Source organism: Callorhinchus milii, unplaced genomic scaffold, assembly GCF_018977255.1.
Source record: "Callorhinchus milii isolate IMCB2004 unplaced genomic scaffold, IMCB_Cmil_1.0 Scaffold22, whole genome shotgun sequence".
Classification (NCBI taxonomy): Eukaryota; Metazoa; Chordata; class Chondrichthyes; order Chimaeriformes; family Callorhinchidae; genus Callorhinchus; species Callorhinchus milii.
Genome location: NW_024704763.1, coordinates 8626478 through 8698147, shown reverse-complemented (window position 1 = coordinate 8698147; position 71670 = coordinate 8626478). Strand labels below are relative to the sequence as shown.

Below are 71670 nucleotides of genomic sequence, written 5' to 3'. Positions count from 1 at the left end.
CACCAGCTCCACATCCCACTCCTGCTCCATCATTGTTGGTCAGGCTTTCAGCATATCAGCTCCTGCTCTTTGCAACTCCATCCCTGACGAAGCCCCTTCGACTCGTACCTCCCCATGTCTCTTTCAAGGCCCTCTTTGACCACAATTTTGGTCATCTTCCTTCCCCCTAACCCTCTTGTCCCTCACCCCCAGCTCAGGTCCAAAACCTGGACTGCCTCGGTACGTCTGAAAGTATTGATTTAGTTCTGAGATACTGTGGGACTCTATCCTGTGTGAGGGGTGTTATATAAATGTAAGTTATTGTTGTTAGTTAATTACATAACTGATTAAGGACACTTGTGTACATTTGAACATTGTTAGCCCGACCCACTCAGTCTCTCAGTCCCCAACTGTTTGTGGGATATTGCTGTAGGCAATTGGCTGCCGCGTTTCTCCCACAAAGTACACAGTCAATCCACTGGACAGTATATTCGGTGAAGCCCTTTAAGATGTTTCAATGACGTTAGAAGGCGCTATATCAAATGCAAGTATTATTATTATATTATTACAAATGGGTTCAACGTCCGGGTCATTAAATGACCTATGACCTGCCTCTGCCTTTTAGCGGTGATATTTCACACAAGCTAAGGATTATGATGATGGTTCCCTTTGTGAACCATCTTGTGATGTCTCCCAGCTGCCAGAGGCTCTCTCTCTCTTTCTCTCTGGAAGCTCTTTCAAAGTTCCACTGCGTTTCCAGGGATCATTCACCCAGATAGAATAAACAGAATATTTCAGTGACAGAGCAATCGAGGTATGCTTTCCATGGTGCCAAAGACGCTTACAATTCACTTGTGCTCTGCGTCAGTCATTAATTATGGATTTTTTTTAGGCTTAATAACCAGCTTCTCACTGTTACCAGCTAGGCTCCCGATGTTTCACCCTGCTTTTGCTATGATTGTTAAGATTAATATCATCCCATTTTACTCTTTGAGAAGACCAGCTGTCCTCAACGTTTAATATTGCCCCAAGGTTTACTCCCGACTTTCAGGAAAGTTGGCGGGAAATGTGGAAGTGCCATCATTATTTACAATAGATAATAATACTTGAATTTTGATATAGCGCCCGCCTTGTTATGTCTCTAGACGTCGCAAAGAGCTTCACAGAATATATTGTAAAGTGAATTGACTATTTGTTTTGTGGGCGAAACTCGGCAGCCAATTGTGCACAGCGGTGTCGTCATGAGCCAATAATTATTATTATTGGTGTTTTATAGGATTATTATCCCAGGAAAAAACAATCCGCCAAAAACAAGCGGTTCCTACTTACTAAGCAGAGGCGTGTGAAGTAAGGAAACTTGCCTAACGTTTCACCCTGTCCGAATCAAACCCAGGTCCTCTCGCTTGCGAGGCGAGTGCTCTAACCGCTGAGCTACAGGACTCCAGCCATGAAAATAGGACACATATGGTGGGGACCTAATTCACAGTTAATATTATTGCAAGTTAATACTGTGCATCTGCTTCAAATGGCCTCAAACATGTCTTAACTAAACCGTTTGTGTAAATACTTAAAAGGGCCAGGCTGGGGTCTGGTACCTCTCAAAGCCATTCTGGTGGAATTTTGAAAGGTCAAAGTTGAAATGCTGACATGTTGTAAATATAAAGAATGATGTTTCACTAAAAGACAGAGCCTCGGTGTGTGTTTAGTTTAGCAGGTGATTAATGAGGTGAGAGTAAGGTTATCTGGTGAAAAAATTTCTCCTTTCCCCCATCCCTGGCTTGCCCACCTGCCCCATTTGCTGCAACACTGCCTTAGGGCATAAATAATAACTTATATTTGATGTAGCGCCTCATCACGTCGTCAAAACGTCTCGGAACACTTTGCAGGCTTTCACTGTGAAGTGTAGTAACTGTGTATCTGTTGGCAAAGGCCACATCCAATTTGCGCACAATAACGTCCAACAAACAGTCATCTGATATCCAGAACACCCAGCCTACCATCCCCCCACCACAGGATCAAGTATTTTTGAAAAACAAGTCCCAGTGTCCTGGCCTCAACCTCCCCCCCACCTCCCTTCCTGGCAACCCTGTTTCAGTCGTTGATTACCGAGACTTCTCAATTTGGTTTGGACACTCTGTACGTACGGTGGTGCGTTTCCGCCTGTGTCAGATACCCGGCTGACCAAAGAAAATAATAACAATGATAACAATAATTCAACAACAACAGCAAGATTGCATTTATAGAGCGCCTTTCATGTTGGGAGGATGTCCCAAGGCACTGAACAGTTGGGTCGGGACCCGAGCAGGGGGTCAGGGTGCGGGGAGGGAAGGGAGGGAGCGAGGAGGGGGTAGAGAGTCGAGAGGGGAGCTGAAGGCCCGGTTGAAGAGAAAGGTCTTGAGACTGGTCTTGAAGAAGGAAAGGGAGGAGGCGGCGAAGGCACTGGGGGATGGAGTTCCAGAGCCTTGGGGCTGAGAGGCTGAAGGCCCGGCCACCGATGGTAGGGCGGTTGGGGCGGGGGATGTGGAGCAGACCGGAGCCAGAGGAACAGAGGGTACGGGCAGGTAGGTAGGGGGATAGTAGGTCAGAGAGGTAGGAGGGAGCGAGACCGTGAATGGCCGTGTAGGTGAGGATGAGGATCTTCAATACACAGAGAAATTAGGATAATCATGTGGAAAATCAGGATTCAGAACACTCCAGGCTATTTCAAGATTCATTCACATTTTAGCTTCTCTGTCTGGATGTTAGGTGGTGTGTGGGAGGATGTGATTACAGATCTAGGCCAGTTTTCTGACTTTAATGCTCCATTCAAATCAGCTATCGATGCTACTGTTGGGATTAGTTGTACTGTAACTTAACAACCACTGGCACTCATGTAATAATCATAACAATAATACTTGCACTATTTATAGCGCCTTATCACGTCTTCGAGATGTCTCAAAGTGCTTCACAGGATATATTGTAAAACGTAGTGCCTATATATTTTGTGGGTGAAAAATTATTATGATATACATATTATAATATAGCAGCCTTCCTTAGTTCCTTAATATTTCAGAGCATCTAGTACTTGGCAAAATCTTAGTTTAAGAGTTTGTCTGTCCAGCGCCTTTGAATGTCCTCCCGACATGAAAGGTGCTTCACAAATGTAATTTTGTTGATGTTGTTATTGTGTGACACCCCCCCCAAATAAAATGAACAACACTTTCCCCTTCAAACTCTCTTTGTAAAAAGTTGTATCAATCAATCTACAACAAAGTCCTGTTACCCCCCCACCCACTGTATTTTTTTCTTACAATGAATACTTATTTTCTGTTGCAGATGAGTCGAGTGTAACAATGTCTGACACCAGTAACTTCCCTCTCACTGACTCCATCCACGTTACAGTAATGTTTCACCGAACATGGTGATGGATCCTTATCTACCATGAAAATGATGTCACTCACACACATACATACCCATCCTCTGGACGTCTAAATACAGTTAAACACTTGAACTAATTACAATGAAGTACTTCTAAATACAATTATCATCATTCTTCCAATTGTTTCAGTTGTTGGTCAGTGCTCTGTATTTAAAAAAAATCACACACATGGGGGTAACAGGACTTTGTGAACACCCTCAAAGCTCCCTCTGGCTTTAAAGCTTTCAGGTGTTTTTTATTGAACATCTTGATCACATGATTTATCTCTAACAACAATCACCTGTTTTACATCTTAACTTATTAACAGATAAACCGAGTTTTACAGTTTGAATTTGTACAACGGACAACAGGTGTGTACAACATTGAGGACTTCTGATAACGTGAACAGGTAGACATTCCACTGGGTGGTGAGGCAATCACTGGAGTGCTTCACAGGAATATACTGTAAACTGTAGTGACTGTATTTCATGGGTACATGTGGCAGCCAGTCTGCACACAGCAATGTCCCACAAACAGTCATGATGTGAGTAATGGATGTTTTATTTGGGTGATTGTTGGCCAGGACACCGGGAGAGAGAAACTCCCTTGTCTTTTCAATTAGTGCCATGGGATCTTTAACGTTCACCTGAACAGGCAGACGGGACCTCAGTTTAATGTCTCATGTGAAGGATGGCACTTTGGACAATTCAACACCACACCAGCGCTGCACTGGAGTGTCAGCTTAGACTATGTGATTCCAAGACTTGATGTGGAGCTCGAACCCACAACTGACTTGGAGGTGAGTGCACTACCATTGCTCCAGGCTGACACGCAAAATAAATATCTAAAAAGGAGAAAAAGAAGAAATTTCCGGGCATATTAATTCCTTCAAAAAAAATTATAATTCGGTCACTCAATCCATGATTGTTTGTGGGACACTGCTGTGCACAATTGGCTGCTGCATTTCGCTCACAGAATATACAGTTAATTCACTTTACAGTATATTCTGTGAAGAGCTTTGCGACGTCTCAATAACGTGATAAACCACTATATCAAATGCAAAGTTGTCGTTCTCGAAGCTGAGCATCATGAGAGTGAACAGGCTTAGCTCTCAATGAGTGAGACAGTTCCGTCAAGAAGCAATTTGCTAATGAATCCTCGGAAGCATCTGGCAGTCATTAGACGAGAATTCTCACATGTATGTTATAATCTTTATTGAGCTCTGGTCTGTGCTTTATCAAAGCACGAGGCAGCATAAATATCAATTACTGCTGTAAAATCAAACTAGATCAAATACAAGTGTGGTTCTCATTGTATCAGCAAGCTCAGAGGGAGGTGTCATTTACAGCTCTATCTGCACAGTAAAATATTCAGGGAGAGAATAGAAGTTAGACTCCTAGCCTAATGGGACAGGCTGGAGGATTGCACACTTTTCATTGTTACAGTATCACAGTAATTTTGACATCAGTCTGGCTCAGTCGGTTGCACTCTCTCCTCTGACTCAGAAAGTTGTGGGTTCAAGCCCTACTTTGAGGTCGCAGTCTAGGCTGACACTTCAATGCAGTGCTGGGGGGAGACTGCCTTGTTGGAGGTGCTTTCCTTTGGATGAAATGTCAAACCGAGGTCCCGTCTGCCTGTTCAGGTGGACTTTAAAGATCCCGTGGCGCTATTCAGAAGAAGGGAGTTTCTATCTCGCAATGTCCTGGCCAACTAAATAATTTGGTCACTCAATCCATGACTGTTTGTGGGACTCTGCTGTGCAAAATTGGCTGCCGCATTTCGTCCACAAAATCTATAGTCAATCCACTTTACAGTATATTCTGTGAAGCACTTTGAGACATCTCAATGGCACAATAAGGCGCTAAATAACATAAAACAATTATTATTAAAATAAGTAAAATATTCCGCAGTGATCATAATGTAAGGATTGATTTTTATTGCTCAACATCTATTTCCATCAACAATAAAAAATTACACTTGTATATCGCCCTTCACGATGGAAAGACGTCCCTCAGCGCTGGACAATCAGGGGTTTTGGACCTGAGCTGGGAGTTGGGGGCAGGAGAGATGGAGGCCAGGGGGAGTAGAGGTGAGAGGGTGGCCAAAGGCACGGTCAAAGAGGAAGGTCATCTGCATTTTTTACAAATAAACCATGTGTCCTCAGGGACCTTTAACTGAAGTATGAGATGATTAAGTGATGTCATGGAACTGCAGACAATCTCATTATATGCCTATGTGCTGGACCTGGGAACCATTTCGCTGAAGCTCAATGTGAGTACAAACCGATCGTGCAATCTGAGGCTATTTATAGGGAGGAAGCACATCTGAAAAATCAACCACACAGTTAAACAAAAAGTCTTGAACCTCACAGGGTTGTCTCATATTTAAAGTATTTTTTAATCACGTGGCTTTTTTTATTTGTAGCAATTCAGTCTCGAATTTCATCTCATTCTGCTTTGTAGTTTCCATTGACTACCCCAATTTATTATCTCCTCTCTTCTCCCTCTACATTCCTATCCATCTCCTTCTCTCACCCCCTCTCTCATTCTCCTCTCTTTTCATCCCTCTCCCCCATCTTCTCTCTCTCTCTACTTTCTTCTCCCTCTCCCAGTGTCCCTGGCCAACAATCCCCCAGATTAAAAAAAAATTGGTTGATCACTTCATGGTCATTGCTGCGTACAAATTTGTGGGGATGTTGCTGGCTGCCACATTCGCTAAAAAACACAGTCACTAAACCTTAGAGTAAAGCCTGTGAAGCACTTTGAGACATCGCAACAAAGCACTATATCATCGGCAAGGATTGTAAGGCTTTTGGCTGCTGACCACAAAAGCAGAAGATCAGGAGAAGCGGCGACAAAATAATAAGAAAAACAAACTATAAAAAGGATAGTTGTTGGGAACAGCCTGAGAGGCTGGCAAGGTCTGGAGATCTGTGAAGAGAAAGGGAGGTTATGTTGAACAGTATTGCAGTTAATAACTGAGCTTCTCAATGCCAGGAACAGTGTGGTTTAAGCTACAATCCCTCTGGTGATTGGCAGAGGGGATTTGCGGTTCGGTTATTTCCCACCACGGTTTTCTCTGTGAAATAACCGGTTTGATGCTTGTAAACCATCGCAGAGAATAACCTCAGCCCTGACGTCTGCACTCAGAAAACTGGCTCCACTACCAGCGATGGATGACATTCCTCACTCCTGGAATTTCCTGTGTGTGTTGTGGGGGGTGGGGGTGTGGGAGAATAGGGGAGGAGTTTGGGCGCAGCTGAAACTATGGGAACCAAATGATTCTGAGTAAATCTTAAACACTTTCCAGTTAAGAATCAGGAACACTGCAAACAACAAGGAAAACTTTGTTATTCTGTGTTAGTTTGCTGCCTCTGCTTGGCCATCTCTGGCCTCCTATATGTCCTTCATTCCCTCCGCTCCACCATCGGTGGCCATACTTTCAGCCAATACCCCCGGGAGCTTTGGAACTCTCTCCCCCCAATCCCTCCGCCTTGCCCCTTCCTTCCTTCCCCAAGACCTTCCTCTTCTACCTTGCTTAAGGTCACCACTTCCTTCCCACCGGCTCAGCAGCAGGCTCCGCCACTGTTAAGCGTTCTGAGACCCTCCACATGAAGGGTGCTGTGTAAATGCAAATTGCTGTTGTTGTCAATGAGGTTCCCACAGTTGCCTGTAACTTGACAAATGTGCAGTCGTTCTGAATACTCATTAGAATTGCCGGAGGGTATTGATTTGACTGTAAAGGCATATTTCATACGCTAATTTCTCTTGTAAAAACTACATGACACATCATTAGTGCATGACTGAGGCCCCGGCCAGCTTTGTGTCCCACACCCCCAGCTTTCCCACGTTGCTCAACCTGGTGTCCAACACAACCTGTGATGCTGTGTGATGGACTCTCTCTGCTCCCGTGTCCGTGATCTCAGCATCCTGCAAGGTATTGTTGCCATAACCCTTTCTGGAAATGTCATGGAAAGTTACGATTCCCACCAAAATAACATTTAATTCTACACAAAGACAGAAGTCGCTGGGAATATAGAATCATTATAGAAATTATACAGCACAGAATGAGGCCATTCGGCCCATCATGTCTGTGCCAGCTCTTTGAAAAGAGCTTCCAAATCAACCCCAGTCCGCCGCTCTCTCCCCGTAGCCCTGCAAACTTGTCCTCCCCAAATAATTATCTACTTCTCTCTTAAAAGTTGTTATTGTTTTCACCTCCCCCACCCTTTCAGGCAATGCATTCCAGATCCCAACAACTCGCTGTGTGAAAACATTTCTCCTCAGCTCCCCTCTGGTTCTTTTAACAACTATTTTAAATCGGTGTCCTCGGGTTACCAACCCACCCACCAGGAAATAGCTTCTCCTTGTTCACCCTATGAAATCCTCTGATAATTTTGAAAACTTCTATTAAGTCTCCTCTTAACATTCTCTGCTCCAAGGAGAATAATCCTAATCTCTCTCGCCTCTCCTAGTAACTGAAGTCATCAGGTCAGGCAGCATCTATGGAGAAAGGAAAGTGAGTCAAAGTTTCGAGTCCACGACCTTCATCAAAACCCGAAAAGGTGACCCACTTTCTTTCTCCATTGATGCTGCCTGACCTGCTGAGTGTTCCCAGAGACTATAAGAAATCACTTGATGCTGGGATGGGGTGGGGATGGTAGGGAGTGTTTTCTGGAGGGATGAGATCAAATACGATGAAGGGCCTTCTTCATCCCGAACTGATCTGATGAATGAGATTGCCATTTTCATGAAGAATCATTTGCATATTTATGAGAAAAATGGAGCATTGATCACTTTAGTATAGAAAATGCGTCAGTCTGGCTCCGTTGGCAGCACCTTTGCCTCTGAGTCAGAAGGATGGGGGGCGGGGGTTCAAGTTCCACGTTGAGACTTTGAGCTGACAGCCTTTGGCTGATGCTCCACTGCAGTCCGGGGGTAAGCACTACATTGTCGAAGATACCGTCCTTTGGCTGTTGAGTTAAACCAAGTTCCGTCTGCCTGTTCAGGTGGACACTGAACACCCGATGTCACTATTGGAAAAGAGAAGGAAGTTTCTCTCTCTCTCCCGGTGTACTGACCAACAATCCGCCAAATAAAATTGGTCCCTCACTCCATGGTTGTTTATAGGACACTGCTGTGTGCAACTGGCGACTGCATTTTCCTCCACAAAATACACAGCCACTACAATTTACTGTATATCCTGTGAAGCACTTTGAGACATCTTGACGATGTGATAAGTTGCTCTACCAAATGTAAGGATTATTATTATACAATGAAACTGCCACATTTCAGTTGTTGGTCAGTGCACTGTAGCAAAAAACACATGGGAGTAACAGGACTTTGTGAACACCTTGAACATTTGAAGTTCTGGAGGTCATAGTAAGCCATCAAAAAACAGCTCAATTTGAGTTGATTTTTTTGAAATCCTTTTACCTCTCCCTAGTAAGTCCTAAGCAATCCAACTTTAATTAATCTCTGATTTTCTGTCCCAATCTTTGGTTCACTGTCTCCTGTGTTAAAGAATAAGACAACAACAACAAAATTACATTTATGGAGCACCTTTACGTCGGGAGGACGTCCCAAAGTGCTGAAAGACCTTGTGCTGGACTGCCTTAGGAAAGCCACACATGGTTTAGCTGGGTTTGTCGTTGAGAGTTAAAGAGCTCGGTTTACCACCTGTTCGAAGGAGAGAGTCAAATAAGGGGCAGCTGAACTGGAATCCCCATCAGCCAGATCCTTTCAAATTAATAATAATGTGGTCACTCAATCAACGACTGTTTGTGGGACACTACTGTACCCAGTTGGCTGCTGCGTTTTGTCTACAAAATACATAGTCACTACACTTTACAGTATATTCTGTGAAGTCCTTTGAGACATCGCAACAAGGTGATAAGGTACTATATCAAACGCAAGGATTATTATTTATATTATTAGATTATTATCTCTTCCATCTCTGCTGGAACCTAGATCATGTTTCTCATCCAACTCCTGGTCCCTTCGGGCCTCGGAATAAATGTCAAAGTCTTACGTAACTTTTGTATTTCTCTCTCTCTGTGTGGGGTATTGTGAAAGAAACTTGGCAAAAACAATCATCATAATAATAACGATGAATTGAAGGCAGAGAAGTGTAAAGTGCTGCATTTTTAGAGGAGGAATGGGGAGAGACAATATAAGATAAATGGTACAATTTTAGAGGGGTGCAGGGGGACTTGAGTTATGTGGAGAGACTAGAGAAGCTGGGATTTTTCTCTTTGGAGCAGAGGAGGTTAAGGAGAGATTTATTAGAGGTGTTCAAAATTCTGAGGGGTTTTGATAGAGTAAATAAGGAGAAACTGTTTCCTCTGGCAGGTGGGTCGGTACCCAGAGGACACAGATTTAGGATAATTTGCAAAAGAACCAGAGGGGAGATGAGATTTTTTTTACCCCAGAGATTTGTTACAGTCTGGATTGCACTGCCTGAAAGGGTGGTGGAAGCATATTCAATAGGAGCTTGTAAAAATTAATTGGATAGGTACTTAAAAAGGAAAAATGTACAGGGTTATGGTGTAAGAGGTGGGGGAGTGGGACTAGTTGACCAGCTCTTTCAAAGAGCCGGCACAGGCACCATGGGCTGGATGCCTCCTTCTGTGTTGTAAGATTCGATGATTCTATGATAATCCTTGCGTTTGATATACCAGTTGTCTCAAAGCTCTTCACAACATATATTGTAAAGTGGATTGACTGTATATTTTGTGGGCGAAATGTGACTATGCTACAGAACTCCTTATATTTGATACAGCACCTTTCACATTAGGCAGACAACTCAAAGCACTTCGCAGGATTTACTGGACAGTTAAGTGACTGTGTATTTTGAAGGAGAACGTGGCAGCTAATTCACACACAGCAGCCTCCCGCAGACAGACCATGGGCACCAGCTGACACGGTTTCAATCAGACTCAAAGCAACAGATCTGTGCTGTGTTCAGGCAGCACATTTCACAGCAAATCTTCCCAGTGGCGTTCAGTCTAAATCACAGCTGAGCTGACTTGAAGTACAGAGGAACCTTCAGTCTCTGAGACGGGGGTGAGGTGAGGGGAGGAGGGAGACTTCCATGCGCCCTCCCCATCTCCACGCCCCAGTATAAACTAAAGTCCAAAGCGAGCCTGCTCGCTCCCCATTGCTCCCCTACAAGTGGTGGAGCGAAGGAACTTTAGAGTGAATATCATTAATAACGAGGCCTGATTTCAGAATTCCGCACGTCACTGAGTTCTCTGAAGCCCCGCTGAGATATAACGTAGAGTGGGACATTCCTGCCCCTTATCTCCACACTGCTGCCAGCAACATGCTGATTACTCCAGCACAAGCCTCGGCATTGAGGAGCTGACTTGTGAATGTTACGTGTGGATCGAGACAAGAAGGCATTGTCTTACACGTCCACATGGTTTTATGTTTCCATTCCTCATCGTGAATCCCTTAATCCCAGATCGAGCTTTTAGCAGCTAATGTTATAAGAGCCTGTAACAGAAGGTCACAAAGAGAATTGTTGTCCTGTTCCTCTTTGCAGGTTCACTTAATAATAATAATAATAATACTAATAATAATCCTTGCATATGATATAGCACCTTATCACGTCTTCGAGATGTCTCAAAGCGCTGACCAAAAAATATTAAGAATTTCACAGAGACAGACATCAGCCAGGAAAATCAACAGATGTCACTCATCACCAAAACGGTTCATTGTCTCTGGTCACTCGCAGGACATCGCGGTATTTGTTTTACTCGGTTTAACCTTTGTGATCACGAGGAATCTTACTCTGGGGGTTCAGTAAGGAGGAGGACTGGGTTGACTGGCAGGAATCGATGGTGAAAATCGCTCAATACAAAAATCAATGCAGAGACGCTGGAACCACCACAGACTGCTCCTGGGTTGATTCATTCATTCATTTATTTTATTCCAAATAAATCCTTAACCAGGTCTAACAGCAGGGCACCTCAGTCAGTGATTTCCTACTAAAATAGACATTACACGTTGAGCGCTCTTGGGTGTGGGATTAATTCAATAGGGTGCATCAGACTTCATAATGTGCTTACATTACTTCTAGATTAACTGCCGACCTCGGACTGTTCAATAGGCCCAGTCAACAGCGCTCAGCGTGTTTTGTGTTTATCCCAAACAGGTCACACACAGCACGGCTTTTTATAATCCTTCCGTTTGATTTTTGTGCCTCATCACATTACACCTCAAAGCGCTTCATAGGGTCTGTACTGTATAGTGTAGTGACTGTGTGTTTTGTAAAGGGACATGATCTGCCTATGTCCCGCAAGCAAGCATTGAGATGAACGACTGATTTTATTTCGGGGAGAATTATCAGATGTTCAGGTTTGTTGCCCAGTGATAGTAGTCTGCGCTGCAGGTGAATTGGATGGAACATTGCCATAGTTCAGAGAATGAAGGGTCTACAGCATAAAGGGCAGCTGCTCCCCACAAATTTATTATAACAATGATAATCCTTGCATTTGATATAGCGCCTTATCATGTTGTTGAGACGCCTAAAAGCGCTTCACAGAATACATCGTAAAGTGTAGTCACTGAGTATTTTGTGGTCTAAAGATCGCAGTCAATTGCATACAACAGTGACCCACAAACAGTCATGGATTGAGTGACCAATTTTTATTTTTTTCAGAGGGCTTATCAACCTCGGAAAGCGATCTGCCTATGGTCTAACAACCGGGTTCCCATTTACTGCTGGGTAAACAGAGGCACGTGGAATAAGGAAACTTGCCTAAGGTTTTGCCCCCACCTGGGAATTGAACCCGAGTCCTCTCGCTTGTGAAGCGAGCGCTCTAACCACTACACTACAGGACTCCTTGCTTCAGCAGTTGACCAGTCGTCTGCTCACAAGCAGTGCTCGAAACGTCCACTTTCTATCTAAGGAAAGACGGCACATAAGCTGAGTGCTTTTGAGCTCTTGAAGACTTATTGGATCTGACGACTGCAACAGAGCGTACAAATGGAAAAGCGCGGTGTGGTATAGCCTCTGGGACTGGGTAGAGAGGGTTTGAGGGGGAGGGGGGGGCTGGCAGATAGGAGATGGGAACTGAGAGAGAACCAAAGCTTTTAAGTGTCAGAGTCTGTCTGTGTAATGGTTATCAGGTGTTAGATACACTCTAAACAGACACATACACTCAGCCACATCTAACTGAGTAACAGACTAAAAGATGAGCCAGAAAAAGCCTTTCTCTCTCAAAATGTTGAGCAACATGACAGCTCATTCGCTCTTAATTTCTTCCTTTAATATATTTTAACCCACTGGAGGCAAGAGGAATAATAGAGTGACCAAAAAGTCGTGATACAGTTACAATGTCTAATAATCTCAAAAGAAATGAAGATGTTTTGTTTTTTTAATTAATAGGGTAGCTTCACGACTTGTTGGTCACCCTATAGAAATTAAAATTAAATTAAAATGAAATAGGTATTGGGTATTCTGTAGTCCAGTTTTGCTAATTAATTTTCAATCCAGCTGGAACCTGACTGTCACTGCTGACTTTAAACTGTGCCCTTGAGGAGCGCTGAATAATGGGAATAAAAATGAAGGGCTTGGCCAGATCGCCAAACCATTTCCCATGGTTTGCACCTACAGGACTATTTAGCTAACTCTTCCACTGGTGGATCAGTTATAAATATAAGGGTGGAGTCCCCTGGTGCAATGGTTAGTGCGTTCACTTTGCAAGCGAGAGGACCTGAGTTTTATTCCCAGGCGGGTCGAAACCTTAGGCAAGTTTCCTTACTCCACATTGCCTCTGCAAGTAAGTAGGAACCTGGTTGTTAGTCGATTTGTGGATCACTTTCCGAGGGTAACAATTCCTCCAAAAAAAATTTGCCCATTCAGTCCACGACTGTTTGTGGGACGCTGCTGTGCGCAATTGGCTGCCACATTTTACCTACAAAATATACTGTCAATTCACTTCACAGTATATTCTGCGAAGCGCTTTGAGACGTTTCAATGTGATGATTAGGCTCTATATCAAATGCAAGTATTATTATTAGTATTATTATTAAGGTTGCCTTTTTGAAAGTGATGTCTGGGAATAACAGGTGCCAGAGCAGGAGGTAAAAGGCTGGAATTTAGTTGATGAGTTTCTGAAGAGCACCGAACTCAGGAACTTGAAGGTGTATTTATTGTCAAGTGAAACGAATCCTGAGGTTGGACTGAAAAACATCTCACTCCTGTCCCAGCCATGCGTTACTTTACAGTCGTTCCTCCAGGCGGATTTTGCTTTCAATTAAAACTTAAGGAATTGTCTGCATCTCCCACTGAAGCTCGCTCGCTCGCAAAGTGTTAGAATTGATTGACAGCATCTGTTTATCAGTTCATCAGATTTGAGTCATGTTTCTCTGTCCTGCCTAGTCTGCTCTATAAGGCTTGTTCACTGCTGTAATACATATTCTCTCTTCTTCCCTTTTTGCAATGAAAGCTAACGCTGCACAAAACCAAGATAATTCTACCCTATACCTAACAACAGCTTGCATTTATATAGCACCCTTCAAATGGAGTAGCGTACCGGAGCACTTGGATGTAACGGGATGTAATGTGGAGTTACTCTTAAGATTGATAGCTTGCAATACCTGACCCCTCACCCCACCCACCCAGACCAGACCAGCACCTCCCTATTTACATTTTTAGACACAAATTCAAAGTAAGTGTTGCAGCCAAAACAAAAATAAGATTAAAACAATAATCAAAAGCTTTCATTTTGTTAGGAGAATTGGAAATGACTTGAAATGAACTCCCCTTGTCTTTGGATGCAGACCTGTGCTGCGTGTCCTGCAGTCTCCTAAAACCGAAGGTAAAATAGGCAGTTTGCAAGGACTGCGAGCAGCGTCAGGCAGTGGAATGGATGTGTGCGTGTGGAATCTGTGTCGGTCCTGCTCTGTTCCATTAGCAACATGAAAGCAAGCGTCTTTGTTTAACATCACGTCCTTCAGACAAGACATTAAACCGAGGTGCTGTACTCTGTCTGTTCAGGTGGATGTTAAAGTTCCCGCGGCGCTATTGGAAAAGAGAGGGGAGTCTCTCTCGCTCTCTCTCCCGGTGTCCTGGCCGCCAAATCCCCCAAATTAAATTGTTCACTCGCTCCATGGCTGTTTGTGGGACACTGCTGTGTGCATACTGGCTGCCACGGTTCACCCACAAAATGTCAGTCATTCCATTTTACAGTCTATCCTGTGAAGTGTTTTGAGACATCTCAATGATGTGGCAAGGCGCTGTATCAAATCAAGGATTATTATTATTATTAATAATCAGGATTGCACCAGAAATCATTGAGCGTATGTATGTACATAGTACAGAGTTGCCCTTTGGCAGAGGCGTAGGAGGGGAAGGGTGTGTGGGTGTGATCAGTGAGCAGTCATTGAGCGCAGGATCATGTGAGCTGTTGTCAATAAAGCCAATCTAACAGCTTTCCTGCATCTCCAGGGCCCTTCCACCATCAGTCAAAGGAAGTTAATCTCATGTTTTATAGATCACTGGTGAGGCCTCATTTGAAATATTGGGGTGACAAAGCAGCAATTATCACATCAAATCTGTTCTGCAAGGTTGTATTTTTCACCAGTTGCGTGCAGTGTTGGACAGAGGATACACACAAGGGCAATGAGTAGGATTCCGAGACTGAGTCAGAAGGAGAAAGCTTCCTGAAGGGTATAAATAAACAACAATATGTTTAACATGGTCAATAAATCTGGACAAAGGGCAGGACAGGACAGAGGAAGGTGAGAGACTATTTGGATAGGTAGACACAGCTGCTCAAAGGGCAAGGTTCTGGTACCTGCTTGTTTCCTACAGAGCACTGACTAACAACTGCAACATGTGGAAGAATGATGATAACTGTATTTAGAAATACTTTGTTGTATTCAGTACAAGTGTTTAACTGTATTTAAATATTCCACAGGATCGGTGTGACTGTGTGAGTGCGTGTGTGAGTGTGCGAGTCTGAGTGTGTGAGTGCCATCATTTTCACGACAGATAATGACCCGTTGCCATGTTTGGTGCCACACCTTGTGAGGAGGCCAAATGCATCACCGACAGCTAGTTTCAGCTCCCCTGTAGTCTCACATCGCTGCTTTGTATGTGACAGGGGGTAACAGGATTTTGTGGACACCCTGTGGGCAAATTTGAGAAGAAATCAGACGGGTCTTTGTTGATGAATCGATTGAGGTGGGTGAGAAGTAGGGGAGCTTGGAATTATTATATAAACTTTCCCACAAACATTTAGTAAACTTTTGGGCAGTGCTCATAGGTCCCTGTGCAGCGAGCGAGATGGGGGGGGTATGGGGGAACCAGGTTTGAATTAACCCTAATTGGTAGGTGTTCTTCATTGCAAGTTCAGTTTGCAGTGCAGCGGGGAAGGGGTTAAGTGCGCAAACTCCCTGCGGCTATTTCCACCACTGATTACCTGTAGCAAGTATCGAATCACATAACCCTTCACTTGAACTTGACTTAAACCTATTATAATTAACCCCGAAATGCGATCAGCCGATGGACCCTAGGAAGCGAAACTAAAACCACAATGGGTTAAACTTCCTTCTCTCTTCCCTATGTTATCACGCGAAGATTCCTGCATAGGGAATGAGCCCTTAAACAAACTGTCATTTCCAGTCACTCCAACACAGCACAAACAGTGCATTACAATGAATTATTTAAGCAATAATTCACGCTTGCAAATGAAGACTGTCACAATAACCCACAGGAGCTCTTCATAATTCACAAGGCAGAGTCATGTGAATTTTCAATTGAATGCACTAAACATCACAGAATTAGTGTACGGCCAGGATGCTTTTCCCACTCTGACCTTTCCGTTTCCTCCACTTACGCGACTGGCTCGAGGGTTGGTTTCTAGAGGCTAATGGATGGACAGTTGGGAATGAAAAAGTAAAGTTCGGCTAACGCACCATACCTGCTAACACACGCTCTATTTTCTATCCAGGCCCCTCGCACAGAGCAAAGTACAGGGTGTCCACAAAGTCCTGTTAACTCCCCGTGCATTTTTTTTTCCACAGAGCATTGACCAACAACTGAAGCATGTGGAAGAACGATGATAATTGTATACAGAAGTGCTTCAGTGTATTCAGTACAAGTGTTTAACAGTATTTAGGCGTCCAGAGTGTGTGTGTGTGTGTGCGCGCGTCATCATTTTCATGGTAGATAATGATCATGGCAGACAATGAAGACGTTCGTTGCACCATCTTCCATAACATGATGGAGTGAGGAGGAGAAATGTATCTCTGTTTTGTAACAAGGGTAACAGGACTTTAATTACTGGATAGACTGTAATTACTCTTTGTCTTCAATCCAATAAAATGAGGATGTTTGCCTGCACCTTATACACAGTCACTACACTTTGCACACAAAGTCCTGTGAAGTGCATTGAGACACTGTGTCGACATGCAGGGCGCCGTATCGAACGGAAGAATTGTTCTTGTTGTTAACGTGGAATATTCCCAAGTAGTGGATGATAGCAATCTGCGTATGTTTTGTTCGCTGAAAGAGTTAGATTCCTTCCTCCGTTCCTCCGTCTCCTGAGGGGCAAATCCATTGGTGCCGCCTGCCCTCTGGTCATTGCCCGAGTGGACTTGCTGATAAATCTTGACAGTGATTATCGACGAGTTAGCGAAGTGGGACGGAGGGGAGTGGAGAGGAGGGGCTTTGGCCGGGCCAATGATGTCTTCACTCACACATGGTGCAGGAGTGAGGTCTGGTCAGTGATGGAGTGGGAACTGACTCTTTAACCCCTTTCTTCACCAAGCTTATTAAACTAATTGTAGACACACCTGAGAAAGTCTATCGGATTCCGAGTCCATCAGGTTGAAGACAATTAAAAATAATTCACATGACTTACTGTAACGTGTATTTTGTGGCCGATTTGCGCAAAGCAACATCCCACAAACATAATAATATAATCCTCACATTTGTATAGCACTTTATCACGTCTCGAGACGTCTCAAAGCGCTTCACAGAATATACTGCAAACTGAATTAGCCATGGAGGGAATAATCAATTTTATCTGGCACATTGTTAGCCAGGACACTGGGAGAGAGAAACCCCCTTCTCTTTTCTCACAGAATCTTTAATGTCTGTCTTAACAGGCAGACAGAGCCTCGGTTTAATGTCTCATCTGAGGGATGGCACCTCCAGCAATGGATCCCCAGTACTGCCCTGGAGTGTGGGTTACTTCTGATGGGATATTAAACCGAGGTCCCGTTTGCCTGATCAGGTGGACGTTAAAGATTCTGTGTCACTATTTGGAGATGTAGAGTTTGAAGCCACAACCTTCGGACCCAGAGGTGAGAGAGAGCTACTGTCTGCGCTCAGCAAATTGTTTGCTTTTGTTTTGTTTAATGAAACAGGGCTGATCAGCAAACTGGAACTTAAGGCTCCTCTCGGGCAAAGCGATCATAATATGATGGAATTTAGCGTTAAGTTAGAGAGGGAAGTAGTTAAGTCTGAAGCAAAAGTCTTCAATTTAAATCGAGCCAACTTTGCTGGTATGAGAGAGGATTTAGCCAGAATAAACTGGGAGACTAAACTTAAAGATTTGACGGTAGACCAGCAATGGCAGACATTCAAGGAGATAGTGCAAAATTCCCAACGAGCACATATTCCTTTGAGGAATAAGAATGCCATGGGAAAGGTGGTGCAGCCATGGCTAACTAGAGCAGTTAGGGAAAGTATCAAATCAAAAGAAAAAGCCTATAAAACAGCGAAGATGAGTAGTAAACCCGAGGATTGGGAGAACTTTAGGGAACAACAGAGGAGGACCAAAAAATTGATCAAGAGGGAGAAAATAGATTACGAGGGCAAACTAGCAAAGAACATAAAAACAGACTCCAAGAGTTTTTACAAATATATAAAGAGGAAAAGGCTAGCGAGGGTGAATGTGGGTCCATTACAGGCAGAGACCGGAGGAATTATAATAGGGGACAAAGACATGGCAGAGTCATTAAACAAGTATTTTTCTACAGTCTTCACCGTAGAAGACACTGGAAACATACCAAAAATAGAGGACCAAGAAGACAATGTTAGCGAGCAACTTAGGGAGATTAACATTAGTAAAGAGATGGTTCTAGGTAAATTGTCGGGTCTTAAAACCGATAAATCCCCTGGACCGGATGGCCTGCATCCGAGAGTTTTAAAGGAGGTGGCTACTGAGATAGTGGATGGCATGTCTATAATCTTCCAAAAGTCTGTGGATACTGGAAAAGTTCCCATTGATTGGAAGATTGCAAACGTAACTCCACTATTTAAGAAGGGTGGGAGAGAAAATAGGGAAAACTATAGACCAGTTAGTTTGACGTCAGTTGTAGGGAAAATTCTTGAGTCCTTAATAAAAGACGTAGTTATGGGATACCTGGAAGACCATAAAAAGATTAGGCAGAGTCAACATGGCTTTACAAAAGGAAAGTCATGCTTGACTAACCTTTTAGAATTTTTTGAGGATGTATCCAGAAGGTTGGATAAGGGGGAACCAGTAGATGTGGTATATTTGGATTTTAGGAAGGCATTTGACAAGGTCCCACACAAAAGGCTCACACTCAAGATCAAGGCCCACGGGATTAATGGGAAAATATTAACATGGATAGAATATTAAATTAAAATATTAACATGGATAGAAGAGTGGCTATCGGGTAGAAAGCAGAGAGTAGTGATAAACGGATCATTCTCGAATTGGCAGGAGATGTGACTAGTGGAGTGCCACCAGGATCAGTGCTTGGGCCTCAGCTATTTACCATTTACATCAATGATCTGGACGAGGACATTGAATGTAATGTGTCTAAATTCGCGGATGACACTAAACTCGGTAGCAGAGTGAGCTCTCAGGATGATGCAAAAAGATTGCAACGGGATATAGATAGGCTCGGGGAGTGGGCAAGTAGGTGGCAGATGGAATTCAATGTTAGCAAGTGTGACATTATTCACCTCGGTAGCAAGAATAAAAGAACAGATTATTTTCTGGAAGGGGAGAAGTTAGATAGAGTTAGTATTCAAAGGGATTTGGGTGTCCTTGTACACCAGTCCCAAAAAGTTTGTTTGCAGGTGCAGCAGCAACTAAGAAGGCGAACGGCAGTTAGCGTTCATTGCGATAGGTTTAGAGTACAGGAGTAGGGAAGTCTTGCTGCAACTGTATAGGGCTTTGGTGAGACCGCACCGAGAGTATTGTGTGCAGTTTTGGTTTCCTTATTTAAAAAAGGACATCATTGCCCTCGAGGGGGTGCAGCGTAGATTCACTCGGTTAGTTCCTGGGATGAGGGGACTGACCTATGAGGATAGGCTGAACAAACCAGGGCTGTATTCTCTAGAGTACAGAAGAATTAGGGGAGATCTTATTGAAACATATAAGATTCTTAAAGGGCTGATAAAGTAGACACTGAGGGTCTGTTTCCCCGGTGGGAGAATCTATAACCAGGGGTCACAGTCTTAAAATTAAGGGTCAGCCTTTTAGAACAGAGTTGAGGAAACATTTCTTCACTCAGAGGGAAGTGAACTTATGGAATTCTCTACCCCAGAAGGCTGTAGATGCTCAGTCCTTGAACATTTTCAAGGCTGAGACTGATAGATTCTTGAAAAATAGAGGGATTAGGGGATATGGGGATAGGGCAGGTAATCAGAGTTAGGTGAGAAGATCAGCCGTGATCTTATTGAATGGCGGAGCACAGGCACGAAGGGCCGAATGGCCTACTCCTGCTCCTAATTCTTATGTTCTTATGTTCTAATAGTTCTAAAATGTCCCATACGCAGTGGTGTTTGATTTGTGCTGAATTGTATATCAATGCAAAGCGAAGAATCAGTGTGAAAGCCACTGTGAAAGGCTGAAGGTGGTGTTGGAGTGGGGGAGGGGGTATGTCAATGCAGTATGTGGCATGAGACTTACCACCAGTGATAATTATCACATCACTCACCAGATTTTTTTCCATGCTCAAAATTCTCCAGGAAGAGGCTGCGGCCATTTAGGAGAAGCAAGTCTGTCTCTCTTCAATCTTCATTAACCCTGTATTCCTTAAACCTTTCTCTACAGACAAATCTAGTTGTTTCTTGATCCCTTATAGACAACATCTTCAATTGCCTCTCCTGTCGATTAATGCCACACCCTTATTACCCTTTATGTAACAATGTTCACTTCCTTATTGTCCCAGAGGCTCGCAAGGACCTTCTATTGTCTTCTATCCAACCAGTGAGGGTTTAAACCTGGAATGGAGAGAAGATTAGAGCAGAGAAGGTTGAAGGGAAATTTAACAGAGGTGATCAAAATTATGAGGGGTTTTAATAGGGTAGACAGAGAGAAACTGTTTCCTCTGGCAGGTGGCTCGGGAACCAGAGAACACAGAATTAAGATAATTAGCAAAAGAATCAGAGGGGAGACAAAGAATTTTTTTTACCCAGAGAGTTGTTAGTGTCTGGAAATCACTGCCTGAAAGGGTATTGGAAGCAGATTCGATGATAGCTTTCAAAAGGGAATTGGATAGGTAACTTAAAAAGGAAAAATTTACAAGGCTACCTGGTAAGAGCAGAGGAGTGAGACTGATTGGGTTGCTCTTCCAAAGAGTTGGTACAGGCACGATGGGCCGAATGGCCTCCTTCTGCGCTGTAAGAATCTATGATTCTAATTCCATTAGATGAACATGTGAACATGTGAACATTGACACTAATAACACACAAACAAAACACAGACACACACGAACAAACTTTCTTTTTAAGATTAAAAGCTGGTGGGGAAAAACAAGCAACCGGTTTGGAAACGCCGTAAAATTATTCTAAAATTGATTTTGCTGTGTCCGGGATAAATCTTTTCTGCATCCCCTCCCTCGCATCCTTCCCAGATAGAATTGATGGAAGTTAATTACGGTGACAGTTATTTGTGCCGCAGAATGGGAAAATCGCACGGCCAAAAATATTTACAAGAGAGTACTTTTATACTAAAAGACTCAAGGTCTTAGGAACCAAAGGTCGTTAAAAATTAATGCCAGTTTGTTTGCGGGAGGGGTGCCGTGGGCGATGTGTGTGTGGGTGTTTGTGTGTGCGGTAGGGGTCCTGTGGGCAGTGTGTGTGTGTGGGTGGCATTGGTGTATGGGGGAAAAGAGAGAAAAGGACTTATTTTTAATTTATAGTCCATTTGTTTGATGCAAGCTAAAAGGCAGGGAGCAAAACATTCCAAGGGTAAATGGCAGTGTTGTGAGAGCGATGGAGGAAGTGGAGCAGAAGTGAACACGAGGTGCGGTGAGAGAGTGGCAGTGAGGTGGAAGGACCTGGGAATGTTGCTAAAAGCCTGGCTTCCCTGAAGATTCAGCGGAGAGAGAGAGAGTAAGTGAACGAGAACATCAGATGGCTTCTCCTGTCACATTCCTGCCTTTTACAGGCTTCACAAAATGTTGAGGAGGACTTTCTAACCCCACCTGTTCCTCCGTCTTCCTCTGCGAATAAAAAGGAGCAAAGTTATCAGATGCCCTTCAATGTCTGACTTTCTATTTTGTTGCATCTCAAATCGAGTTGGTTGTAAGATTGACTCTGTTGTGTAGGAGCCAGGACTGTGTTAGAGGCAGATGCTTCCGTTGTGTCCTCACTGCGGAGGTTCCAGCTTTGGGACCTGATGGTCTCCTTGACAATGCATCAAGTTTGTTGTGTGTCTCTTCACATAACACAGCAACTTGCCTTTATACCGCATCTTTCGCACAGCAGAACCTCTCACCGTGCTTCACAGAGACAGAGTGGGGGATAAGGGGAGTGGGAGGGAGGGAGCTGACTAAAGGCATGGTCAAACAACTCCACCTCCCACAACATGTTGGGGAGAAAGCAGGGAATAGGATTAGAGTAGAGAGCTCCAGTGGGGGCTGAATGACCTCCTTCAGTGCCGTGAATAAAGTATTTAACAAATCTATACCAGAGAGGTTGGAGTTGTGGCCAGGCCAGAAATTCAGGTGTGTGAGGGGGTCCAAGCGGGAGATGAATGACTTGCCGATTCATACATTCCTCATTTATTTTTCACACATTTAAATCGTGGTACTCAGTAATCTCCATCCCCACTCCACTCACACACACACTCACACACACACTGACTCAAACTATCATTCCATTTACCCTTAATTTCTCTTGGAATCAATTAGTTCTTTTTTTCTGCATAAAAAATTATTGCTTTTAAAGTAGAAAACTGAATTATGAAAAAACTAATTTAGAAATAATTACTAGCTGGATCTCAGGCGGGGCTTTTGAAGTTATGTAATATTAATCGGGTGGTTTCACATTGTCAGAAGTGAGGCCCACTGTGTGGATCTCAAACAGCTTCATTCTTTGTGATACAACAACAACAACAACAAAATTACATTTGTATAGTTCCTTGCAGGTCGGGAGGACGTCCCAAAGCGCTGGACAGTCAGGGATTTGGCCGAGCTGGGGATTGGGATCAGGAAGGGTGGAGAGCAGGGAGGGTAGGAGGGTGACCAAAGGCCCGGTCGAAGGAGAGTCTTAAGACATGCTTGAGGGGGCAAGGGAAGGAGCGAGACGAACAGAATGCGCGATGGAGTTCAAGAGGGCGGGGGCAGAAAGGCTGAAGACCCGACCACTGATGGTGGGTTGGGAATATGGACCAGGCCAGAGCTTGCTGAGTGGAGGGAGTGGGCAGGTTGATATGGGGTTAGCAGGTCACAGAGGCAGGAAGGCTGTTCCTCCAATGTGTTCCTCCAGTACTGGCTGTCACACCAATGTGTTGCAGATGTTCGGGTATTTTGTATTCCTTACAGTAGGAAGACGCACAACAATATGAGACTGGAACAGTAAGATGGTATTTGCAGACTCTATTTGGTCACTTTGGGGGAGGGGGAAGCGGAGGTGACCACAAGTATGGTCAAAGAGGTAGTTTTTTAGATGGGTTTTGAGCAGAGAAGGATGGCTCAAAACAACAATAACAACTAAATCACATTTATATAAGCACTTTTCCTCATTGGAAGGAAGTCCCAAAGCTGGACAATTAAGGGTTTGACCTGAGCTGGGAATTGCAATCAAGAAGGATGGAGGGTGAGTGGGAGGTGGGGTATGCAGAAAGATTTGAGAAGCTTAGAAGGAGGCAAGAGAGGAGACGAGGTGAAGGGGGTCCGGGATGGAGTTCCAGAGGGTGGGGGCAGAAAAACTGAAGGTCTGACCGCCAATGGTGAAGCGGGCAGGGCGGGGGGCTCGAAGCAGGTCTTAAAAGGTCACAGAGGTAGGAAGGAGCAAGGCCATTGGGACTTTAAAAGTTAAACGTTTAAAAAGTAAAAGGCAGAGAGATTCAGAGAGAGAGAGTTCAAGATTGTGTGGTTAGAGGATTAAAGGGCCTGTAAGAACATCAGTTCCTCCGGTGTCTTGGCTAACAGTCCTCCTGATAAAATTGGCTGTTGCTTTCATCTACCTCCTGCACTGGAATAATGGACATTTCTGTGTCAGTGTGAGGCCCAGCAGGCGATGGTGGTATAGTGGTGAGCATAGCTGCCTTCCAAGCAGTTGACCCGGGTTCGATTCCCGGCCATCGCAGCTTATTTATTACCCTTTAGTTCTCTCGTGACATTGAAAGAATTCAGTGTGCTAGAGACAGAAGCCAATCGATCCCCCTGATACAATAAGTTATTCACTTCAACCTCTCCATGCCCACTGGCACCATTCCAACCCCTTAAAAAACGTCTGTCATCGCTCCGATCCTTAAAAAACCCTCCCTGGAACCATCCCTGCTCTCAAACTACCATCTCACCTCCAAACTCCCTTTGCTTTCCAAGATCCTGGAACGAGTTATTGCTTCCCAGCTTTGCTCCTTCCATTCCCACTACTCCCTTCACGAACCCCTCCAATCGGGTTTCCCACAGAAACAGCTCTGGTCAAAGTGACAAATGACATTTTGTCCATCTGCGAACAGGGACCCTTTTCCTCCTCATCCTCCTTGACTTCTCTGCTGCCTTCGATCCTGTTGACCACTTTATCCTCCTTCACCGCCTCACCTCAACTTTTATGGTTCTGTCTTGTCGTCCTCCCCAACTCCTCCCTCCATAGGTTGCAGATCATCCAGAACTGTGCAGCCCGTGTCCTCTCCCACACCAGGCTCCGTGACCCTATCACCCCCGCCTCGCCCAACTCCACTGGCTTCCCATCACACGGAGGATACTGTTCAAGATCTCGGTTCTCACCTTCAAAGCTCTCCATGGCCTTGCTTCCCCCCTATTCTGTGACCTCCTAACCACCGACCAACCTGCCTGCTCCCTCTGCTCAGCAGGCTCCGGCCTGCTTCATTTCCCCCATATTGCCCACCCCATTGGCAGGTGGGCCTTCTGCCATTCTGCCCCCACCCTCTGGAACTCCATCTCACAGTCGCTTGGCCTCGCCCCCCTTCCTCGCCTCGTTCAAGACCCATCTCAAGATCCTCCTGTTCGAGCGGGCCTTCGATCACCCTCCTTTCCCCCTTGCCCTCTACTCTCCCCAATCCGGTCCCCAAACTCGGGTCCAAAACATTGACATTGCCTTGGGACCTAATCCCGATATGAATGGTACTATACAAATGTAATTTTGCTGTTGTTGTTGTTCATGGCTTTTGTGAACATTGCTGTCTGCAGATTATTGGCTGCCGCGTTTGTCTGCAAAATACACACAGTCACTACACCTTGCAGCAATTATCTGCAAAGCACTTTAGGACATTTCATTATTCAGTGAGCTGTATCAAATGCAATGATTAGATGGTTAATATTTTATATGTGTGGCTTTCAAGTGAGTTACACGTATACTGACTGTCCAACAGTTGAATTAAAATATTCTTTGCATTTTCACAAGCAAATAATAATTATGCTTGCATTTGATACAGCACCTTACACTTCAGGAGGATGTCTTGAAGCGCTTCACATGATTTTACTGCAGAGTGTAGTGACTGTGTATTTTGTAGGCAAACAGAGCAGTACATGGATTAGTATAAGGTGTGGTACGGTGAATTAAATCTTGCCAATCACTTCTGGTGGTTAGATTAAAATCTAGCCCAAATGGAGCTGGCGTTCAGCTCTCTGTGAGCCGTGCTGTTTACACAAGCCATTGATGGGAGGTAATTCAAACTGTCCGCAAGCGTCTGAGGCATGCGATTTAGGGCTCACGAGGAATATCTGTCTCTAAACAGAGACTAAGGGATGACCAAGCGGAATGCGAATGAGAAATGGAATTCAGTCAAGGAGGAGGGCAAGGAGGAGGTCATTCAGCCGGTCAAGCCTGTTCCATCAGTTATTAGAATCGGCAGATGTTTTAATCTCAATGCTTCATCCTTTCACCCTCCTCCCCGTCCTTCCCAATGGACATTGTTGATAACTGTCTGTGACCATGTGAGGCCCATCAGGCGATGGTGGTATAGTGGTGAGCATAGCTGCCTTCCAAGCAGTTGACCCGGGTTCGATTCCCGGCCATCGCAGCTTTAGTTCTTTACACTTTAGTTCTCTCATGACGTTGGGAGAATACAATAAAAACATTTAAATTTATACATTTAACACAATTTACATTTCATCTAACTGTAGGAGGAGGCTAGACTTTCACATGAGGGAGAGGGGAATAGAAGGGTATGGGAGGGAGTAAGGAATGGATGAAGACTCAACCACAACAACAATTTGTATTTATATAGCCCCCTTTATGTGGGATAACATCCCGAAGCGCTTGACAGTGGTGGAGTCTGACAATGAGCCAGAGGGAGAGTGGCGTATAAACACTCGTATGGACTTGTTGGGCTGAATGACCTATTATGTATCATTTCACTCGGAACCACACAGGACACAGTTGATCACTTTCTTAAAATATTTATTTCAGTTTATATGAAGGTTTACTACGGAGAGCCCAGGTTTACCAACACAATGAGTTGATAGAAAGTTAGATTCAAAGGCCCTTCTTATAAATTGTTTGTTAAGATTTGAGTTCGAAGGCTGATTTATTATACCAATACAAAATGACATCTGTACAGCGCCTTTCACATCGAGAGGACATCCCAAGGCACTGAACAGTCAGGGATTTGGACCAAAGCTGGGGTGGGGGAGGAGGGGGGGAGTGCGAGGAGTTGGGATCAGGGAGGATGGAGGGGGTAGGGAGGGGACTAAGGACATTATAAGGACTAAGGACCAGCAATAGAGATTGTGTCTGTGTCAAGCTAACCGGATTCCCCTTGTCGCTCTCACTCGCAAACAGACAAGTCACACCCTTTTTCTGGAAGGTCCACCCATGAGCCGACAACAATTAACATCAGACAGCACTCAACCACACCTTGATTACATAGACCGAATCCTTCTGTGATAATGCGCCTTCAGGGAATAGCTATCAATGAGCCAGATCTGCAAACTTCCAAGCACAGGATGGATACGACCACAGAACAAGAGAACACAGGTTTAGAGTTGCAGAGGGGAATTTTAGGGCAGGCACCAGGAAGTTTTTCTTTGCTCAGAGAGTAATTAATGACTGGAACAGGATTGCCAGGAAGGATGGTTGAGGCCAGGACACTGGGATTCATTCAAAAAGCAGCTTGATGCTGTGATGGGGGGATTGTATGTAGGGCGGGTGTTCTGGAGGAATGAGATCAGATGGGCCTAACAGGGGGGGTGACTGATGGCATGGTCAAAGAGGGAGGTTTTGAGGCGGGACTTGAGGGAGGCTAAAGAGGGGGTGAGGCGGAGTGATTGGGGGATGGAATTCCAGAGGTTGGGGGCAGTGGTTGAAGGCTCTATCAACAATGGTGGGGCGGGTTGGTTGGGGGATGTGGAGCAGCCGGAGCCGGCTGAGTGGAGGGAGCGGGCGGGTTGGTAGGGGCTTAACAGGTCACAGAGGTAGGGCGGGGCGAGGCCATGGAGGGCTTTGTAGTTGAGGACCAGGATCTTGAACTGGATCCTCTGAAGGATAGGGAGCCTATGGAGTCGGGCGAGAATGGAGGAGATGGGGTCACGGAGTTTGGTGCGGGAGAGGACACGGGCTGCAGAGTTCTGGATTATCTGCAGCTGTGGAGGGAGGAGTTGGGAAGGCCGACAAGCAGGGTGTTATAGTCGAGCCTGGAGGTGATGAAGGCATGAACAAGAGTTTCAGCGCCTGAGGGGTGAGGTAGTGGCGGAGTCGGGTGATGTTACGGAGGTGAGGGAAGGCAGAACGGGTCATGGCTTGGACCCGGGACTTCTTCCCCATGGCGTGAGGAAGAAAAGTCAGTTGAGGGTCGAACAAACCACCCAGGTTCCTGACTGGTTGGTGAGTTGAAGTGTGCAACCGTGGAGGTTGATGTTGCCAGAGCCTGAGGTGCGGAGGCGCTGGTGTGAGCCAATCAGGAGGGCCTCAGTCTTATTCACATTCAACTATAGGAAATTTGCTCTCATCCAGGACTTGATGTCCGACAGACAGTCTGTCAGGACAGCAGTGGGTCTGGAATTGAGGGTGGGGGCAGAAAGATAGAGTTGGGTGTCATCTGCATACATATGGGAGTTGACCCCATGTCTGCGGATGATAATAATATAATAATAATACTTGCATTTGATATAGCTTTTCACGTCTTCTCAATGTCTCAAAGCGCTTCACAGAATAGACTATCAAGTGAATTGACTGTATATTTGTGGGCGAAATGCAGCAGCCAATTACGCACAGCAGTGTACCACAAACAGATGTGGATTGAAAATGACCAATTTATTATTGTTTTTAGTTTTTTTTGGAGGGATTATTATTAGGTGTGTGGAGTAAGGAAACTTGCCCACGGTTTCGCCCTCTGCCTGGAATTGAACTCAGGTGTCTCGCTTGCAAGGTGAGAGCTCTAACCACAAGGTGGAGTCACCATGATGTCACCAAAGGGGAGCATGTAGATATTAAAGAGGAGACAAGGACAGAGCCCTGAGGGGGACGCCAGACGTGACAGTCCGGGGACTGGAGGAGAAACCGTTAGAGGCAACAAAGTGGAGACGGTGAGAGAGATAGGAATCGAACCAGGCAAGGGCAGGTCCGTGAAGATTGAATAAGGCGGAGAGGCGGTGTATGAGGATGGAATGATTGAAAGCGGCAGAGAGGTTGAGGAGGACAAGGAGGCAGAGGGAGCCCTGATCACAGATATTCAGAATGTCATTAGTGACTTTGACCAGGGCTGTTTCCGTGCTGTGGGCAGCGCGGAAGCCGGATTGGAGGGGTTCAAAAAGGGAAAGGTGAGAAAAAAAGGAGCGGAGCTGGGATGCGATAACTCGTTCCAGGAACTTGGAGAGGAATGGGAGGTTAGAGATGGGGCAGTAGCCGGAGAGAAGGGATGGGTCCAGGGAAGATTTTTTCAGGATGGGGGTGATAAGGGCTGTTTTTAGGGGGGTGGGAACTGAACCGGTGGACAAGGAGAGGGGCCGGAAGGTGGAGCTGAGAGATGAGGAGAGGGTTGGGGATGGTATCGAGGGAGCAGGTGGTATCATAGGAAATGAAGGATAAATCTATTGACTGTGTATTTTCAGACAGTACAATTGTGCACAACGACATCACACACACAGCCGGGAAGCGAGCGACCACTTTTATTTTGGGGGATTGTCAGCCAGGACACCGGGGGAGAGAGAGAGAGAGAGAATCCTCTTTCTCACGTAAGAAGCGAACAGGCTGTAGAGCATGGAGAGAGAACTATCCACACACTCCCTCCCGCTCTCCATCACAGACTCCTGATAAACCTCCCCGCACACTTACCTTTTAAGGCAACATTCCCGGTACAGTTGTCAGGCCTGCGAGTGCAAGATGACATGCGCTTTACTACAATAACCCCATTGCTGTACTGACTTTATGGCAAGTGGCATCATCCTTTGTTATGTTAGGTCAGAGTTTCCACTGGTATATCTTGTAAATAGCTGCTCTCTGGGCTGAGATTACGCAACTGGCTCCACACGAATAGGAAACTCATCACCCAAGCACTGTGACCAGGTCACTGCAGATAGTTAGCTGATGGTGCAAATGCTCAATTCTCTTTTGTTGCTTGATAACTACTATGCTTTTCGACACACACTGGGGTCTGAACTGCGATGCCCACAGCAGGAATATCACGGCGGATGAAAGCCTGAGCTGGGAGGCAGATGGGGTTTGGGTCAGGGAGCTGGGTGGATGTGCAGTAAAGGGGTCGGCTTTTATTTATGTTTTGGAAGGGGAGAGGGAGAGGGGGAAGGAGGGAGGGAGGGAGTGAGGTGGAAAGACCCAGTGAGAGTTTCAGAGCGCAATGGTGAAGTGGTTGAAAGCCCAGATTTAACTCACTGAACCACTCCTTATCAACTCCATAAGGAGTACTACTCTGTTGCCGGCAAAATACATAGACCGTACAATCTGCAGTAATATCCTATGAAGCGCTTCGACATATTCTTCTGACATGAAAGGCACTGTATCAATTGCAAGCATAATCATTATTTGCTGATGAAAAGGCAATGAATATTTTTAATTCAACTTTTGGACGTTTCACAGATAATTGCTGCAAGGTATAGTGATTATATGTAGTTTGCAGGCGAACGCAGCAGCCAATAAGTTGCACACAACAATGTCCACAAACAACCATGAAGCAAATAACTGATTGTTGGCTTCTGTCTCAATCACTCAGAATTCTTCCAATATCAGGAGAGAACTAAAGTGCAATAAGCTGCGATGGCCGGGAATCGAACCCGGGTCAACTGCTTGGAAGGCAGCTATGCTCACCACTATACCACCATCGCCTGCTGGGTTATACACTATACCACCATCGCCTGCTGGGTTATACACTATACCACCATCGCCTGCTGGGTTATACACTATACCACCATCGCCTGCTGGGTTATACACTATACCACCATCGCCTGCTGGGTTATACACTATACCACCATCGCCTGCTGGGTTATACACTATACCACCATCGCCTGCTGGGTTATACACTATACCACCATCGCCTGCTGGGTTATACACTATACCACCATCGCCTGCTGGGTTATACACTCGCACAGACAGTTATTAACAATGTCCACAATTTGCATGCAGTGAAGACCTTAACAAATATGGTCACTTAATCCACATCTGTTTGTTGGACGCTGCTGTGCGCAATTGGCTGCCCACGTTTCACCCACAAAACATAGTCAATTCACTTTACAGTGTATCCTGTGAAGCACTTTGGGACGTCTCGAAGACGGGTTAAGGCGCTGTATCAAATGCCAGGATTATTATTATTACATATTTACAATATAATTCTTTTTGTAGAGTTTGGAGCTCTGACGGAGAACATCTCTGTATCTCTTTACCTTTTGCTTCACTGCTGCTGGGTTTCACTCGCAGGGTTGTGCCTGTTTATTTCAGATCGATTTGTTCCCCCGTCTAAACAGGGAATAAATCTGAGAGAACAAATGGAGCTGTTTGTGAGCCATACTGTTTACATAAGACATCGATGGGAGGCATTCAAACTGTCTGTGAGTGTGCGAGGCGTGTGATTTAGTGCTCACGAGGAAAATCTGTGTCTAAACAGAGACTACGGATAGCCAGGTGGAACATGAGATGGGAATTGGGATTCAAGAGATGGAGGGGCTGGAGGAGGCCATTCAGTGCGTCGAGATTGTTCCAACCGTTATTAGACCTCGGCAGATGTTTTACAACAACAACAACACCAACAAGATTTCATTTATAGAGCGCCTTTCACGTCGGGAGGACGTCCCAAAGCGCTGGACAGTTGGGTCAGGACCCGAGCAGTGGGGAAATGGTCAGGGGGAGGGGAGGGAAGGGAGGGAGCGAGGAGGGGGTAGATTATCAATAAACAGGTTTTAATATCAATGCCTTACCATTTCGCCTTCCTCCTTATCCTCCCTAATGGATGTTGTTAATAACTGTCTGTGTCAGTTAGTTAATAACTAACTGTGAGGTGCAGCAGGCGATGGTGGTATAGTGGTGAGCATAGCTGCCTTCCAAGCAGTTGACCCGGGTTCGATTCCCGGCCATCGCAGCTGATTTATTACACTTTAGTTTTCTGGTGACGTTGGAAGAAAACAATAGAATTTACATTTAATCCACTACATATTTGTACTTGCACACGCATGTCTGAGTCAGAAGGTTGTGGGTTCATGCCCCGCGTCGCTCCAGTACAATATTGGGTTAAGTGCTGCATTGTTGGAGGTTCTGTTCTTCAGATGAGAGTTTAAACCAAGGCCCCATCTGCCTGTTCAGACGAATGTTAAAGATACCATGACGCCAATGGAAAAGACAAAGGTGTTTCTTCCGGTGTCCTGGCCAACAAAGACTGGCTGTTCATTTCATGCCTGTTAGTGGGATGTTGCTGTGTGTAAAAATGGTGCATCGGTTTGCGTATCGGGAACAGTTGACATATATACAGCATCGTTTACAATCGTTAGATTTCTCAAAGCGCGTTGCAGAGCGAACCGGGAGCCCAAGATTGGGGAATAGAGGAGAAAGAGTGGTGAGGAGAAATCTGGGGGATGGTTGGCTTCTGTTTTTAACAAACTGAATTCTTTCAACATTACGAGAGAACTGAAGTGTAATAAATCAGCTGCGATGGCCGGGAATCAAACCCGGGTCAACTGCTTGGAAGGCAGCTATGCTCACCACTATACCACCATCGCCTGCTGAGCCCCACACTGACACAGACAGTTATTAACAATGTCCATGAACAGGCATGAAGTAAATGGCCAGTTTATCCATGGGATTGTTGGCGAGGCCACCAGGAGCAACTCCCTTCTCTTTTCCACTAGTGCCGTGGGTTCCCTAATATCCTCTTGAACATGAAGGTGGGACCTTTAACATCCCTTCCAAAGGGCTCTGCCTGCAACAGTGCTGCACATCCCCATACTGATCACAGTGCTTCATGGCTGTTTGTGGGACTTTGCTTTGTGCAAAATGCTGCTGCTTTTGTGCAAAGAATACATAGAATCACATCAGTCACATCAGTGGCCTGAATATCCTATGGAGCTCTTTGAGATGGTACGTTGAGGTGATGAGGTGTAATATGGATCGCAAGGATTATTGGAATATCCACCTGCACAGTATGAGTTTCAAGTCCTGATGTAAGGTTAGAGGTTAAACTGCATCTTTTGCCACGAAAGTAGCAATAATTTATAATAATCCTTGCATTTGATATCACGCTTTCGACACATGGGAGGGGGTCTCAAAGCGCTTCAGGGGATGTAGTGTAAAGTACAGTGACTGTATTTTGTAGGCAAAACAGCAGCCAATTTGCACACAACAATGTCCATTGAATAATCATGATCTGAATGTCCAATTTTATCTGGGGAATTGAAACTAAATTGTAATCAGCTGCGATGGCCGGGAATCGAACCCGGGTCAACTGCTTGGAAGGCAGCTATGCTCACCACTATACCACCATCGCCTGCTGGGTTATACACTATACCACCATCGCCTGCTGGGTTATACACTATACCACCATCGCCTGCTGAGTTACACACTCGCACAGACAGTTATTGACAACGTCCGTTGTTCCGGTGCGGGGGGTATCTGTCTGTGGGATGTTGCTGTATACAAAATTAGATGTCGTGTTGGTTTACTTTGAAGTTGTGATGATATCTCAAAGTGCTCACACGGAGCTGACTGGCAGCCTGAGCTGGTGGTCAGAGCTGAGGAGGGTGAGGGTGAGGGTGGATGGAGGAGTGGGAGGGGAATTTGACTGAGAGCATTGCGAATAGATAGGTCTCAATACGGGTTTCTTTATAAGATGAGTGTCCTGTGGACCTGTGTTGGCTTCAGGTCTCAGCCTGGCCTCCCGCACTGGAATAATGGACACTGTTAATAACTGTCTGTGTCAGTGTGAGACTCAGCAGGCGATGGTGGTATAGTGGTGAGCATAGCTGCCTTCCAAGCAGTTGACCCGGGTTCGATTCCCGGCCATCGCAGCTGATTTATTACACTTACCTTCTCTCTTGATACTCGAAGATTTCAGTTTGTCAGAGACAGAAGCCAACAATCCCCCAGATACAATTGATCATTCACTTCATGGCTCTTTGTGGAACATTGCTTTGTGCAAATTAGTAACAACATTTGCCTACAAATTTTGCAGTTACTACACTTGACGTACATCGTGCAAAGCGCTTTGAGCAACCTCCCCGTGTGAAAGGGGGATATCAAATGCAACGATTATTAATATCAGTTATTATTGTTTAGATATCAAACGAGCTACTTCAACCTTTAACCCATATCAACAACAAATAACAGCAACAAATTACAATTGTGTAGCGCCTTGCACATCGGGAGGACGTCCCGGGGCGCTGGACAGTCAGGGATTTAAAATCATACAGTCTGAGCTGACACTCCAGTACAGCATTGGGGGTGTGTTGCATTGTCGGGGAAGCTATCCTTTGGATGAGATTATAAACCATGGTCCCATTTGCCCATCAACAACAACAACAACAAGATTCCATTAAAGAGCGCCTTTCACATCGGGAGGACGTCCCAAGGCGCTGAACAGTTGGGTCAAGTCAAGTCAAGAAGGTGGAGGGTGGACGGTGCAGAGGGAAAGGTGTCTGAAAACACAGTTGAAAAGAAAAATCTCAAAGGTTTGTTTATAAGGTGTGTTTGTCCTATAAACAATGGACATTGTTAATAACTGTCTGTGTCAGTGTGAGGCTCAGCAGGCGGTGGTGGTATAGTGGTGAGCATAGCTGCCTTCCAAGCAGTTGACCCGGGTTCGATTCCCGGCCATCGCAGCTTATTACACTTTCTTTCTCTCTTGATATTTGAAGAAATCAATTTGTTGGAGACAGAAGCCAACAATCGTGCAGATAAAATTAATCATTCACTTCATGGCTATTTGTGGGACTTTGCTGTGTGCAAATTGGATGCCACATTAACCTACAAAATAAACAATCACTACACTTTACACTTTAATCAAACACATATTACGACTTGTTTGAGATGTCCTCTCCAAGTGAAAGGTGTAATATTAAATGCAAGTATTGCTATTATAAATCATTACAATTTAGGTATTAAAAGACATACCCAATCCTTTAACCCCAATGCCTGGACTTTAAACACACTCCAGTAATCCTTGCATTTGACAATGTGCTGTATCATGTCATCAAGACATCTCAAAGCACTTCACAGGATATACAGTAAAATGATGTGACTGTGTGTTTTCTGGGCAAATGTGGCAGCCAATTTGCACACAGCAATGTCCCACATACCGCCATGGAGTGAGTGACCAATTTAACAGAGAAAAGAATGCAGGCTGGATGTGGCTTTAAACTGAGTTGCCGTCTGTACCTTCACATGGACATTAAAGACCCTGTGGTGATATTGAAAAAGAGAAGGGAGTTTCTCCTGGTATCCTGGCCAACAGATAAACCTGCCACGTGTTCACGCCTGTTGGCGGGACGTGGCTTTGTGCAAAATTGGCTGCTGTGTTGGTTTACAAATACACAATAACGATGGTTTATATTTCCACAGAGTCTTTCACGGAACCGCGACATCTCAAAGTGCTTCACACGGAGCTGACTGGCAGCCTGAGCTGGTGGTCGGAGCTGAGGAGGGTGAGGGTGAGGGTGGATGGAGGAGTGGGAGGGGAATTTGACTGAGAGCATTGCGAATAGATAGGTCTCAATACCGGTTGGTTTATAAGGTGAGTGTCCTGTGGACCTGTTGGCTTCGGTGCTCGGCCTGGCCTCCCGCTGGAATAATGGACACTGTTAATAACTGTCTGTGTCAGTGTGAGGCCCAGCAGGCGATGGTGGTATAGTGGTGAGCATAGCTGCCTTCCAAGCAGTTGACCCGGGTTCGATTCCCGGCCATCGCAGCTTATATTGCATTTTAGTTCTCTTTTGATATTGAAAGAATACAATGCAAAGTTTACATTTATCCATTTAACATAATTTATATTGATTGAGTGCCTCTATATTTATACTCACAGTCTTGTGTCTAATTCAGAAGGTTGAGAGTTCAAGCCCCACATCGGGATTTGAGCTCACAGGCGAGACTTGTCACTCCAATGCAATGCTGGGGAGCGCTGTATTGGCGGAGATTCCATCCTTTGAATGTGAGGTTAAACTGAGGTCTCATCTGTCTGTTCAAGTAGATCTTAAAGATCCCATGATGTTATTGAAAAAGAGAAGAGAGTTTCTTCTGTTGTCCTGGCCAACAATCTCCCAGATAAAATTAAACCTGGGTTCAATTCCAGGCAGAGGGCGAAACATTGGGCAAGTTTCCGTACTCCACACACATAATAATAATCCCTCAAAAACAAAACAATAATAAATTGGTCATTTTCAATCCACGACTGTTTGTGGGATGCTGCTGTGTGCAATTGGCTGCCGCGTTACGTCCACAAATATACAGTCAATTCACTTTACAGTATATTCTGTGAAGCGCTTTGAGACGTTTCGATGACGTGAAAAGTGCTATATCAAATGCAAGGATTATTATATTATAAACTGGCCACTCGTTTCAGGCCTGTTTGTAGGACCTTGCTGTGTGCAAAATTGGCTGCCGCATTGGTTTACAAACACAACATCAGGAACAATTTACATTTTTTTTTACTCAGCGTCTCTCATATTGGCTGGAGTTCTCAAAGCCCTTTTTCAGAGCTGACTGGGACCCTGAGCTGGCGGAGCTGAGGATGGAACAGTGTGGAGGAGAGAAGTGGCCTAAAACGCGGCGAAGAGATAGATTTTTTTTTAGGTGAGTGTCCTGTGGACATGTGTTGGTTTCGGTGCTCAGCCTGACCTCCTGCACTGGAACAATGGATATTGTTAATAACTGTCTGTGTCAGTGTGGGGCTCAGCAGGCGATGGTGGTATAGTGGTGAGCATAGCTGCCTTCCAAGCAGTTGACCCGGGTTCGATTCCCGGCCATCGCAGCTGATTTATTACATTTTAGTTCTCTCTTGATATTGAAAGATTTCAGTGTAAAGTTTATATTTATACATTGAACACAATTTACATTGATACAGCGCCTCTATATTTATGCTCACAGTCTCACTTATGAGCCAGAAGGTTGTAGGTTCAGGCCCATTTTGGGACTTGAGCTCCCAGTTGAGGCTCACACTCCAGTACTGGGTGAGAGCTGCACTGCCAGAGATTCTATCCTTCGAATGTGAGGTTAACCTGAGGTGGGCCAGTTCAAGCGGATGTTAAAGATCCACACACAACAGTATTGAAAAGCGAAGGGAGTTTCTCCTGTTTTCTTAGCCAACAATCTCCTGGATAAACTGGCCTCTCATTTCATGCCTGTTTGTGGGACGTTGCTGTGTGTACATAAACAACAGCAACTATGTATATTTATACGTCTTTCAAACTGGGTGGATTTCTCGAAGAACTTTGCTGGGTTGACTGGAGACTGAGCTATGAGTATAACAGCAACACCAACAACAACAAATTGCATTTAAAATTGCATTTATATAGTGTTTTTCATGATGGGAGGACATTTTCAATCTACAACTGTTTGTGGGACATTGCTGTGCGCAATTGGCTGCCGCGTTCGCCCACAAATATACAGTCAATTCACTTTACAGTGTGATCTGTGAAGCGCTTTGGGACGTCCTCCCGACGTAAAAAGCGCTATATCAAATGCAAGGATTATTATTATTATTATTATTATCCCAAATTGCTGGTGAAGGCTTGGCACCTGAGCTGGGGGTTGGATTTGAAAGGGATGGGGGCTGAGGAGGATGGCGGGGAAAGATGACTGAAGGGCGATCAAGGAGTAAGGTCTTGAGACAGGCCTTGAAGGTTGCGAGGGGAGGGGTGAGGCGAAGCAAGGAGAGTAGTGGGAGCTGTTCAGGAGGATGGAGGGTGGAGGGGAAAGGTGTTGGAAAATACGGTTGAAAAGATAAATCTCAAAGATTTGTTTTACGTTGTGTGTGTCATATAGACGATGGACATTGTATATGTCAGTGTGGAGCCCAGCAGGCGATGGTGTGGTGAGCACTCTCCCCTCCGCACTCTCCACCTTCAGGGGCAAACAGGACCTCGATTTAAAGTCTCATCCAGAGGACAGCACCTCTGACAATGCAACATCCACCAATACTGTACTAGAGAAGAAACCAGTTCTGTATTAGTTTAAATTGCCCGTTGTGTGGTTAAAGGTTCAAGTACCTCTGTTGATATCTAAAAAGTGATAATTGATAATAATAATAATCCTTACACTTGATATCACGCATACTTAGGGAGGATGCCTCAAAGTGCTTCACAGGATACAATATAAGTGTAGCAACTCTGTATTTTGTAAGCAAACCTGGTCTCACAGGAATGTCCCACAAATAGCAAATGAACAATTTTATCTTGGAGTTTGCTGGCTCCTGTTTCTAACGTCAAGAATTTCAATATCAAGGGAGAATGAAACTGTAATAAACTGCGATGGCCGGGAATCGAACCCGGGTCAACTGCTTGGAAGGCAGCTATGCTCACCACTATACCACCATCGCCTGATGGGCTCCACACTGACACAGACAGTTATTGCTAATGTCCATTGTTCCAGTGCAGGAGGTCAGGCTGAGAACTGAAGCCAACACATGTCCACAGGACACTCATCTAAAAAAAATCTATCTCTTCGCCGCGTTTTAGGCCACTTCTCTCCTCCACATTGTTCCATCCTCAGCTCCGCCAGCTCAGGGTCCCAGTCAGCTCTGCAAAGTGCTTTGAGAACTCCAGCCAATATGAGAGACGCTGAGTAAAAAAAATTGAAATTGGTGCTGTTGTTGAGGTAGGAGTCACACAGTACAGCGCATCCATATACAGTTAAAATTAGTTACTCACTCCATGGCTGTTTGTGGGACATTGCTGTGTGCAAATTGGCTGCTATCTCTGCCCACAAACTACGTCATATCACTGTGTTGTATATCCTGGGGAGCGCTGAGACAGCACGATGAGGTGATGAGGTGTGATATCAAGCCAAGGAATTTTGGAATGTCAACCTACACTGTATGAGTTCAAAGGCGTGATGTTGTTAAACCACGATGAGGTGATGAGGCTCAATTAAACTACAGGGTGACCAAAAAGTCGTGAACCATCACAATGTCTAATGATTCTTAAAGAAATTGTGACATTTGTTTTTTTTTAGATAACAGGGGAGATATCACGACTTTTTGGTCATTCTGTACATCTTTTGACATTAAAGTAAATTTTATAATAATCCTTGTATTTGATAGCCCGGGATTTAGTGAAAGGTGCTATACAAATGTAATTTTTTTTGTTGTTGTGGTGTAGTAACTTTATTTTGTAAACAAAAGCAGGAGGCAATTTGCACACAAGAATATCCCGCAAACAGTCATGACGTGGATGTCCTATTTTATCTGGGGAATTGGAACTAAAGTATAATAAGCTGCGATGGCCGGGAATCGAACCCGGGTCAACTGCTTGGAAGGCAGCTATGCTCACCACTATACCACCATCGCCTGCTGGACCTCACATGGTCACAGACAGTTATTAACAATGTCCATTGTCTATAGAACAAACACATCTTATAAGCAAACCTTTTCAACTGTGTTTAGACACCTTTCCCCCTTACTCTCTGCCCTCCACCTTCACAGGCAAAAAGGCACCTTGATTTAAAGTCTCATCCAGTGGACGGCACATCTGATAATGCAACATCCCCCAACAATATACTGGAGGGTCAGCTCAAACTCGAACCCGGGTCAGCTGCTTGGAAGGCAGCTATGCTCACCACTGTACCACCATCGCCTGCTGGACCTCACACGGACACAGACAGTTGTTAACAATGTCCATTGTTCCAATGCAGGAGGCGGGAGTCAACAGTGCGGCGTGTCCGTATACTGTTAAAATTGGTCGCTCACTCCACGTGTGTTTGTGAGACATTGCTGTGTGCAAATTGGCTGCTATCTTTGCCCACAAAATACATAGTCATATCACTGTACAGTATATCCTGGCGAATGCTTTGAGACAGAACGATGAGGTGATGAGACGCGATATTAAACCAAGGATTACTGGAATGTCGACCTACACTGTATGAGTTCAAAGATGTGAGGTAGGGTTAAAGGTTAAGATACATGTTTTGAAGTAGTAATAATTCATAATGATCCTTGTCTTTGATATCCTGCTTGTGACATTGGGCGGATCTCAAAACGTTTCACAGGATGTAGTGTAAAGTGTTGTGACTCTATTTTGTAGGCAAAAGCAGGAGCCAATTTGCATACAGCAATGTCCCGCATACAGCCATGATGAGAATGTCCTATTTTATCTGGGGGATTGGAACTAAAGCTAATAAGCTGCGATGGCCGGGAATCGAACCCGGGTCAACTGCTTGGAAGGCAGCTATGCTCACCACTATACCACCATCGCCTGCTGGACCTCACACGGACACAGACAGTTATTAACAGTGTCCATTGTCTTATTAACAAACCTTTGAGATTTATCTTTTCAACTGTGTTTTTCAGACACCTTTCCCTCTGCACTGTCCACCCTCCACCTTCACAGGCAGACGGGACCTCAATTTAAAGTCTCACTCAGACCAGATTCCTTGACAGTGAAACACACGCCCAGCACCGTCCTGGAGTGTCAGCTCAGACTGTTTGAGTTTAAATCCCTAATTGTCCAGCACATTGGAATGTGCTCCTGACGTGAAAGGCCCGATACAAATGTAATTTGTTGTTGTTATTTGTTGCTGACGTGGGGTTAAATGTTAAAGTAGCTCTTCTGACATCTAAGCACTAATAATTGATAATAATAATTGTTGCATTTGATATCACTCCTTTCACATGGAGAGGCTGCTCAAAGTGTTTTGTTTGATGTGTGTAAAGGTGTAGTAGCTTTTCCGGGGATAATAATTACCCCCCCCCCCAAATTACAGCGCCCGGGGACGTCCTCCTGCTGTGAAAGGCACTATACAACTGTAATTTTGTTGTTGTAATAATAAATTGGTCAATCAATTCACAACTGTTTGTGAGACGCTGCTGTGCACAATTGGCTGCTACATTTCGCCCACAAATATACAGCCAATTCACTTTATACTATATTCTGTGAAGCGCTTTGAGACATCTTGAAGACTTGATAAGGCGCTATATCAAATGCAAAGATTATTATTATTATAAATGCATAATTTGTAGACAATTCCTGTAAACAATTTGCACAAAGCAATGTCCCACAAACAGCTGTGAGGGGAATGATCATTTTTTTCTGGGAGATTGTTGGCGTCTGTCTCAAATACACGGAATTCTTTCAACGTTACGAGAGAACTAAAGTGTAATAAGCTGCGATGGCCGGGAATCGAACCCGGGTCAACTGCTTGGAAGGCAGCTATGCTCACCACTATACCACCATCGCCTGCTGGACCTCACACAGACACAGACAGTTATTAACAATGTCCATTGTTCCAGTGCGAGAGGCATTTCAAGCCTATCTGTGGGATGTTGCTGTATACAAAATTGGGTGTCAGTTGGTTTACAGATATGTCTTTGAAGTTGTAATGACATTTCAAAGTGCTTCACACAGAGCTGACTGGCAGCCTGAGCTGGTGATAGGAGCTGAGGAGGGTGAGGGTGAGGGTGGAAGGAGGAGTGGGAGGGGAATTTGACTGAGAGATAGATCTCAATATGGGTTTGTTTCTAAGGTGAATGTCCTGTGGACCTGTTGGCTTCAGTGCTCGGCCTGGCCTCCCGCTGGAATAATGGACACTGTTAATAACTGTCTGTGTCAATGTGGGGCTCAGCAGGCGATGGTGGTGAGCATAGCTGCCTTCCAAGCAGTTGACCCGCATTCAATTCCCGGCCATCGCAGCTTATTTATTACACTTTAGTTCTCTCTCGATATTGGAAGAAATCAGAGTGTTAGGGACAAAGCCAACAATCCCCCAGATGCAATTTTCCATCATCGGTGACCGCGCTTTCAGCCACTGCCCTGACACTCTGGAACACTCTTCCTCTATCCCTCCGCTTTGCTCCTTCTCTCCCCATATTCAGATCGTGCCTGGAGACTTTACTATTCAACCGTGTCTGCAATCACCTTCCCCTCCCACCGCTTGGCATCATGTTCCACCACGGTTAAGTGCTCTGGGTCGCAACCCTACCTGAGGGGGGTATATATACAAGTTGTTGTTGTCATTGGTCACTTCCTCCATGGCTGTTGTGGGACATTGCTGTGGGCGAACTGGCTGCCATGTTTACCTCCAAATATATAGTTACTCCACTTTATGGTAAATAATGTAAAGCAGTTTGAGACCATTATTGATATCAAAATAAGAACCTTTAACCTCGCGCCAGGACTTGAAACTCATACAGTCTAGGGCAACTTTCCAGTAATTCTTCTTCCATTTAATATCATGCCTTATCGCCTCATTAACATGCCTTAAAGCTTCACAGGGATATAAAAGCAAAGGGGAGTGGCTGTTTTTTGTAGGCAAATGTGAAAGCCAATTTGCACACAGTGATGTCCCACACACAGCCATGGACTGAGTGACCATTTTTACAGTGTGGGGATGTTGTACTGAGATGTCCTCATGATGCTAAATGCGAGAATCATTATTCTAAATTATGACTTTTTATATAGCAAGAGAAATACTGTAACCTTTAACCTTTAACCGCACATTGGGACGCTGCACTCATATAGTCCCAGCTGACATCCCGTGCAGTGTTGGGGGAGTGCTGCCTTGTCAGAGATGCCATCCTTCGGATGAGACATTAAATCAAATTCCTGTCTGCCTGTTTAGGTGGACATTAAAGATCCCATTGCACTATTGGAATGCCAGGTTCTGGCTAACAATCCCTTGATAAATTGGCCACTCATTTCTTGCCTGTTTATGGGATGTTGCTTCATGCATAGTTGGCTGCTGCATTGATCCAGCAATACACAACAATGATTTACACTGTTATAGAGTCTTTCACAATCGGAGGGTGTCTCAAAATGCTTCACAGAGCTGACTGGGGGATCAACCTGGGGTGGGGGAGCTGAGATGTGTGACTTGTGGACCTGTTGGCTTCGGTGCTCGGCCTGGCCTCCCGCACTGGAATAATGGACACTGTTACTAACTGTCTGTGTCAATGTGAGGCCCAGCAGGCGATGGTGGTATAGTGGTGAGCATAGCTGCCTTCCAAGCAGTTGACCCGGGTTCGATTCCCGGCCATCGCAGCTGATTTATTACACTTTAGTTCTCTCTTGATATTGGAAAAAATCAGAGTGTTTGGGACAGGAGCAAACAATCCTCCAGATACAATTGTTTCATAATTGCTCATACAAATGCAAGTCACTACTCCACAAGGAATATCCTGTGGTATGCTTTTAGGCATCCTCCCAATGTATACGACACTATTTCATATGTGATTATTATTTATTATTATTAATTGCGACAGTAGGAAACCTATAATCTTGTGAGTGTCAGAATGATATGTCATTAAAAAGGAATCTGTCATACTTCACCCACAAAAGATGCTTAATTCACTGTACAGTATATTTTGTGAAGTGTTTTGGAACTTCTCGAAGACATGATAAGGCACTGTATCAAATGCAAGGTTTGTTATTATACAATTCAATTTTAAGAGGAAACAGTCTCAGGCTAAGACGAAAGGAATTCTGGGCAAAGCCAGACTCAGATCTAACACAAGAACATCCTGACATCTAGGACCACTCTATTGACCGTTCTAACTCTCCATGTATATTTATTAAAAAAATTATCCGGTTTCTGTGCGTTTCTTTGGGGAAACATATTAAATCCAATCTATCTTATATTTAATCTATCGTATTTAGAGAAGGCAAATATTAAAATAAAACATTTTTTTCCCAAAGGGTTTAAAAATAGACCAAATCCTATGCTATGAATACACCCAGGGACATGAGCGAGAGCATGGGAACTGAACCGAGGTCAAAGGTTGTTACGCTGGGAAATCCTTCCCAGGTCGGTGTATTTTCTGGAGACTGATTTTAGGTTTTTAAGTTATGGACTGGAGACTACAGCAGTTCCCATTACCCCTGTTAATGTTTCTCAGTGCACAAGACACACAAGGGTAGTTAATGGTTTGCAACTCGCAGAGGTCACAAAGTCTCTGTGATGTGGTGTAAGTTTGGAATTGGTTTCCAGCCCTAGCCACTTCCTGTGGTATCTCCCCCGACCAATGGAAAGCTTTTCATGTGGTAGTTATTAAATAGGAAAAAATGGACAGTTTGTAAAGTTTTAAAGGACCCAGTTCACCAAAACTAGTGAAAATGAGAAGGGAGTTTCTCCCAGTGTCCTGGCCAGCAAATTTCCCCTTTTCTCCAATAAAATTAGACACTGACTCCATGGCTGCTGTTGGTGGGATATTGCTGTGTTCAAATTGGCTGCTGCGTTTGCCTACAAAATACAGTCACTACATTTTACAATACATTTATTTTTTTATTTTTTATTTATGAATCCTGTGAAATGCTTTCAGGCGTCTTGACAATGTGTTAAGACGCTATATGAAATGGAAGGATAATAATAATTATTAATCATAATTATTATTTTTAGAACATTGTCAAAATGTCTCAAAGCGTGTTAGATGATTTAGAAGACCACAGGATTGATTAGGATAAATACAGCAGGCGATGGTGGTATAGTGGTGAGCATAGCTGCCTTCCAAGCAGTTGACCCGGGTTCGATTCCCGGCCATCGCAGCTTTATTACAGTTTAGTTCCAATCCCCCAGATAAAATTGGATATTTACATCATTAGGACATTGCTCTGCACAAATTGGCCGCTTGGTTTTGCTTACAAAATACGGTCACCACACTCACGACATCCTCTGAAACAATTTGAGACATCCTCCTAAAGTTGAAAGTGTGTTATCAAATGCAAGGATTATCATAAATTATTACTGTTTTGATGGCAAAAGATGCACTTTAATCCATATAATAATAATAATCCCTCCAAAACCAAAAACAATAATAAATTGGTCATTTTCAATCTACGACTGTTTGTGGGACACTGCTGTGCGCAATTGGCTGCCGCGTTCGCCCACAAATATACAGTCAATTCACTTTACAGTATGTTCTGTGAAGCGCTTTGGGACGTCCTCCCGACGTGAAAAGCGCTATACCAAATGCAAGGATTATTATTATTATTATAGCCTCACATCACACCTTTAAACTCATATAATCCAGGTTGACATTCCATCGATCCTTGTGTTTGATATTGTGCCTTTTCATGTCATTGTGCCGGCTCAATACCCTCTAAACGATGTACAGTGTAGTGTAGTGACTGTGTATTTTGCGGGCAAATGTGGCAGTTAGTTACTGGCACCATGGCAAACTTCCACTAACAGCCATGAGTGACCAATTTTAACAAGTGGATTAACATTTCATGTCGATGGCCTTTCATTGCAACTGACAGAAGGTCATAGAGCAGAATGTTAATTCACTTTCCTCTCTCCATAGATGCTGCCTGATCTGCTGAGTGTTCACAGCTACTTCTGTTTTTATGACCAGTTTTAACAGTATGGGGATGTGCTGCACTGTTGAAGACCACATCCTTTCAAAGAGATATTAAGCTGAGTTGCCATCAGCTGATTCACGGGAATGATAAAGATCCCAGGGCACTATTGAAAAAGAGAAGGGAGTTTCCCGGCCAACAATCCCATGAATAAACTGGCCACTCATTTCATTCCTGTTTGTGGACATTGTTAACTGTCAGTGTGGGGCTCAGCAGGCGATGGTGGTATAGTGGTGAGCATAGCTGCCTTCCAAGCAGTTGACCCGGGTTCGATTCCCGGCCATCGCAGCTTATTGTCACGAAGGGCCGATTGGCCTTCTTTTGTGCTGTAAATTTCTATGATAAAGTAGAATTTCTATCTCATCCTTTCACAATGCTCATCATTTTGTCTTCCCATCCCAGCATCAAGTTGATTTTGAAATAAATTGTGAAGTCTATAGACCCATTGTGTGCTTGTAGGTGCCCACAACAGCCAATTTGTGTACAGCAGTGTCCCAGAAACAACTGTGAGGTGAGTGACCAATTTTATTTGGAGGATTGTTGGCCAGGATACTGGGAGAGAGAAACCCCCTTCTCTTTCTGAATAGTTCCATGGAATCTTTAATGTCCACCTGATCCGGAAGACAGGACCTCAGTTTGACATCGCATGCGAAGGCCGGCACTACCTCTAACTATGCAGCATTGGTAGTGTCAGCCTAGACTGTTCCAAGTCCCGATGTGGGGCTTAAACCAACAGCCTTCTGACTCAGAGGAGAGAGTGCTGCCAGCTTCACTAGATGGAAATTCCTTTCCTAAGCAGCTGAGACAGGGTTGTCCTCCATCATGATGAACTGCCACTTTGCTCTCCTCTTCGAGGATAGGGGTGATTGGCTCATGGAGCTTCGTGCGGGAGAGGACACGAGCTATGGAAGGAAGAGTTGGGAAATCCAGCGAGGAGGGCAGTTTTTAGTGGCAGAGGTGGGCAATGTTGCGGAGTTGGAGTAAGGCTGAACTGGTCACGGGACAGATGTGGGGTTTAAAGGACATTTGGGAGTCGAACAATAGACTAATTTTATGTCTCCTCTCTAAAGAACATCTCAACTTCTGCTCAATGTCCCCACTTGGAGGTTCACTCTTTTGTTGCTGAGTTACTACCCGTGTGAGGGCAGATCAAAACACATCAATGTGTTGCACTGTTCTGCATTTCCAATACAGCCAGATATTGACTCCTAACTCATTGACACAGAGACTCACTGGAAATCTTCAATCAATCTAAACAGCTTCCATGTTTGGCTCTTCAAATTAAAAGCCATTGGCCAGGAATGTCACCCAGGGGACTCAGCCATCCTGTGGGTTCCTATAGCTGGGAAACCATTTCAATTAGCTTCCCATGACTTGAAAGGCAAATGTAATTTGGTTGTTACTGTTGTTGTTTAAGGATCAGTGTTTGACTCAATTAAGGTTCAGAGCTGAAATGCAGGAAATAGGTGGAATCGCTGGAAATTAAAGTGCTGCTGTTCACATCTTGCCAGCCTAGCGCTAGGGAGGCTGGTTACACAGAGGGAGAGAAGGGAGCAACAATAACCACAAGAGAGGTTTGGATGAAGACGACCCTTCAGCCCATTTGATTTTCTCCCTCCATCCAGATGTCTTAAAGCGCTTCACAGAATATACTGTAAAGTGAATTGACTGTATATTTTGTGGGCAAATAGGATCCAGAGTGGTCAAATCCCCCACCTTTCCCGTTTCTCAGTGACTGGATGTATAGTTTTTCTGTAACAAGACAATGTCTATTTGGTAATTAACTAAACGAGTGTATGTGCTAATTAAACCTCATTTATACCATTTGATAATGGCATAATCTATTAGCATTAATGATGCAATAATTATGCTTTTCAAGGCCCTTGAAATTAAGATTTAGGATTTTTGTCTAATTAGGAAGGTGCATTAGCTAATTAACCTGATTTTTATAATGTGTAAATGAGGTTTAATTAGCCTGGCTCATTAATATGTTATCCCTATTAATGTCCTGCCATTACTAGATGCCCATCTGGTCTCTACCCAAGATCTGAGGAAACATCAATGACCGAAGCAATAGGTAACTGGAGCCACTGACCCTTCACCTTGGTTATAGCAAGGAGTCCTGTAGCTCAGTGGTTAGAGCACTTGCCTCACAAGTGAGAAGACCTAGGTTTGATTGCTGGGCAGGGCGAAACATTGCGCAAATGTTCTTATTCCACACGCCTCTGTTTACCTAGCAGTAAGTAGGAAACTGGTTGTTAGTCGATTTGCAGATCGCTTTTTCAGGGGTAATAATTCCTTCAAAGTAAATAAAAATGTAATTTGGTCACTCAATCCATGACTGTTTGTGGGACTGCTGTGTGCAATTGGCTGCCGACTGTCACTCACAAAATATACAGTCAATTTACTTTATAGTATACTCTGCAAAACGCGTTGAGACGTCTCAAAAATGTGATCAGGCGTTATATCAAATCCAAGGATTATAATATTATTATAATAATACAGGATATTAACCCCTTTACCTGACTTCTGTTGGTGCCCCAGAACTTTCACTTCGGTTGGACGTTCCTCTATTAAATCTGCTAATGTCCTCAACCACCATTCTTAGCAACCTGTTCCAATCGTTAATTGCTCGCTGGGTAAGGAAATACTTCCTGGTGTCTGTCCTGAAATTGCCGTTACAACTCTAAACCTGTGTCCTCTTGTGTACTGTCTTGGTGCATCCAAAGTATTGATCTGGGTTTACTCTGCATTGCCTCTGGAGCCTGACCAAGAGCACTGTACAGCCTGACTATGACTGCAAAGCCTGAAGATCTAAACTCATCTGATTTAGCAATATAGGCCAGCCTCCTGTTTGCCTTGCTTATTGCTGCCTCACTTTGCTTTAACATGCACTGGAGAAGTCAGAAAGGAAACCCACCCTCTTAGATTTTAATCCATGCATCCTTTTTAATTTGCAATGCCCCTGACATTTCGTAAAAGGAATTGTCTACGTTGTGTCAGCCGGGTTCTGACCTCAATGTCCTCATACTAATTGCGTATACTTTGAATTCCACCCATTGCTTAGCTAAAGATCTATCCCATTTCCAATAAACATCTCAGTTTATAGGGTTGCACTAGGCTTCACTCGGCCACACCCAAATTGTTAATGGTTTAGTGGCTAGGGTAGTGGCTGACTGCGAGATCTCATGGCAGTGTTTGCTGTAATAATACCAGAGCATTAGCGCCAGAGATCTAACATCAGTTTATACTGGATATCTTGTTTAGTTTTTTTTACAGCAAAATAAAATTGCTGGAAATGATTCACTGTTGATAGCCTGCAGTAAAGACTCCTTTGTGTCTGATTATCATCAGGGAGGCTGGGCTGGGCTTGATTTGTCTCAGCCCTGCATCACGTCAAAATGCCTTGTGCCATGTATATAACAAGAGCCCACTTGCAGAAATCAAACACGCTTCATTTGCTCAAATGATACAGTGGAGTCCTGTAGCATTGGCTAGAGCACTTGCCTCACAAGCGAGAGGACTCCTTGGGAAGTTTCCTTACTCCACACGCCTCTATTTACCTAGCAGTGAGTAGGAACCCAGTTCTTAGTCGATTGGTGAATTGGGATAGTAATCTCCCCCCAAAATGTTTTAAAATAATTTGGTCACTTAGTCCACGAGTGCTTGTGGGACACTGCTATGCCCACAAAATATACACTTTACAGTATATTCTGTGAAGCGCTTTGAGATGTCTCAATGACGTGACAAGGCGTACTATCAAATGCAGGAATGGTTATTATTATAATAATAGCAAAGTACATATCTCACAGCATTCTGCTAGTTACTGTTAAACCTCGAGTCCCATCTCTGCCCTGTTCTGGTGGACATTGAGGATTCCTCGCGATGCTATTCAAAAAGAAAAGGGAGTTTCTCTCTTTCTATGAGCTGGTCGACAATCCCACAGATAAAATCAATCATTCCCTTCTTGGTTGTTTATGGGTATGTTGCTGTGTGCAAATAGGCGGCTGTGTTCACCCACAAAGCACACAGTCACTACATTTTATGGTAAATGTTTAAGTCGTCCTAAGGTCTATTGCAAATACAAAACAACAACAACACAAATTACATTTGTGTAGCACCTTTCATGTCGGGAGAACGTCTATTTACTACAAAGTGTGCAGTGCCTTGGGATGGCCTAAGTATGACGGTCCATTCTCCTCCCTCTTTGTACCAGAGATTGCCACTGGGCTGATCGGTTGGATTTACAGACACAAAGATCTGTATCAACATTTCAAAGGAAATTTGGAGCCAATCAGCTGAACATCGTGAGGTTTTCACGTCAACTTCCCAATTTCCTCTAGGATGATTTTAGCCCTATGTTTGCCTCTCTTGCAAAACAGGAAAGTCTAGATTCTACTCAAACAATTTGTGCTTTACAGTAACCCATAATTATCATTATCATTAACTCTTGCTTTCCCTTTTCCCTGCACCCTGTATGGTGACTGAATCCATATTAATGATAACTAAAGTAACACCCTCTCCCCCAATGTTGGCATAACTCATTAACTACTGCCCCATCTCCAACAATCCTTTCCTTTCCAAGGTGTTGTTGCTTCCTAGCTTCATTCCTTACTCTCCTGCCATTCGTTTTATGAACCCCTCGAATCAGGTTTCTGTGCTGCCAACAGCTCTGGTCAAGGTGATAAATGAAATTCTGTCCATCTGTAACCAGGCCTCCCTCTGTCTCTTGTCCTACTTGACCTACCTGCTTGCCTTTGACACTGTGGATCACTCTATCCTCCCCCACCGCCTCTCCTCTCACCTCAACCTTCAAAGTTCTTGAATGGTTCAGATCCTATCTCCACACTGACTCCACTTTGTCTCCACAAACGGCTTCTCTTCCCGCCCCAGCACAGTCTCATGTGGTGTTCCTCAGGGCTCTGTCCTCAGTCCTCTCCTCTTCAACCTGTACATCTTTCCTCATAGTGACATCGTCCGCAGACATAGGGTCAACTTCCACATATACGCGGATGACACCTAACTCTATCTCGCTGCCTCCACCCTCGATTCAGGACCACTGATGTCCTGACAGACTGCTTGTCAGACATCAAGTTCTGATGAGAGCCAACTTTCTACAATTGAACGTCAGTAAGACCGAGGCTTTCCTGAATGGCTCCCATCAGCGACTCCTCACCTCAGGTGCACCTCAGCATCAGCATCCATGGATGCACACTCCACTTAACTAAGCTAGTCCGGAACCTTGGGGTCTTGTCTCATCGCCACCTTCAAGACCCATCTCAAGACCCTCCTCTTTGACCGTGCTTTCGATCTCCCTGCTTCCCCCCCTTCCCCGCTCCCTCTCCCACCCCAATTTGGGCCTATATTCTCTAGAATATAGAAGAATTAGAGGGGATCTTATAGAAACCCATAAGATCATCAAAGGGCATGTTAGAGTAGATAGTGGGAGATTGTTTCCCCTGGTTGGAGAAACTAAAACCAGGGGTCACAACCGTAAAATTAGAGGCAGCCCTTTCGAACTGAATTAAGGAAGAACTTCTCCACTTCAAGGGCAGTGAATGTATGAAACTTACTACCCCAAAGGGCTGTTGATGCTCAGTCCTTGAACATATTCAAGACTGAGATAGATAGATTTCTTATTGCAAAAGGGATTAAGGGATATGGGGATAAGGCAGGGTCAGGTTATTAGCTGGAGTTAGATTAGAAGATCAGCCGTGATTGAATGGCGGGGCAGGCTCGAAGAGCCGAATGGCCTACTCCTGCTCCTACATGTTATGTTATGTCAGCTCAGGTTCATAACTCTGTCCAGCGCCTTGGGACATCCTCCCGAAGTGAAAGGTGCTATACAAGTGTAATTTTGTTCTTGTTGTTTGAGCCTCAACTGTCCTTTCTCCCCCACATCCAAGCCATGACCCACTCTGCCTTCTCCCACCTTCGCAATATTGCCCGACTCCGCCACTGCCTCACCCCTCAGGCCGCCGAAACCCTCATACATACATTGCATCCAGGCTCGACTATGCCAATACCCTGCTTGTCGGCCTCCCCGACTCTTCCCTCCACAAATTACAGATCATCCAGAACTCTGCAGCTCATATCCTCTCCCACACCAGGTGTCCCATCATCCCCACCCTCCCTGGTTCCACTCGCTCCCCATCCCTCAGAGAATTGAATTCAAAATTCTCATCTTCACCTTCAAGGCCCTCCATGGCCTCGCCCCCACCTACCTCTCCGACCTGCTAACCCCTTATTAACCTGTCCGCTTCCTCCGCTCAGCAAGCTCTGGCCTGCTCCATGTCCCCTGCTCGGCACACCCCAACATCGGCGGTTGGGCCTTCAGCCTCTCTTACTCCATCCCTCTGGAACTCATCCCACATTTCCTTCATCTTGCTCCCTCCTTTGCCTCCTTCAAGGCATCTCCTTCTAAGGACCTTCCACTAAATATAGCACCTCATCACATCGTTGAGACAGCTCAAAGCGCTTGACAGAGTATATTGTAAATCTGATTGACTGTGTATTTTGTGGGCGAAATAAATAAATGTATAAATGTAAATGGTGATATGCTGTTCATTTCTCCTCTGTTTGTATCTCTCCACACTTACCCTATCCACCTTCATTCTTACCCTCAAATGTCTCTATAGCTTGGCCTCACCAAACCTCTCCTGTGATCCTACTCTCCACTAACTCCCTCCGCTTGGTCAACTCAGTGTTTCTCCACATCCCATCATTTTGCCCCATTCGCTGTCACTCTCTCTGTACAGGTCTCCACCCTCTGCTCTCAAATCCACTCTGGAAACTTACCACTTTGTCTGTGCCTTTGGCCCCCTCCCCTGCCATATTTCCCCAGCTCTTCAGCTTACCAGTCACTGGTAGCAAGGACTCTTCCCACTCAGCTCCTGTTAACCCTGCACACTGAAACTCTAACGGGTAGGGTGGTCCTAGCTGGACAACCAGCAGGAAAGTTTGCCAGACAGTGCTGGTTAGACTCCAGTAGCCAAACTCACAATGTGGGGTCCCCAAGCCCTTGGCTCTTCCCAACCTGCGCTTAATACTTTCTGGAATTAGGTAAACAGGATGCATTCCTCCAGAGAGAGAGAGAGAGAGAGAGAGCACATTCCATTCCAACAATCTACCTCTGGGATTGCCATGTGTAGGTGGGATGCATGGAATTCTCAGCTTGGTCTGGACACTCTTAACAACAACAACAAGATTACATTTGTATAGTGCCTTTCACGTCGGGAGGACAGTCCCAAGCCTTAAGCAATGGTGATGGATTTCCGCACCCAGCTGACCAATAAAAACGCACTTTGAGAACTCCCATGTGAAAGGCACTGTATTAAATGCAAATTGTTGTTGACATTCTAGTATAACATCTCCATTGAACAGTTTTGGTCCTTGTAATTGCCCGCTCCTCACTCGGAGTTGAACCCCCCGCCCCACCCCCGAATTATTTTCGGACATATTTCATGGTCATTTTAATATTTAAGAACTTTTAATCATCAATTAATCAGCAATGTCTGTTTTCGTCAGGAACCTACATTCATACCAGACTCCTGCAAAAGTGTCAGCTCAGCTCTTGTGGTTGAACCAGAAGGTGATAGTAATAATCCTCTGCATTTGATATAGCGTCTAATGACGTTGTTGAGACGTCTCAAAGCGCTTCACAAGATACACTGTAAAGTGGATTGACTGTGTACTTGGCAGGCAAACACAGCAGCCAATTTTGTGTACGGTAACGTCCCACAAACTGCCATGGAATGAGTGACAAATTTTATCTGCACTCATGTGACTGCAGACCATTTTAGATCAATTTGATGCTATGTTTGGAGGAATGGAGTGAGTTAGGGAGATATCCTAATTCCACTGCTCCCCCAGAGCGTCCCTATAGTGCCTGATAACGCAGCCCACTGATGAATAATGCATTTGCTCCACTCCGGCTCCTACGCAGCGAGCGAGGCCCTCTGTGCCTCAAGTCTCTCCAATTTAACAGTTACCATCTTGAGTTCTCTAGCCACGATGCTACAGGAGTCTCAGTATGCCATGTAAAAACCATACATACAACATGTGACGTTTCGGTGGTTATTACAGTGAAAGATACATAAGCCTTACGACACACAGTCCACACAGTCTGGCAATCAGACCTCACAGCATTGAGGGAGAGCTGTGACTTGTGATGAAATAGGACTTAGGACTCAGTGACCTTAAAGTCTCTGCATGCCTCAGCCCACACTCACTGCACTATAGTGCACCGAATGAATTATTGATCTTCCTGAACAATTCCTCTTAACATTCTGCTTTTACTAGACCATCGCTTGGAAAGCTCGGCTGCCCAATAACATCGACAGAGAGAGGATTCAATCTCCCAGGCCAGTGGCAATGTGGGAGGAATATCTCTACAAATATCGCACTTGACATGCAACATCACCTCTTAGAGGGGATCAACTTCCCGCTAGAAAATACTGTAATAACAATATATAATAATAATAATCATTGCATTTGATATAACGTCTTATCACATATCGAGACGTCTCAAAGAGCTTCACAGAATATACTGTAAAGTGAATTGACTGTATATTTGTGGGTGAAGCACTCCAGCCAGTTGATCACAGCAGTGTCCCACAAACAGTTGTGAATTGAGTGACCAAATTTTTTTTGAGGGATTATTACCCCCAGAAAAGCGATCCATCAATCGACTAACAGCCGGCTTCCTACTTACTGCTAGGTAAACAGAGGCGTGCGGAGTAAGGAAACTTGCCTAAGGTTTCGCCTTGCTCAAGAGTCAAACCCAGGTTCTCTCTCTTGCGAGGCGAGTGCTCTAACCAGTACGCTGCAGGACTACGGGACAATCGTTGCAATTGATACCTGTCAGGAGAACGTCTCAAAGCGCTTCCAACGATTCACTGAATGTATTTTGTAGGCCAACGCGACCATATAAATTTATTTCCTCGCGTTTGGCAGCTGTTCCATAATAATTCTAACAGTCGCCTGAATACACAGTCCGCTTATCCTGTGAAGCGGTTTGAAACGTCTCAATCACATGATAAAGCCGATTATCAAATGGTAGGAATAGAATAATCCTTGCATTTGATATAGTGCCTTATATGTTGTCGAGGGGTCTCAAAACACTTCTGTAAAGTGTAGTGACTGTGTATTTTGTGGGGAGAACACGGCAGGCAGGTGCGCACAGCAATGTCCCATAAACGAGCCATGGAGTCAGTGACCAATTTTATTTTGGGGATTGTTGGCAGGACACCGGGGGAGAGAAATTCCCTCCTCTTTTCAAGTGGCTCCATGGATTCTTTATCGTCCATCTGAATAGCCGTTGGGACCTCGGTTTAATGTCTCATCCAAAGAACAGCACCTCCAACAATGTGGCACTCCCTCAGCACTGCACTGGAGCATCATCTTAGGATGTGAGCTCTCAGTCACAATGTTGGGGCTTGAACCCTCAACCTTCTGACCCAGAGACGAGAGTGCCTGCGACTGAGCCAGACTGACACCTGTCATGAACAATTACTGGCCAGTAAGGTCTCTCCAAGTCGATGGTAATTTTTTTTTTGAATTCAGTAATGTGCGGGGAGAAATGAACTTGCCTTTCGATCATCACTCATCCCAGGTATCTCAGTTGGTTGAGCACTGAACATAGGATCAGAAGGTTGTGTGTTGGACTCTGAGTGACCCCCATTAAGCTCTCCATTTTTTGAGGTAGACAGAATACGTCTTAAACAATCCTCCATTAGGGCAGTGAGAAGGGTTGTCCTTGGTTTGACTGAAAAAGGGGGGAGGAGGTGTTATCCCGTGGCGCGGTTCAAAACAAGAAGGGAGTTTCTCTCCCAACAGTCTCCTAGATAAAACTGCTCCGTCACTTCATAATAATAATAATCCTTGCATTTAATATATCACCTTATCACGTCTTCGAGACGTCTCAAAGCTCTTCACAGAATATACTGTAAAGTGAATTGACTTTATATTTTGTGAGCGAAATCCAGTCCACATATGTAACGTGGCAGTGTTATTGTTCTGGCTGACCATCAGTGAAAAACACTTATAAACTACCTCTACAGAACGATTTAAAATGTAATAACATAATAATAATGACAATAATAATGATAATGATAATAAAGATGGATCGAATTTCAGATCTGCTGCAGCTAATGTAAACTTTGAGTTCTCAGTTCATTGCACACAATCAAATATGGAGCGTAGACAAAGGAACACATTCCTCCCCAACCCTATTGATATTTCTCCATTGGTGGTACTGTGTGTTTCATTCAAAATATAATCAACTTGACTTCAATCCAAAGCCACGTGATTCTGTCAAAGGAATGCTTAACCCTTGGCATGCCGTCAATCAGCATTCCAAGAGTTAATTTTTTTTAAACGGATTATTATCCCCTGAAAAGCAATCCGCCAATCGACTAACAACCAGGTTCCTAGTTACTGTTTGGTAAACAGAGCTGCGCGGAGCAAGGAAACTTGCCAAACGTTTCGCCCTGACCCGGGAATCGAACCCAGGTCCTCTGGTTTACAAGGTAAGTGCTTTAGCCACTGAGCTACAAGCCTAATTATTGAGCTAAAAAAACAGCTAACATTCTACATGCCCAATCTCATGCTGGCACACATACAGCACGGAGTTGAAGGGTGTACTGTACAAAACCACAAACACGGACTGAGTTTGCAGACTGCAGTTTTACACTCTCTGGTTTGAAGTTGCTGTTGTCATTTGTGATTTCCTCTTCAGTCTTACAATGATCCAGCATTCCCCTTCCCCCATCCCCACCCTCCCGCTGAGCCCTCCAAAGTCAATGCTGGAAACAGGTTTTCCATCAGCAGTTCAGCCAAAGTCAACAGAACTGGTCACAGCTTGGCTGGGCTGCAGGCATTAACAGGTGCAAGTTCCATTGCTTTCCAACAAAGCAAGTGAGTGCACAGAGAGCTGTCAGCGATTAACCAAACTTCCAGCAATTATGTTACATCTCATTTCCAACAGATACTGTCCACAAAGTACTCTTACCCCCTGTTATAAAACAGCGATATGAGACTACGAACAAGCTGTCAGAAATGCATTTCTTCACTCCATACATGTTACAGAAGATAATAATAACAATGATGATAATAATCCTCGCCTTATCAAATCTTTGAGACGTCTCAAGGCGCTTCACAGAATATATTGCAAAGTGAATTGCGTGTGTATTTTGTGGGTGAAATGCTGCGGACAGCAGTGTCCACAAACAGTCGTGGATTGAGTGACCAAATTATTATTATTTAAAGGTATTATTACCCCTGGAAAAGTGATCTGCCACTGTCGATTAACAAGTGGGTTCCTACTTACTACTGGGTAAACAAAGGCGTGTAGAGTAAGGAAACTTGCCCAATGTTTTGCTGCTTTTTGTCTGATAATTTCACCACCAAACACACAAACAAGTCAAAGTCCTCATGCCTATGAGCCTTGCGAATATGAGGGTTGAGATCACGTCCTATGTTGGTATCTAGTACTCATTTTTTTATTTTCTAATCCAAAATAGAATTTTGCCACATTTGGATTCCCAATTCACCACAAGTGGCTCATGGCTAACAAGTTGGACTACTCTGGCCGGTCAGTTCAAAGGCCCGATGTGGGGCTTGAACTCACAGCCCTTAGCCTGAGAGCCGAGAGTTCTAACAACTAAACCAGCTGAGACCTGAAGTAATCGAGTTAAAATAAAGGTAAAGGTGTACAGCAATATATCAGAGCAGCAGAAGAATCTTCAATTTTTTTTGAAAAAATAATTTTCAATCCACGACTGTTTGTGGGGCGCTGCAGTGTGCAATTGGCTGCTGTGTTTCGCCCACACATATATGGTCAATTCACTTTACAGTATATTCTGTGAAGCGCTTTGAGACGTCTAGAAGACATGAAAAGCGCTATATCGAATGCAATGATTATTATTATTGTTATAAGAACCATAGAATAATTGAAGGAGAAACATTCTATTTAAAATGCAAAGTTTGGTAGTTTATACGGAAGGAAGCCTACAAATACACAGTCACGACACTTCACAGTAAAATGCTGCGAAGCATCTTGAGGTGTCTTGATGATGCAATAAGGTGCTGTACCAAAATTCAAGGATTATTGTTACTGATAAGCCATTGATTTGTTGCGTCTGTGCCAACTTCACCTCCTTAAATCCCAAGTGTACAAGTCTCTCCAACTTAATTCCATTCTATTTCTATAACTGAGTGTTTGCTAGGAACCCGTCTCACAGTCCCATGGCTGGATTGATGAGAGTAAGCCAAAGTAAATCTTGAACGAGCAGTACTGGTGTCTGAGCCAGCTCAGTGATAGCGTAATTTACCATGTTAAGTGTCCAGTGATAGTGTTTGGAAACTTCAAATTGAAAATAATTGTTCTACTGGCTGCCTGCCACTCTGACTATTTTTGTAAATTTCGGTGATTGAGTCCAGGAAAATAGGTCTTTAGGTTTTTACTGTTACAGATGCTAAACATGGCCATATAGAGAGAGAATGTCAATTCCGGTCCTGTCTTTTTCAGCACTTGTTTCTCCTGGCGTCTTGACAAAGTCTCAGTCTGGCTCAGTTGGTAGCACTCTCGCTTCTCAGTCAGAAGGTGCTTGGGTTCAAACCTCATGCTGGGACTTTAAGATCATAACCTAGGTAGATTCTCCAGCGCAGAGCTAGGGGAGCATTGCATTGGGAAGTCCCATAGCATAACAACAACAACTTGGATTTATATAGAACCCTCCACGCCGGACGGCGTCTCAGAGCGTTTAAGCATAGCACAATGGTTCGATTCCTGGATGGGACGAAACCTTAGACAAGTTTCCTTACTTCACACACCTAGGATTGCTTTCCGGGGGTAATGATCCCTCAAAAACAATGCAGTCACAAAATCCACGACTATAGGATACTGCTGTGCGCAAATGACTACCCCATTTCCCCCACAAAACACACAGTCATTACATTTCACAATATATTCTGTGAAGCGCCTTGAAAGGTTTCAATGACATAATAAGGCGCTGTATCAAATGAAAGGATTCTAATTGTTGGAGGTGACATCCTTTGGATGAGGCGTTAAACTAAGCTCTTGTCTGCCTGTTGAGGTGGATGCTAAAGATCTCCTGGCACTGTTAGAAAAGAGAAATCCTGGTGATTTTTCCCTTTGAACATCTCCAAAGCTAGTTTTTATATCGGAAAAACATCTTATGATCTCCCAAAGCTAGGCTCCAGGCTGTCTAGTTTCCGAGTAGTGTACAACATATTGGCAAAAAGCATTGTTTAAGAATTCACTTAAAAGGATCTGACATCCTTACGTTGCATAAGGAAAATCTTACAATGGTGAAAACTTTCATTTGTAGATTTTATTTTGATCAACGTAGTGTCTGACACACAAAACAGATTGAGAGGTCCACATAAGTCTGTTTTTCCTTCGTTTGGAATCTAACACTCTCTCTCTCTCTCTCTCTCGGGAGGAACACACTCTGCTCACCTCTTTCTGGAATGCATTATAATAATAATAATCCTTGCGTTTGATGTAGCGCTTTTCACGTCTTCTCGACGTCTCAAAGAGCTTCACAGAATATACTGTAAAGTAAATTGACTGTATATTTGTGGGCGAAACGCGGCAGCCAATTGCGCACAGCAATGTCCCACAAACAGTCGTGCATTAAAAATGACCAATTTATTATTGTTTTTGGTTTTGGAAGGATTATTATTAGGTGTGCGAAGTAAGGAAACTTGCACAAGGTTTCGCCCTGACGGGAATTAAATCCAGGTGTCTCGCTTGCAAGGTGAGTTCTCTAACCACTGAGCTACAGGACTCCTGTTAAGCACAGGTTGCCAAGAGCCAAGGCTTGGGTGACTTGAGTGTCAAATGTGAAATGGGTTTGAAAAAATAAACATAGAACAATACTTTCAGATGCACCGAGACAGTAGAAGGGAACATTGGTTAAGAGTTTTAAAGGGCAATTTCATCACAGACGCCAGGAAAGTTCTATTTATACAAAGGATAATTAATGACTGAAACAGTGTACTAGTGCTCTGGGTCTCTCCCCTATGTGAGGGGCGCAATATAAATGCAAGTTGTTCCTGTTGTTGTTGAAACAGGTTACCAGGAAGGGTGGTTGAGGCCAGGACACTGGGACTCATTTAAAAAGCAGTTTGATTCAGTGATGGAGGGATGCTAGGTAGGATGGGTGTTCTGGAGGGATGAGATCAGATAGGCCGAAGGGTTTTCTTCAACCAAACTAATCTTATGATCTTGTGAACTGCTGGAGCCTAACCAGCTATAGCTTGCCATTGAGAGCACTGCCTGGCAAGCTTTCCTGTTGCTTGTCGAGCTAGATTCCCCATCTCCCCCTTTTTTATTGAAATCCTCTTTGTACTAAAAATAGAGCCTACAAATCAACAGTTACTACATTTCACAGTAAAATCGTGTGCAGTGCTTTGATGCAAAGATGTACAATAAAACTGTGGTTGATCATAAGTTGATCTGACAATCATAACAATAATAATACAAAATGCTGTAACAAATGGAAGGATTATCATATGACAATAATACCTTCCTTAGATGTCTCTTTCCAGAGGGCATGATGTCCTGATTAATATATCAGCTGAGGGGGGGGGGGGGGGGGAGTGCGGCGGGAGGAGGAACAAAACTCGTCTGCGACAGATCGGTTTATTTAATTCCTCCAAAAGTGAAGTTGCTGCTCATTCCACTCACAGAGATCAGAGCAGTCAGGATCTGTCTGATCTTTACTGTCATAAGAAAACAGGAGATGTCTCTGATTGTTACCTATACCAAGCGCTGAGCCGAGGAACAACAGGCTGAGCCACGTCAGGGAGAGAAGCAATTGGCAACTTTATGTTGCTTGTTTTATTTGGGGAGATTGTCGTCCAGGAAACCAGAAGAGAGAAACTCCCTTCTCTTTTCATAGCAGGATCTGTAACGTCCACCTGAACAGGCAGCCGGAACCTCGTCTCATCTGAAGGTCGGCACCTCTGACAAGGCACATTGCCCTCCCCCCAGTACTGCCCTGGAGCATCAGTCTGATCGTGAGCTCAAAGTTCTGACTCAGAGATCAGAGTGCTACCAACCGAGCCAGACTGGCTCCATTATATTGTTCTGAGTTTACTTTCTGAATCCCACATTAAACCTTATATATCTCTATAATCTTATACTTTCCTCTGACTCCCATTCCCATTCCTAGACAGCCAGTTACTGGATGAAGCATTCCCAGGTCAGCCCTGCCACAGGTTAGACACAGATGCAGCACAAGACGTCTCTGCTCTGCCTCCACCATCAAATTTCAGAACAGCCTCAGAGAGAATGGAGAAAACAGCGTATCACGGGAAGTCATTCCGCTACACGTGAGAGGCTAACCTGTTTCCAGTCCTCGCTTTTGAAACAGTTTCATAAAGAGCATTGGTCTAGGCTGACGATCCAGTGCATTGTAATTGCATTGTAAGGTGCCATTGCCGTCCTTTGGATGAAACATTAAACTGAGGTCCTGTCTGGACCTGTTCAGGTGGGCGTTAAAATTCCTGTGACCAATTTGAGAAGAGAAGGAAGTTTCTCTCGTATTGCAAAGTTGACAATTGGCAAATTGGGTGCTTTCACTACCACAAGAGCTCTGATCTATAGCCCTGTATGTGAGTGAATATCTATATTAGGCCACAATGCGCAGGGTGGGGGGAGCGGGAGGGGGAAATGTTCAGTGTTTGGTGTGACAGGACATTTAATGGGCTGTTGAGGGGAATTTGAGAAATGTGATCAGAGACAAGCGGAGCGGGCAGAGAAGGCAGTGAGAGAGTTAGAGAGTGTTCTGGTCTGTCTGTTACAGCCAGCCACTGCCACTCACTTATCAGCAGCACAATCTGAACTCCAAAAGACCTCTCTCCTGCTAACCCACTGTTTACAAGGCAGTGAATTCCAATCAGGCCCATTAAAGGGCCCAGTCAGTCAGCCTTGCCATTCAGATCAAGGGCGGAGACAGAGGAGGAACCAGCATTAATGTGGACATGAAACCAGCCTTTTCTTTTATTGCTCTCAGTTAGAATACACGTAAACAACGTCTGTTTCAGCCCTGTGCAGCAATGAAGGATGTTACAATGTCCTGTTACCCCCTGTTTTTTCTTACAATTGATTTTCATTTTCTGTTGCAGATGAGTCGAGTGTAACAATATCTGATACCAGTAACTTCAGTAACACTGACTCCATCCATGTTACAGTAAATGTTTCATGGTGACAGATCCTTATCTGCCATGAAAATTATGGCGCTCACACACACACCCATCCTCTGGACGTCTAAATTCAGTTAAACGCTTGTACTCAATACAATTAAATACTTCCAAATACAATTATCATCATTCTTCCTGATGTTTCAGTTGTTGGCCAGTGCACTGTAATAATAATAATAATAATCCTTGCATTTGATATAGCGCTTTTCACGTCGGGAGGACGTCCCAAAGTGCTTCTCAGAATATACTGTAAAGTGAATTGACTGTATATTTGTGGGCGAACGCGGCAGCCAATTGTGCACAGCAATGTCCCACAAACAGTCGTAGATTGAAAATGACCAATTTATTATTGTTTTTGGTTTTGGAGGGATTATTATTAGGCTCTGTGTGGAGTAAGGAAACTTGCCCAAGGTTTCGGCCTCTGCCTGGAATTGAACTCAGGTCAAATGTAGAGATCAAATGGGAGTAACAGGACTTTGTGAATACCCTGTACAGTACACATTTACACAGCACCTTTCACGGTCTGGAGGACATCTCAAAGTGATTCATAGAGCTGCTGGGCACCCGAGCTGTCTTTGGGTGCCAAGGGTGGAGGGGACAGATGACCGAAAGCGTGGGCAAATAGCTTCACTTTGAGACAGAGTTTGAATAATAAAACTTGCATTTGATACAGTGCCTTATCACGTCTTCTAGACGTCTCAAAGCACTTCAGAGAATATACTGCAATGTGAGTTGACTGATATTTTGTGGGCAAAACATGGCAGTCAATTGCGCACATCCCACAAACAGTCATGGGATGTGGTCAATTTGAATGACCAAATTATTTGTTATTTATTTTTTTGAAAAGCAGATCGCTTTTTTTCAAAAAAATAAATAATAAAAAAAATCGACCAACAACTTATTGGCGTCACTCCCGCATGTGTTACAAATATTTTATCCTCGTGATTTTATACCAAGTTTCATGGCTGTGAGAAATTGGCTGCCGCATTCACCTCTGAAATACAGTCACTCCACTTTACAGTACATCCTGTGAAACAATTCCATTGAGGTGTCCTGTCAACGTGAAAGAACCTATGTGAGCGTACTTAGATCTTCCATTTATCTCTTTGTTTCCTCTCCCCCCTGTCAGATCCCCCAGAGGATCGAATTCAAGATCCTCATCCTCACCTACAAGGCCATTCATGGCCTCGCTCCCTTCTACCTCTCTGACCTACTATCCCCCTACTTACCTGCCCATACCCTCTGTTCCTCTGGCTACGGTCTGCTCCACATCACTTGCCCCAACCGCCCTACCATCGGTGGCTGGGCCTTCAGCCTCTCAGCCCCTAGGCTCTGGAACTCCATCCCCCAGTGCCTTCGCCGCTTCCTCCCTCTCCTCCTTCAAGGCCGGTCTCAAGACCTTTCTCTTCGACCGTGCCTTCAGCTCCCCTCTCGACTCTCTATCCCTTCCTCGCTCCCTCCCTTCCCTGCCCTCACCCTGACCATTTCCCCCCTGCTCGGGTCCCGACCCAACTGTCCAGTGCCTTGGGACGTCCTCCTGACGTGAAAGACGCTCTATAAATGGAATCTTGTTGTTGTTGTTGATAGAGTTTCAAAGGGCCTCCTGTTTAGAAGGTCTGCACCAGATGGACTGGGTTGATCTGAATGGTTTGGATAGTTTAGATGTTGGGGACAGTCTGGATGGTGTTGGTGGTGGTGGGCATCTCTGTCACCATCTCCACCGCCTGGGCATAGGCATGAGTCTTGAGGTTGCGCTGGAGATAGGAAACCACGATGAAAGCCATGGTAAGTTGTTTTATCTTGTAGAACCAGAGGACACACCCTGTGATTGAAGGGGGTAAATTCAGAATAAATCTGCAGAAACACTACTACAGTGAGCGAGTGGTGAACTTATGGAACAAGCTCACCGGGGAGATGCTGAAAGCAGAAAATTTTGCTTGTTTCAAGAACAAATTAAATAGATTTCTGCTAGACAATAAAATCTGGGGATACAGTATATAGTTTGAGAAATGACATGCCAAGTGACTGCCAGGATGGGCATTGCCTTGAGGGAACTAGGTGGACCTTGGTCTTCTTTCATCCAAACAATTCTTATGATCTTATGGTCTCAATGGGTTACGCAGACTCAATCGGAAATGCTATCCTATGTAAAGCGCATTGTATAAATGCAAGTTGTTGTTGTGGAAAGACTTTTCTCTCTTGCTGGATGAGAGGGAGAGAGATTTTTTTCTGTATCATTTCGGCCGACAGATTGCATGTTCCTGACTGCACCAAACATTACGCAGTATCAAGGACGTCAGCAAAATTCCTTGCAACTAAGCCTGGTAAATTGTCCATGAATTTGGAATTACTGATTGCCTAAATGCTAAAAATTTCGAAGATTGAGGTCAACCTTTGATTTTCTGTTGTAGTTGTGCTTTAGCGAGTTTGATACGTCTGGCCAGGAGTGCACACTCTGTCCCTGGAGGGACGCACTTTGTTTACTTAATTCCAGAAAGTACTAGGTGCGGGTTGATGAGAGCCAAGGTTTGGAAACTTCACCACCTAAAACTACATAGCTTGCCATTGAGAGCATTGTCTGGCAAGCTTTCTCGCTGCTTGTCCAGCTTGAACCACCCTCCATTGGAGCTTTGGCTTGCAGGTTAACAGGAGCTGAGTGGGATGACTCCCTGCCCCCAGTGACTGGTCTGCCCTTCCAAGTCCTGCCGATGAGCCAGACTGGGCTGTGCTGTAATCAACAGTATCCTGGAATACTACGGCCTTGCCTGCTTCGGGAATCATATTGGAGACCTTCACAGAGAGCTGGCTCAAATTCCAACATTCTGTTACCAAACACGTCACCGTGACTGAAGTTTGAAAGCACCAGAGTGTAATGTCCCATGATGTGTTGTGCCGGCCGGAGTGAATGACGAGGCAGAAGATAGAATCCAGAGGCTGACAGCTCGCCGAAACGTGTCAGTGGATAATGAAAACATTTTGCAGTGATGAACGTCAAAACGATTTAGCAACTTCGTCGAAGAGAAATCAATTCTGCAGATGTCAGTGTTTGATGAAGATAAATAGACTGGGTTCTGGGAAGGCAGACAGCGGCAGCTGAGAGAATCTCTGAGCTTGCACATGGTACAAAACGTTACGTTCTCTGCAAATCCACAACGTTTTTTTTTGAATGGCTAAATCCTTTATTATTCTTTCACAGTTTGCCTCTCCCGGTGTTCTGGCCAACAATCTCCCCCAATAAAGTTGGTCACTCACTTCATGGCTGTTTGTGGGACATTGCTGTGAACAGATTGGCTACCATTTTCACCCACAAAATATAGAGTCTTTACCCCACACTTTATAGATGCCCCCATCCTTTGGAGCTTCATCCCACATTTCCTCCGCCTCGCCCTGCCTCCTTCAAGGCCGGTCTCAAGACGTTCCTCTTTAACTGTGCCTACCCTCCACCCCTCTTGATTTCAACCCCCAGCTCAGGCACAAACCCTTAACTGTCCATGTCATTAGGATATCCTTCCAATGTGAAAGACATTGTATAAATGCAATTTGTTGCGGTTATTGTCTTTACAGTAAATCCTGCAAAGTGTTTTGAGACGTCCTCGTGACGTGTAAGACCCATTATCACGTGTAAGATTGCTATTATTTTATTATTATTATTATCAAGAGAAAGATTGTATATGAACGCTTTTTCCCAGAAATGACCCACCAGTTTACATTAGTCAATGAACGTGCATTGCTACGAAATGACCTTAACATTGTACTTGGTGACTTTAACATGATGCAAGGTGACTCACATCTGAAATTGCAATTGTTTTTGTGCAGATTAGATCCTCTGTCCCAGCTGTACTGCAATAAGAAATGGAGTCACTTGTGTTCCCTCACCTTCCGGCCAAACCAGATTCCGCCTCAGTCTATATTTACAGGGTAACATTCCACATACATCCTAAGCTCTCACACACATAAACATACCTACATACCGATAAGGACACAGACTCACATACATACATTCACAGACAGTCACAGACAGATACACACATAAGCACATTCACATACAGACTCTCACAAACACACACACATTCACAGACACTCACACTCAAAATACAACAACAAGAACAACAAATTACACTTGTGTAGCACCCTTCACATTGGAAAGACGTCTTAGGGCGCAGAGTTTTTTGGTCCTGAGCTGGGAGTTGGGGGTCAGGAGGGATGGAGGACGGGGTGGAAAGGGTGGCGGCGAGAGGGTGGCCAAAGGCATGGTCGAAGGGGAAGGTCTTTAGGTGAGACTGGAAAGAGGCAAGAGGTAAGGCGGAAGGATTGTGGGATAGGATTCCAGAGTGCGGGGTATAGATGCTGAATGCCTGATCACCAATGGTGGGGCTGAAAGTGCGGGGGACCTGAAGCAGGCCAGTGTCTACCGAGTGGAGGGAATGGACAGGCTTATATGGGGTTAGGAGGTTGGAGAGGTGGGGGGTGAGGGGGAAGCAAGATTGTGGAGGGCTTTGAAGGTGAGGACGAGGGTTTTGTACTTAATTCTCTGAGGAATGGGGAGCCAATGAAGCTGGGAAAGAAGGGGGTATGATTGGTTTACAGAGCCTGGTGTGGGAGAGGATGCGAGCTGCAGAGTTCTGAATCATCTCCAGGTTGTGGAGAGAAGAGTTGGGTAGTCCAATGAGTATGCAGTTGGCATAGTCAAGCCGGGCGTGATGATAGCGTGGATCAGGGTCTCAGCGGCCTGCTGTGAGAGGCAGTGACTGAGGTGGGTAATGTTTGTGGAGATGGGGAAAGGCATACACCCACAGACAGACAGACAACAACAACAACAACACAACTTGCATATATATAGCACTCCTCACGCAGAATAGCGTCCCAGAGCGCTTACATACACACATCGACACAAATACATCCACCCACAGACAGACACGTATACTCACATACAAACACACACATACACACAGACTCTCACAGACACTCAAAAAGTCACATAGACACAGCAACAACAACAACGTCGGGAGGACTTCCCTAGACTCTGGCACGGTCAGGGATTTGGACCTGAGCAGGGGATTGGGATCAGGAGAGATGGAGGGTAGGGAGGGTAGGGGTAGGAGGGTGACTGAAGGCAGGGTTGAAGAGTGAAGTCTTGAGACGTGCCTTGAAAGAACAAGAGAGGGAGTGAGGTGAAAGATCTGTGGGATAGAGTTCCAGAGGATGGGGCCAGAGAGGTTAGGTTGAAGGTCTATGGTGGGGCGAGCCAGCCTGGGCGGGGGGGATGTAGAGTTAGCCGGAGCCTGTTGACTCACAGATACACACACACACACCTACAGCAGACTCAGACCTTGCTCCCGTACACCCTACTTGCCACCCTCAATTTTCCGTTGAATCTGCTGCTGTGTTCAAGTCAAGGTCTGGATTCGGTTTGGTGGCTCCATTCGCTCAAAGGCGTTGGGAGGCCCTTTTACGGCAGAGCCATTTCCATTTTGAACACTAAGCAAAACTAATTAGGAACACCATCAATAACAAATGAGCTGCAGCGACGAGTTTCCGAAAATGCGTATGGATTTTGCAAAAAAAAAATTGTTGAATTATTTCAGTCAAGCAGTTTTTTTTTACTTACAGAAAATGGATTGAAACCATATTCTGGAGACCATGAGTTTTTGAAATATTTAACGGCGTGTTCCAGTTCAGGGCATCAAATTGCTTTATATTCTGTTTAATAATTGATCTGACGGGACTGAAATCTGCCTCGATGGTACAGATTAAACATGTCTTGAATGGAAAGAGTTGCACTGATGCAAACGTACAGGTCCATACATGAGATTTGAGTAGCCTAGATGCTCCAATGGAGAAAACACTTTGTTATTACTGAACATTACAGACCACAGCGCCTCAGTCAGTGACACAGATCTCAATTCTTTTGTTGGAAGAGATGAAGGGACAACTTTTAGATATAATACAATACAAATACAATTACGTTTGTATAGCGCCTTTCACATCTGGAGGACATCCCAAGGCACTGGACAGTTAGGGATTTGGACCTGAGTTAGGGACTTTGCATCAGGGAGGGTAGCCAAAAGCACATGGGAAGAGGAGGATCTTGAAGGAGGCAAGGGAGGGAGCAAGGCAAAGGGAATGTGGGATGGGGCAGAGATGGGGCAGAGAGGCTGAAGGCCTGATCGCTGATGGTGGGTTGAGCCGAACAGGAGACATGGAGCAGGCTAGAGCCTGCTGAGCGGAGGGAGCGAACGGGTTGATATGGAGTTAGGAAGGTAGGAAGGAGGTAGGCAGGAGCAAGGCCATGGAGTGCCTTGAAGGCAAGGTTGAGGATTTTGAACTCTATCCTCTGGGGGCTGGGGATCCAGTGGAGCCGGGTGAGGGTGGGGATGATGAGCCTGATATAGGAGATGACATGAGCTGCAGAGTTTTCAATGAACTACAGAATTATAGAATCACAGAATTATACATCACAGAAGAAGGCCATTCGGCCCATCGTGTCTGTGCCGGCTCTTTTAAAAGAGCTTCCAAATCAACCCCAATTCCCCGCTCTCCCCATAGCCCGGCAAACTTGTCCTCCCCAAATAATTAGCTACTTCTCTCAAATGTTGTTATCAAATCGGCTTCCACCATCCTTACAGCTTGTAGAAGGAAGAGTTGGGAAGGCCGACAAGCAGGGAATTGGCTTGTGGATGAAGGTCTTGGCAACCTGAGGGGTGAGGCAGTGTCGGAGCTGGGCGATGTTGCGGAGGTGGGGGAAGGCAGAATGGGTCATGACACGGATGTAGGATAGAAAGGACATTTGAGGTCAAACAAGACGCTAAGGTTCAGTATATTTTATTTTTGGGATGTTTTTTCTTTGTTCTTTTTTAAATTCTGTTAATATAACACTTCGGAACGTCCTGAATTTGGCAACTCTTTAAACACAGCCTGAATCCTTTTTTAAGAATCCGCAGAAAATCCATCTTTCAAGTTGATGCTGAATTCTACCGTTTGCCAAATTCTGGACACTCTGAAACACTCCAGAAATAGGGGAGTGTGATTTTTCCCCGTACATTTTTAAGCTTGAATCAGCAAAGGGTCTCCACGAGTTCAAGTAAATTTCAAAGTCCCAGTAAACATAATAATAATAATCCTTGCATTTGATGTAGCGCCTTATAACGTCTTTGAGATGTTTCAAAGCGCTTCACAGAATATACTGTAAAATGAATTGACTGTATATTTTGCTGGGAAGCTGGTGTGAACTCACAGTCGGAGTGTGTTTGTGATACACATGATTGAACATCCCTTTAATTGAATGCTGTAACATGACGTGGTGTTAAAGGGGTTAGTGACAGCAAACAAACTCAGATTGACACACGCTGTGTCACAGCTCTTACCACATTTGTTCAACGTTTCAGAAGGGAATTGGATAGAGTATTGAGAAAAAAATATATAAAGAAGAACAGACCAGGAGAATCACCCAGAACTCCGCAATCCCTATCCTCTCCCACACCAGGTTCTGTGAGCTTTTCGCCCCTATCTTCTCCCACGCCAGGTTCTGTGAGCCTATCGCCCTTATCCTCTCCAGGGTCTATTGCTCTCTAGACCCCAGCTTTAAGATCCCCATTCCAACTTTCAAACACCTCCTCAACCCCACCTGAACTCTGAGATTTTCCATGGAGCAACGGAAGGATAACAAGACAACAACAAATTACCTTTGTATAGTACCTTTTATGTCAGGAGGATGTCCCAAAGCGCTGGACAGTCAAGGATTTGGACTCAAGCTGGGTATTGGGATCCAGAGGGGTGGAAGAGAAGAGGGTGAGGAGGGTGGGAGTAGGGTGGGGGTAGGATGGTGGGGATAGGATGGTGGTGGTAGGAGAGTGACCGAAGGCTTGATCGACAAGGAGGGTCTTGACATGTGCTTTGAAGAAGGCAAGGGAGTCGGCAAAGCAAATGGACTATGGGATGGAGATCTGCCAAGTTCTAATGCAAGAACAAGAAAACCAACATTTATATAGCACTCTTTCCGTAGGTCTCGGAGGGTCTCGTAGCGCTGAACAGGCTTGATGGCCTGAATAGCCTCCTCCTGTCCCTACTTGCATTGGTGGGCAGACCTTCTGCCACTCTGCCCCCACTCTCTGGAACTCCATTTCGCAGTCCTTCCCCCTTGCCATCTCCCTTGTCTCCTTCAAGACCTGTCTCAAGACCCTCCTCTTCGACCCTGCCTTTGGTCACCTTCCCCCACCGACCCCCCACCCTCCTCGATTCCGACCCCAGCTCGGGTCCGCAACACTGATGGTCCAGCAACCGACATGAAAGGCGCCATACAAACGTAATTTTGTTGTTGCTGTTGTAGTTGTTTAGCCATGTTCTTACAAACTGCTGTTGAAGCACTTGCCACACTTGCCTGGTTCCTTGGCTGAGCTGATCCATTGGAGTTGATGGGTTTTCCCAGAACAGCTTCAGCCAACTGTGCACAGACCTGAACATCAGCCAATTCCATTCCCCCTTACCCCACTGCCATACCTATTTTTAGTGCTGTAAGCATGGCTTGTGTAGACAATCAAAGAGGAACATTACGAGCCCAGGATTGTACCCTTATTTGGAGATTTTGTGCAGTTTCTCTGATCGAAATGAATCATTCAACTATGCGCAATGTGATGCAGTCATGACATAATTCATGGAAATTTTTATGTGCCGTGTGATATAATCTGCTGATATTCAAGGACATTTTTCCCAAAAATGGCAGTTGAAAGGTTAGACCGTAAATACAGCAGCAAAGTGCAGTCTGTTCCAATCTACATAAGGGGAGAAAATAGGCATCTTAATAATAATACTACTAATAATAACCTTGCATTTGATATAGCGCTTTTCACGTCTTCTTGACGTCTCGAATATGCTGTAAAGTGAATTGACAGTATATTTGTGGGTGATACGTGGCAGCCAATTGTGCACAGCAGTGTCCCACAAACAGTCATGGATTGAAAATCACCATTTTTTTTATTATTGTTGTGTTTTGGAGGGATTATTATTAGGCTCTGTGTGGAGTAAGGAAACTTGCCCAAGGTTTCGCCCTCTGCCTGGAATTAAACTCAGGTCTCTCACTTGCAAAGCGAGTGCTCTAACCACTGAACTACAGGCTACAGGACTAAGAGGGTCTTATTGTAAGGATATTATTGACTGATAAATATTGGCTCTCTGGAACACTCTTCCTCTATTCCTCCACCTTACCCCTTCCTTCCCCATCTTCAGGTCCTTTCTGAAGACCTTCCTCTTAGACCGTGCATACGGTCACCTGCCATGTCCCCCACCATCCCCAGCTCAGCATTGTGGTCGCCATTGTGAAGCGCTTTGGGCTCTACCCTATGTGAGGAGCACTATATAAATGCAAGTTGTTGTTGTTGATTACTATTAGTGATCTTACTGAGATCCCACCTCCAGCACTCCAACCTGCAAGTACAGGACAGCTGCAGTCTTCATCTCCCTTGCCCAACTCCAGGGAGGAGTGGGGTAGGCAGGATGTCTCTCGAGCTAAACTGACTCCAAGGTGACGTGCCAGACAATGGAACATCAAAACCGAGTCAACCCTCCGTGGCGATAGTTCGGTTCCTGAGCTGTAGCATTCCAAGGCAAGCTGATGCCAGCCGAGCTAGCCCAGCCCAGTCAGGCTCATTGGCAGGTCTTGGAGGAACAGACCAGTCACTAAGGGGCAGGGACTCTTCCTGTTCAGCTCCCATGAATGCTGTGAACCAAAGCCCCAACGATAGTGCTTCACAATGGCAAAAATAGCAGATATCCTGCTTGTCCAGCTAGTAGTACCTAGTTTTCCCCAACCCACACTCTGGGGTCCCGAAGCCTTGGCTCTCACCAATCTAAAGCCAGGTGAACTGGGAGAGATTGTGCCTTTCACTCCAGACAGGCGGAAACCAGATATATGCAGAGCTCTCAGTAACAACAACAACAACTTACATTTATATAGCGCCCCTCACGCAGGGTAGTGTTTCAGAGCCCTTACAGGGGCGGAGCAGTATTGACAGTAGTCTGATTTGGAGATTCTTAACATAGTGATGGGTTTAAGCAAGAAACTCCCTTCTCTTTTCGAATAGCGCAATAATAATCCTTGCATTTAATATAGCGCCTTATCACATTGTCAAAATATCTCAAAAGGCTTCAAAGTGTAGTGACTGTGTAATTGTCGCAGAATGTGGCAGCTAATTTTGCACACAGTAACGTCTCAGAAACAGCCATGAAGCGAATGACTGATTTCATTCACGAGGATTGTTGGTCAGGACGCTGAGAGAAACTCTTTTATCTTTGTGAATTGTGCCGCGGGGTCAGTAACGTGCACCTGAACAGGCAGCAGGGACCTCGGTTTAACATCTCATCCGAAGGACAGCACTGACATGGTGACAGAGTGCTGGAACTCTCTGTCAAGCTCTCCCCGGGTTTGCTCCTTACGTACCTCTGTGACCTTTTAAAACTTCACCAACCTGTCCACTCCCTGGCCTGCTCCACACCCCCCACCCTGGCTCCTCCATTATCAGCGGTCAGGCCTTCAATCTTTCTGGCTCGATCTTCTGAGACTCCATCCCGGAGCCCCTCTGCCTCGCCCTCTAACTTGCTCCTTCAAGGCCCATCTCAAAACCTTTGGTCATCTTCCCTCCTCCACCCCTCTTTCCCTCCACTCCTCTCTGATCCCAACCCACAGCTTCATTGTCCAGGGCCTTGGGACATCCTCGAGACATAAATGCA

General features: G+C 44.8%; 17 non-coding genes across 17 annotated transcripts; 10 read left to right on the top strand and 7 right to left on the bottom strand.

Moving 5' to 3' along the window:
• Nucleotides 1-23836: 23836 nt before the first annotated feature.
• On the top strand, nucleotides 23837-23908 carry trnag-ucc. The gene has a single exon. It is a non-coding gene; the product is annotated as a tRNA-Gly (tRNA).
• Nucleotides 23909-25736: 1828 nt separating this feature from the next.
• Nucleotides 25737-25808, top strand: trnag-ucc. The gene has a single exon. It is a non-coding gene; the product is annotated as a tRNA-Gly (tRNA).
• A 4183-nt stretch (nucleotides 25809-29991) lies between these two features.
• trnag-ucc lies at nucleotides 29992-30063 on the bottom strand. Its single transcript has one exon. It is a non-coding gene; the product is annotated as a tRNA-Gly (tRNA).
• Nucleotides 30064-31238: 1175 nt separating this feature from the next.
• Nucleotides 31239-31310, top strand: trnag-ucc. The gene has a single exon. It is a non-coding gene; the product is annotated as a tRNA-Gly (tRNA).
• A 562-nt stretch (nucleotides 31311-31872) lies between these two features.
• trnag-ucc lies at nucleotides 31873-31944 on the bottom strand. Its single transcript has one exon. It is a non-coding gene; the product is annotated as a tRNA-Gly (tRNA).
• A 692-nt stretch (nucleotides 31945-32636) lies between these two features.
• trnag-ucc lies at nucleotides 32637-32708 on the bottom strand. Its single transcript has one exon. It is a non-coding gene; the product is annotated as a tRNA-Gly (tRNA).
• A 448-nt stretch (nucleotides 32709-33156) lies between these two features.
• trnag-ucc lies at nucleotides 33157-33228 on the top strand. The gene has a single exon. It is a non-coding gene; the product is annotated as a tRNA-Gly (tRNA).
• A 738-nt stretch (nucleotides 33229-33966) lies between these two features.
• Nucleotides 33967-34038, top strand: trnag-ucc. The gene has a single exon. It is a non-coding gene; the product is annotated as a tRNA-Gly (tRNA).
• Nucleotides 34039-35051: 1013 nt separating this feature from the next.
• On the top strand, nucleotides 35052-35123 carry trnag-ucc. The gene has a single exon. It is a non-coding gene; the product is annotated as a tRNA-Gly (tRNA).
• A 987-nt stretch (nucleotides 35124-36110) lies between these two features.
• trnag-ucc lies at nucleotides 36111-36182 on the top strand. Its single transcript has one exon. It is a non-coding gene; the product is annotated as a tRNA-Gly (tRNA).
• Nucleotides 36183-37676: 1494 nt separating this feature from the next.
• On the bottom strand, nucleotides 37677-37748 carry trnag-ucc. Its single transcript has one exon. It is a non-coding gene; the product is annotated as a tRNA-Gly (tRNA).
• An 897-nt stretch (nucleotides 37749-38645) lies between these two features.
• On the bottom strand, nucleotides 38646-38717 carry trnag-ucc. Its single transcript has one exon. It is a non-coding gene; the product is annotated as a tRNA-Gly (tRNA).
• An 832-nt stretch (nucleotides 38718-39549) lies between these two features.
• trnag-ucc lies at nucleotides 39550-39621 on the bottom strand. Its single transcript has one exon. It is a non-coding gene; the product is annotated as a tRNA-Gly (tRNA).
• Nucleotides 39622-40530: 909 nt separating this feature from the next.
• Nucleotides 40531-40602, bottom strand: trnag-ucc. Its single transcript has one exon. It is a non-coding gene; the product is annotated as a tRNA-Gly (tRNA).
• A 1728-nt stretch (nucleotides 40603-42330) lies between these two features.
• Nucleotides 42331-42402, top strand: trnag-ucc. Its single transcript has one exon. It is a non-coding gene; the product is annotated as a tRNA-Gly (tRNA).
• Nucleotides 42403-43830: 1428 nt separating this feature from the next.
• On the top strand, nucleotides 43831-43902 carry trnag-ucc. The gene has a single exon. It is a non-coding gene; the product is annotated as a tRNA-Gly (tRNA).
• Nucleotides 43903-44931: 1029 nt separating this feature from the next.
• trnag-ucc lies at nucleotides 44932-45003 on the top strand. The gene has a single exon. It is a non-coding gene; the product is annotated as a tRNA-Gly (tRNA).
• Nucleotides 45004-71670: the final 26667 nt, after the last annotated feature.